The following is a 72,089-nucleotide window of genomic DNA, read 5'->3' as shown; positions in this document are numbered from 1 at the left end:
ATGAACATATAATGTGCAATGTCATTTATATAAAATTTAGAAAATTAAAACTAATCTATATCAATAGGAAGTAGATCTATTCTTGCTGGAAGATGGGGTTATTAGGATGTGGGAGCAAGGAGAGGTAGGAGGATGGATTCTACTTGGCTCATAACCATCTTATGAGGTTGTGATGGTTCAGACTATCAACTGTACCGGACCAAGAATGACCTAGGAAATGAGCCTCTAGACCTGCTGGTGAGGTATTATCTAGATTAGGTTAATGAAGTGGGAAGACCCACTTTAAGTGTGGGTGGCAACATTTCTCAGGCTGTGTTCCTGGGCTGTATAAAAAGGAGAGAGGTAGCTGAGTGTGAGCATTCCTCACTGTCTCCTGACTACAGACTCAGTGTGACTAGCTGCTTTACCCTCCTGAAGCCACACCTTCCCCTCTCACCTCCCTCTGTACTCCAAAATAAACCCTTCCTTCCAAAGTTGTTTTTCTCTCAGATTTTCTAGAAACTAACTAGGACAGAAATTTGATATGAGTGCAGGCATTCCAGGCCAGGAAGCAGAGAGCAAACAGGAAGTGGGGCCAGTATATAAAACCTTAAGATCTGCCTTAGTGATCTACTTCTTCCAGCAAGGCTTTACCTCCTAAAGGTTCCACAACCTTCTCAAACAGTACCACCAGCTGAGGTCAAAGTGAGCCTGTGGGGGATATTTTATATCCAAATCACAACACCTGTTATAAATAGTTTCCCCTTACTTTTTGGTAAAAAAAAAAAAATACACATGTATACTCATACAGTAGGGAGAGGGCATTATACCAATGGGTTGAAAATAACATTTTTCTTTTCTTCCTCTTCATCCTGCTCAGCTTCATTTGCTTATTCACAACATGTGATTTAAAAAATAGCATGCGCTATATGTGTAAAAATGAAAAAAGAATAGAATAATATTGACCAAATGAACCAGAGGGTTTTTTTTTTTTAAAAAAAAGAAAAGCTATTGATTCTGTTCACAATAAGAGCAGGAGACACAGAAGAAATAGAAAGAGCATCCCTTATTCTAGTACAAAGGAATTTTACAAAAATTCCTCAGGGGAAAAAACTTACAGCTTAAAATTATGGATGTTCATGCAAACCAAGTTGTCAGAAGTCTTGGAGGCAATTTGACTTGACTATTATAGCTTCAGAAATATGCAAATAAACAAATAAGGTTGGCTATTTTCCAAGCAGCAACTTCAGTAGAATGCACAGAAGTAGAAAGCAGGCCCAAATGGTGGCTGCAGATTAGAAACAGACAAAATCATTTTCTATCTAATGACAGACTTGCAGCTAAGAGGACAGAGGGAACAGGTCAGCTCTGTCGCTGATGGCAATTCTGATGTTCAATTTTCTGCTTTCGGAAGAATTAGCTGCTGCAATGTTAGAGCTGACCTAGATAATTTTCAGGAAGCAAAGAGGTTGTGCAAATGACATTTCTGTGTTGGAGCTGATGGCTAGTGAATCTGTGACAAGGATGTACTAGGAGGTCGGATGTTAATATCAAGGCCCAAAGCCCTTAAGAGGGATAAGCACTCCAAGGCAGAGCATTTCAACTGTCTGCCATTTTGTAAAGTGCACACTAAACAACACCCCTGATGCGTGCAGAAAGGGAGAGACAGCATATCGCACTGTCATATCTAGTAGCTCCAGAGAGCTCAGCTACCCTGCTTAGTTGATGACTGGGGGTATCTCGTTTTTCTCCTGGGCCTCATAAGAATTGCAGCTGAAATCTGTTCTTCTTTTTCAGAAGGTAGTGAGACTGGAGGAGATAAACTACCCCTGGCACTTCAGCCAAGCCACAGCTGAAACCACAGAAGAATCGGGGAGATGAGCAAGAGTGCTGCTTCCATGCGGTTCCTGGTAATCAGCGCCAGGGTGAAGGAGACAGACCCTGAGGATACTCAACATCTACCAAAGCAGAGATCCAGGGGCTCTTAAGAGCTCATCACTGAAGTAGACTTAAAACTCACCCACCACGGCTCAGGGAATTTTGCAGAAGAGGGGGTAGAAAGATTGTAAGAACCACAGGTTGAGACATTATGCCCAGAGGCATTCCCTCCCCCCCCAAAAAATAACTGCTGCTCCCACAGTGTATAAACCACAATCCCACGGGGAATACCTGCAACCCCTCTGAGGATTGGGGGCAGGGATGAAGGAAAAGAGGGTACCAACACATGATGTATCCATACAAACATCTTGTTAATTAATAATAATAATAATAATAAACAGGGCTGGAGAGATTGCTTAGTGGTTAAGTGCTTGCCTGTGAAGCCTAAGGACCCCGGTTCGAGGCTCGGTTCCCCAGGTCCCATGTTAGCCAGATGCACAAGGGGGCGCACGCATCTGGAGTTCGTTTGCAGAGGCTGGAAGCCCTGGCGCGCCCATTCTCTCTCTCTCTCTCCCTCTACCTGTCTTTCTCTCTGTGTCTGTCGCTCTCAAATAAATAAATTAAAAATAATAATAATAATAATAATAAAAACATAAAAAGCCCTCAAAACCATGAAAGTAAAAGGAGGACCAGTTGGGAAGAAGAAAGGATTTAGCATCAGTTGCAGGGGATAAGGAAAAAGTAATGGAGGATGAATATGATCAAAATACATTATATATGTACAGAATTGTCTACAAAAATCGCTAGCCTCGTGGGGGGAAGAAAGAATTGCAGGTGTTCTCTGTGCACGGTCATGAGGATGAAAAGAGAGAATATACGGATTTATGTTTCTAAAAAGTCATACTTTACAGTGATGCCTTGGATGAATTTTAGAATTTAGAATTTTAGAATTTTATAGTTTATTTGCAAATGAAAACTAAAACAATACACGAGGATGAAAGAATCTGAGAGTCAAAGGCAGCCTAAAGGCCACTGTCCACGTTCCCAAAGTGCAGCACGAGGGAACCCTCGCTGCCGGAGCCAGTCCGGCCCTCCCCGTGGCTCGTTCTCCGGGCGAGGCAAGGCGACCGCAGCTGCTTGGCATTCCTGGTCCGATTCACTGTCAGCTCTTCATCAGCTCATAAGCGTACTGCGCGGTGATTAGGATGTTTTAAGTAAGTACAAAATGGTCAGCAGAGAGGAGCTCCCCAGGGTGCTCAGAAAGTGTTACCTGGTGATGGTAATTACATGACAACGTACAGACAAGGCAGGAGATAGTTCCAGAAGCTCCCCAGTGGGAAAATGAGTCTCATTCTTCTCATTCTTCTCTCTGTGTCTACACACACACACACTCACACACACACACACACACACACACACACACACACACACACCACAATGTGTGATCTATTCCTGTCCTTTTTGCCTGGTTCAATAAGTATTTATGCAGCAAAACCAACTAATTCTGTAGCTGAAATGTGGAGAAATATGACTTACACTTAATCTGCTATGTGAGTTTATTGTCTAGTTATCAACCTATGAGACAAATAGGCAAATGAGCATTACATGCGTGGGTGGGTGGAGAGGAAAATTATGTTTTTCTCTTCTAGAACATCAGGAGTGTTGGGAACCTAAATGTTTATATGGATGCAACGCCTAGCAAGGAGTTTGGCTTGGCATGCATTCTTCTTTGTGGGGTTCAGCATCCTGTATCTGTTCCCTAAAAGTCTGACCCACAGCATCCCTGCTCTTCAGCAGATGAGCGGCTCATTTTGGATTTCTGTACACGCAGCTATCAAGCAGTAATGTCACCTGGGGACTCTTGTGTTTCGGTCTGGTCGAGGGTACACTGACACCATGGACGTTATTTCTGGCTTAAGCAGTCTCTATTCTCTATCTGTTCTACAATACTTGCTCAGCATGTTGTTTATAAGACAGAGGAGAAATCAGGTCAGCTTGGTTCAAACTCCTGTTCAGCTTAGATCTGAGATTCAATGCCTTCAATACGAGCACGCAGTGGAAGGTAAGGAGTGGTGGAGCCGCATGGATCAAAACAGGGAAAACAGCAAACCTTCAGACATCTCCTGAGTATTTCTATATGTGAGGCTTCAATTAAATGCCTCTCAAGTTCAAATCATGCACCAACATGTGGTCCAACCATAAGTGTCCATTATTTTCAGACTCTCAACTAGTTGGGTCCACCCACTGACCTGTTCCCATCTACAATTTAGACACTGTCAAGACTTGACCTTTTCTCATTCTACAAAATTCTCCTTTGTCCCCATTTTTTTGTTGTTTTTGATTTTCGAGGTAGGGTCTCACTCTAGCCCAGGCTGTCCTGGAATTCACTCTGTATTCTCAGGGTGGATCCCCCTAATTCTGCCTCCCGAGCGCTAGGATTAAAGGGGTGCACCACCACGCCTGACTTATCCCAAATTTGACTACCTTTTCCAGCTGTATTTTTCCCAGGATAATGGAAAACAAGGTGAAGTGAAGAGGGTCTGGCTGTAAGTATGAAGCTAATCGAATTGTCTCCAGGCAGTGCCCAACAGCACCCTGACCTGTGCTAGAATTGTTCAATATTGCAATGAAAAGTACAAATTGTAGTTCAAATATGTCTTTCCTCTAAGTGCACTGGGTCATTTACCTTAACAACGTGAATATGCACTCATTACCATGTTCAACTTGATTAGTGTATGGTCTAACATTTAAAAGTGCACTTCAGATAAAAGAATGTATAAATGCATGATTGCTTCCTAATAAACTGAGCAACCCCTTAATGAACTGTGAGCGACCTGGAGAGGAGCTATTACATACCAGTCACAGAGATGGCAAACCAGACAGAAACGGACCACGTATGTGCATGCTGTGTGTGCGCACGCACCATGAGAGAGGGTCCTTCTCCATCTTTCATGATATGCTAGCCTATTGCGGACTCTTTTGGAAAAAATAACTAATAGAACTCAGGCCAATCAGGAAAATTAGTCCATTAGGATCTACACACATGACCACCATCATTTAGCAAATGTTCAGCATGGGTTACCTAAGACATCTAAATTCAGATAGGCATGTGGAGAAACATCCTAACAGAGTTTCCTTGCTATTTTCTCCTAGGTTAAACACATTCAGTGTGGGACATAAGATTCTCTTAGCTATTTGAGCAAATTCAGCCTCACATCTACTCCCATTTCACTCTGTGTACTCCTTCTCTTGCTCTTCAGACTTCTTTTTAAAATATGTATTTTATAGTATTGGGATAGGAGAAGTCACTGCCAGGAAAGTTTATTGTGTTATTTATGTATTACATCTAGTGTTGCTTCTGATAAGGGTCTAAAAATTCTCAGATGAATTAGGCTACATACTGCTCCATTTCTTAGTCAAATGCAATAAACTTAGGAGAATTATATATGTAATCTGAAAGAGTTTATATATTTGAAATCAGGGCCAAATAAAAAACTCAAGGAAAAAAAAATGTGCTGTGCAGACCACTATCAAGATATATTTTGTTGTTGTTGTTGTTGTTTGGGGATTTTTTTGTTTTTGTTTTTGTTTTTTTTTTGGGGGGGGGTTCAAGGTAGGGTCTCAACTCTAGCTCAGGCTGACCCTGTGTAGTCTCAGGCTGGCCTCAAACTCACAGCAATCCTCTTACCTCTGCCTCCTGAGTGCTGGGATTAAAGGCATGCGCCACCACGCCCGGCAAGAAATGTTTTATGGTATTGAGAAATTGCAAGAAGAATGTGGACAAGAACAAGTTCGCCATGAACAAGGTAGCACTTTTCGCTGCCACACTCATGCTCTGGCCAACACAAGCAAGGGGATGGCGCTTTAGATGGACAAGCATTGGAAGAGCTCATAGATGAGATGGAACTCTCACTTCAAGAATGTGACTGGGCACAGACAAGTCCAGGAAAGGGCAGAAGGCATTGAACAGGAGGTTTCAGCTGAGAAAGAAGGCCTGTTTGGGGTCTGCTGAAGAACCCAAAGTAGCCTCAGGAAGAGTCCTTGGGGGCAACATGATGACCTGAGAGGAAGGGGGAAGCTCAGAGGCTGAGAACCATGACAACCAACCAAGAATGGGGAAGGATTCAAAGGTTCAGAGGAAGGCAGTGGCTCCTAGTAGAGGCCAGGCTACTTCAGGGGATGGGTGTGTGTGGACAGAGCATCCAGAGAATGGCTCAAACTGAGCCAGGATAAGTAAGTGAAAGAAGACAGCTGGTAACAAGGACAAAGGCATTTGAAAAAGAAATTCTTCAGGTTAAGAGTCTTTGCACACCCAAGTATGTGGAGTCTTCAGCAATAGGCTCTTGCTCTCTATTCCTGGTGGGAAACCAAGGGCCTCAGCAATGGCCTATAATGTTTTGGGGGCATCAGGGACCTCCCTGGCCAACAACTCACTGGAAGATATCCCATCCCTGGCACTGAAAATTTTCTAGCAACAATCAATGGCTCCTGAGTGTTCCATTGTCCAAAACAGTAGGATTACATATGATTTATTTATATCCTCTTAGATTTTGATTAGCTGTCCCTCCACCTTTCCTTTACTCAATCTCTTCCCCAGACCTCATTTTGGGCCTTTTCACCCCCATTAATATGTTCTTCTACTTACATATATACAATACCATCCTATATCAGGCTATGTTGAAGATGAGATGTATGTATATCTAACCCCCAGATGCTCTCTGCCACCCTTCATCTAGAGGTGAAGTCTGGATTGTCTCTTTGAAACTGGATAGAAATCTATAGCTGCTCCAACCAGCAGAATGTAACATAGGTGACTTCTCGAGCTGGGTCATAACAGGCAATAAGGCCCAAATATTCACAAACATGCACACAAGTGTCTCCAGAGCCCTGAGCCAGCAGTTGAGAATACCGGAGCAACCATGTGACCAGACCACTTAGACAGACCCAGGAAGTCCTCGACTTCAGAGTCCTTCTGTGTTTGACTCTTCCAGCTGAGACCTCATGAAGCAGAGACCCAATAGCCCCACTGCACCCTACCCTGAACAGTAGAACCCATGAACAAAGCCAATGGTAGTTTCAGTTACTGAGTTCTGGAGTAATCAGTACCTCTAACCTCTGAACCCATTAAGCACACCTTGGCCTGTAACAGCCCCTAGTTCAATATTCATCAAACTTTTAAAAAAATATTATATTTATTTATTCGCAAGGAAAGAGAAAAAGAAAAAAAAGAGTTAGCAATTTTTATTTTATTTTATTTTGTTTATTTATTTATTTTGGTAAAGGACCAGAGAGTAAGACATTTTAGGCTTGCACCTGGTCCTATCTTTGAGGTATAAACCTAGATGTAGACAATACCTACGTGAGTGAGGCTGACTGTGTTCTATCTAGTAAAATTGTATTTCCAGAACCTGGCCTGGCCGTGGATTGAATTCAGCCCTTGAACTTAGTTCCATGGCCCTGTCCAATACTTAGAGGTCATTAGCAATAGGCCTCATGATCACAGTAGTAACCAGATTAGTCCCCAGGCTAATTAAGAAGGCAAACATGGAACTTAGAGGCCATGTCCAGGACTAAGACACACAAGCCAGAGAACTAAAGGTCTGGGTCGATGTGCTTTCCTGTCCCCGGCCCTACCGAACAGCCCCAACCATTTCGACCACAGTGGGAGACAGGTCTTCAGCACTATCCTAGGCTGGAATTCTTCCCTCCCATCCTCCTATTTTCCTCTTCCTAATTGCCCCAGATTGAGTGGGTTCACCACAGTAATCCTGAGGGCTTTCTCGCCAGCTCAAAGCAGCACTGATTTGTAAAACCCACTTCCTTGTTACTAAGGGCTCAGAATTCATCTCAGAAACCAAAAGGGTTCTCTTCACCCATGCTACATGGAACTCAAGGATGGGTAAGAAGGCATCCCATAGTCCAATGCCTATTCCTTGAAATGCCATCAGCCATGAGCCACAAAAAGCGACGAGAGGACACGAGAGTACAATGGGGCTGCGCTTTGTTCCTGCCTCCAGAGAGCCGGGCTGCTGTTTGGGGTCCTTGATATCCTTTAAGTGCTGATTTTGCAATGATGGCGAAGTAAGCAGTACTGAGTTCACAAGTTCACATCACAGGACATGCTGAGCAAGAGGCCTTAATGAGAGACGTGAGGACTGTCAGCTAGCCAGAAAGCTCGCCTCTCCTTCCTCCTGGTTTTAGAGGATTCTCTAATAAGGGTCTAACTTGGAGAAAAAGGAAAGAAACTCAACTCAGTTTAACAGCAGGAGGCCCCCAGCAGTCTTCTAAGCGCTTCCGCCAAGGCGTCCTGCCATGCACGGGAGACCAGAAGGCTTAATGAGCTCAGCCCTGCCTATGGGACTGCACACTGCCACCGAGGCCACTTTCCTGTGGGTCCCTTCCTCCAGAGGCCAGCTGGCCACTCAGAGAAGGCGGAAGGAGGAGGGATTCTTAGCAGCCCTGACCCAGCTATTACTCCAGATAAATATATCCTCTTGCCTCACGGAAAGGGGTCACTGAAATGTACGTAGTCAAGGGTGCTAACAAGATGAACACGCATTTTGTTTCTAAAATAGATGGAGGGTGAGAATAGGCTTAGAGAGAAAGCTTCTTTTACCTTGTTTCTTTTTCTCTTTTTTTTAAAGAAATGGTCTCATGTAGCCTAGACTAGCCTTGAACTCACTATAGAGTTAAGAGTAGCCTTGAACTCCTGTGTCTCCTGTCTCTATCTCCCAAGTGCTGGGGTTAGAGGCATATGCCGGGGTGCATGGTTTATGAGGTGCTGAGGACTGAACCCGGGTCTTCGTGCAGGTTAGGCAAGTACTCTCCCAACTGAGTTACGCCCCCACCTCTGAAGCTTCTGTCATATCAATCCACTGCAACAGGGCCGCTGTCACCCTGCGGGTGTGGGCAAGTACCTGTTGTTGTAACCTCAGTGTGCTCGGGCGCTGTAGCCAGAGAGAAATGTGAGAAACTCAAAATACAGGTAGATTGGGGACTCTTTGGATGGGGAGCACTCTTGCTTCATCTCCTACCTGTCCCCTAAATTTGTGACAACCTTATAAGGAAGCAGGGCAGCATTTGCAGCGACTATCACCTCATGTCAGAGGAACTGACACATTCTTTCAGCAAGCACTTGATAAAGAAAAAAAAGAAGAAAAGAAAGGTTTGTGTGAAAGCGAGCTCAAGCCTTCTGGGGAAATGTGTTCAGAAGGACCACTTTGATTCAGAAAAAGGTAGAAGACAGGCTTTTTATTCTGCAAAACCACAGAAGGGCTATCTGCAGAATCTGAGCGTTTCCAGTGTGGAGTGCTAACCACTTGCGCCACATGGGGAGTGGAAAAGGGGGATCTGGGGAGGCTCACTGAGCCTCTTCCGGCCTCATTGGGGGACCAAGACATTGACTAGCCCTGCCCCTGCAACCCCTCACTTCCCATCCTAATAACACAGGCCCCCCAGCTCCTCAGAGACCCATGAGGAAATCATAGAGTGTAAAGGAATTAGCAAGCTTTACAAAGTTATTTTTTTCACGACATTCTGTACAAAACTCAATGAGGAAAGCGAGAGCAGGAAAGTCGGGGCAATCTGGTGGCCAAATTATCTTTGTCATTAAGCCATTTACAGGGGAAGCACTCACATTGGCAGAGGGCATGGCAGTGGGTTTGTCCGAGTTGCTTTAACAGAAGGCATCACACTTCCTGGCCTGGGAGCAACGACCAGAGGCGAAGCCCAGCATGAAGGAGAAAGTCCAGAAAGGTTCCCTTTGGGGTGTGTGGAAACATCCACCAGCAAGAAAAGGTTTCTTTCCCTCCCCGCATCTACACCAGACACAACATCAAGGAGAGCCCAAGGCTGTGGGTTTGCCACAAATTATACAGATTTCTTCGCTCTATCACAAAACCAGGCTAGAAACTCGAATTTTACTATTTGTGAAACCAACTTGCTAAGGTGTCAATTTTCCTAAGCAGCACAGGAAAAGTCAGTCTCATGCAGTCAGCTCTGGAAAAGGCAGCCAGGCGGGCTGGAGAGATGGCTTAGTGGTTAAGCGCCTGCCTGTGAAGCTTAAGGACCCCGGTTTGAGGCTCAATTCTCCAGGATCCACATTAGCCAGATGCACAAGGGGGTGCACACGTCTGGAGTTTGTTTGCAGTGGCTGGAAGCCCTGGCGCTCTCTCTCTCTCTCTCTCTCTCCCTCTTTCTCTCTCTGTCACTCTCCAATAAATAAATAAAAATGAACAAAAAAAATTTTTTTTTTTAAAAAGGCAGCCAGGCTTTCTGGAGCTCCTCCTGTGACCTAACCACAGAGCTAACCAGCTGCTCCATGTGAAAACAAAGCCTTAGTGATTCCTTCTTCCTGCTGAAGATTGAGGCTTAAACTGAGGGCTCAGGAGTACTTAACTGTTAGTAGAAATAAAATCCAAGTGACATATCTCAATGGAATATGCAGATATAGAACTCAGTTCCTGTTCGGACAGGGAGACGTGTGGGGCCCAGAGGAATAAAAGTGCCCTGTGCTGGAAGTTTCAGCTTGGTCTGCACAAAGGTACCACAGCAAAGACTGCTGTGGCTCGGCCTCATCTCCGCCCTTGGCTGGGTCCAGAGACTAGAGTAAGGACCTGATTCTCAACATGGAAGACCTGGATGAAGATTGTCACAATGGAGCAGGCCACGATGTGGGGGAAGAAGGAGACAGATGCCAATGAGCAAAGATGGCCAATGAGGCCTCCCTGGGGAAGGCTGGGCTACTGCACCCTGGGAAGACTAATACAAAAATTAATGTTTTTCTTTTCTCATTGTCAATCCCATATTTAAACTCCAGTGATGTTTATTAGGTACTAAGTAACCACGGTCAACGGTTGGCAGTGCTCTGGGGAATCAAGGAATGTTACCTATTATTTTTCTTTAAATTTATTTGGGAGAGAGAGGAAGGGAGAGAGTTAGGTAGAGAAAGAATAGGTGTGCCAGGGTCTCTAGCAGTTAAAACCAAATTCCAGACACATGGGCCACCTTGTGCATCCAGCTTTACATGGGTACTGGGTCCTTCGGCCTTGCAGGCAAGCACCTTAACCATGAAGCCATCTCTCCAGCCTGTGTTCTCTATCTTTGATGAGCAGTGCAGGGCTTAGAGATCAAGAAAGAGGATAGCAAATGAGCAGCAATAATGAAGGATACAGAGCTAAAAGAAGCCTCTACTACACCCTTAGTACAGAGAAGAAAATAGGCCAGAGAGGCTCATCTACCTCCCCCAGTTTGACTAAAATATCCCTGCTTATTTATATGCTGGGATTGGAATGTACCTACCAACACCCACTTCTTACGGATTTCTTTCCCCTTTTGTTCCCCCAGTGGCTAATAACTATCGACTAGAAGCCTGGCCAGTCCACAGCATGCAGCCTGGAACCACCATTCCTTGACATGACAGACACACTTTGTAGCCTTTTCCTCCGATCCTTCCACCCTAAAAATTCTATCATTTTCCAAGACAGTCAGTGATGACCGTGGACTTTTTCTTAGTTCTTGGGTCTGCCCGTGGTCTTTAGCAAGATAGGTGTATTGCCTTTCTCCTTTGAGAGAACACGGACTGAGTGCTTGCTGGAGGCAACAGGCATTACTGCACACATCAGGTATTTGGTGACAGTCATGTATTAGGAGGGAATAGAAAAAGACTGTATACTTATATATATTTATAAAAGAAGATGTATTAGATTGCTTACACATTAAGAGCTGGATAGTCCAATATTGGCTGCATACACAATGGGAAAGGAGAGAAATCAGTAGCTGCTCAATCCAAAAAGCTGTATGATAGGCTGCAGAGGTGGCTCACTGGTTAAGATTCTTGCCTGTAAAGCCTAACGACTCAGGTTCGATTCCCCAGTACCCACATAGAGCCAGATGCACAAAGTGGCACATGTGTCTAGAGTTTGTTTGCAGTGGCTGGAGTGCCCATTCTCTCTGTTTTTCTGCAATTTCTCTCTGCTTGCAAGTATATAAATAAATATGCTTTAAAAAAAAAAAAAGCTTGAGGTCTCGGCAGCCCCAGCCAGACACGGAAGGCCTGAAGGATTCCTGGAGAGTCATCAGCATTGAGTCAGAAGGTTGAGATGGTGAAGGTTCTGATGGTGAAGGATATCAGTAGCAGGAGACAGACGCATGGGCGCAGTAAACCGTGAAGGCAGGTGGGTACTTGTGGCTTTTCCCTTAGACTTCTTTTACAACTGGCTTTCCCTCTGAAGGTGCCTCCCACACCGAGTTCTTTCTTCCCCGGTTACTCTCCCACGTGTCAACTCTGTCTGGAAACACCCACAGACAGGCAAGTGCGCTTTGCCAATCCTGGATGTCTCTTCATCCAGCCCAGGTGACACCCAGGACCCCCTGCCACTCCCGTTGTACATGGTTCTACCCTGCAGAGGTTTACCTGAGCAGTTTGCTGCATCACTCAGCTTCAGGGATCGCTGTCAATTCAGCAACATGGTCTTCATGTCCTACCAAAGCCCTGATGTAGATTAGCCCCCTCAATATACAGCCCCCATGCAGAAGTCAATAGTTTGGTTTCACTGACACTTTGGTGGTCCTCTCTACTCGCCTTTATCGGGTGCCAAGAATTCTTTGTCCATGTCCTCCAGCTCCCACAGTCACAAGTGACTCCTGAAGTACCCCCTAAAAATGCACGCACTACTGTGAGCATTCAGGGGGGGATCTCTCTCTCTCTCTCTCTCTCTCTCTCTCTCTCTCTCTCTCTCTCTCTCTTTTGTGTGTGTGTGTTGAGGTAGGGTCTCAGTCTAGCTCAGGCTGACCTGGAATTCATCTGTAGTCTCAGCGTGGCCTCGAACTCACAGCGATCCTCCTACCTCTGCCTCCTGAGTGCTGGGATAAAAGGCGTGCACCACCACACCCGAATAGTTAGGGATCTCTTGAAGGCAATGCAGAAACGCTAGGAAGCTGGTGGACTTGATACTTGTGTCTGTTATTTTTGTCATTGTTGTGACAAATGCCTGACAAATGCCACTTAGGAAGGAAGGGCTTATGTTGGCTCACAGTTTGAGGGATACAGTCTGTCGCAACAGCAGGAGGTGGCTGCACTGCATCTACACTTAGCAAGCAGAAATAAAAAACAGCAACGAACGCTGGTGCTCAGCTAGCTTTCTCCTTGTATGTAGTTGAGTACCCCAGCCCATGGAATGGTATCACTCCCATTTAGGGTGTGCCCAATTCACCTAAATCTAGAAAATCTTTCTCAGACGTCCCTGGCTTTTTGTTTCCATGGTGATTGTAAATCGTGTCAAGCTAACAATTGAGCTTAACCATCACAGTATCTTCAAGTTCAACAACAGTATCTCCTTGCATCCCCTCCACCCCCATCCTCCTGAGGAACCCCAGGTGGCAGAAAGATAACTTCAATGTGGGGATCACAAGCCAATGACAAGGAAGCTTACTCCTGTTCCCTCCTTTTTCTTTTAAGGCCCTGACATGGAAGGAAAGCAAGTCACCACATCAAACCTCTCTCCTAATGCAATTTACTTGAGCCTTGCGAACATATTTCAAAAGCTTGTCAGCTCTGAACTTGGTATCAATCTGTGTTTACTGATAGTATTGGGTCCGAGCCCCCCAATTTATCACCAACAAGTATTTGAGTGCATAGAGCCAACCATGTCTCTTGCTGGTGACTTGTGGCATTAAAAAAATAAATAAATAAGTTAAGTGAATTGGCCAACAGAATGAACCAGCAAATGGATTATCTGCAGACATACCTCTCTCTCTAGGACATACGGGAAGTTTTCTTTAGCTGACAGTACTCAATTTCAAGGTTTGAGATGGGAGCCAAAGCAGCTGGTTTTCTACTGGGCAGCATAAGCTCCCCACTTGGCAAGAATTTCTGTATGTGCCTTAGAAAGGCAACTGTCCCAGCCCTGGTGACTCAGCCCAGGCTGGAGGCGGGATCTCCATGCACCCCATTCCCCCCACACCCAGGGACACCACCTGCCCACCTGCCTTTGCTCCCTACGTCCCCACTACAGTGTGCGCTGAGAACAGAGCTCAACAGGGAGGCAACGTTTCCCAAAGGGTGGGCTCTTGCCACCGACAGACAAGCGTGCCCACCTGCTTCAGAAACGAACATGACCCGCTCTGATTGTCTTTTAGAAAATCCATGAACAGAAGGGTCATTTTCTGCCTTGATTTCTTTAAACTGCATGTGTTTAAGGAGGATAAAATGCACATTAGGGGCACGACAGAGCACAGCCGTCACAATGTCCCAGCTCGGGCGAACCTATTCAACTCTTCTTCTTTTCCCCTTCACTGAGCTTTGCATAAAGCTTACCCAAACCCACATGGATTTCTATAATATCCAAAAAGAATGACAATGACTGATGTGAGGTAGGTGGAAACTGCCTGAAGAAGCCTAAATTGTAACAGGAAAAAAAAAATTGACATTTTAGATTTTAAATGTTACACAGTTTTTATAAAGCTTCAGTCAATTTATTTTATTTATTCTAATGAAGAGCGTTACAACTGCTTTACTGCACTGAAGCAGGCATCGATCACATCATTAATCACACCTTGTGAATAGCCACAAATCAAGTTCTAACAGCGAGCACTGAATCAGGAGCAATGAAGCGTAAACTCCTTCACAATTTATGATCTCTCCAATTGCATCTTTTCAACCATTAAATTGCAAGATACCATAAATTTTTATCTTCTTCACTTCAGTCACATTATTGATTCTGCCGTGTGAAATATAGAAGCGCTGTAAATCTCGACTATTGAATTAAATTTAAAGTCTCGACTTCAGAAAAGAAACCCAACACACTACCGTGGCTGTTAATTTACACTGAGGAGCAAATGATAGAAACATTAAAATTTAAATGGACAACAGGGATTTCTAAAAGCTATAGTACTGTCAATCCTAGTCCTTGTCAACCTTGAGGGCTTCTTTTTATTATTATTAATTCAAAATTTAAAATAAGGGTGGGGGTGAATTTCAAAATGTTCAAGTCGAAGGTGGGTAGATGATTCACAGGAATCGGGCAATACAGAGATTCCTCAATGGGGATGGCAGCCGGTAGTAGATGTGCAAACAGCAAGATGATGACAGCGTCCTCCGCACCCTCCCACTTACCACCCCAGTCCATGCGACAGGCCCAAAGGAACCCCTGTGCCCCACGCCTCTGGCTTCAGTGATGACTCTACAAGACCTTGACGGTCGCGAGCTAAGTGTGCTCACTGTCCCCATTCGTCACCCTGTCCTGCTCCATTTTGCTGCCCTGGGGTCCCTCTGGGTGCCCCAGGATGCTCCCCTTGCAAGCACCCCGTGGAGACCCCTTGGCCCTCCGACTTCCAGTTGGCTTTGGCCAATAGGAGGCTCCAGCAGAACAGCAAAGAGAAGATTGAGGAAAGGGGTCCCTGTCTGCTTCCATGGCATGGTTTGGTAGGGGTGGAAGCCCTGACCATGGCTCCTGTATGCCCGATTGTTTTGGGGGGGCGTGTTTATATGCACGAGTGTGACACGCCTTGTGTAGTGAGGTCAGAGGACAGCTTTCAGGTGTCAGTCCACCTTCCGATTCCTTTGAAGAAGGGTCTTCCATTGTTCACCACTGTGTTTGGCTAGGCTAGCTGGACCCTTCCCCCCTCCCTACACACCCTCCCAAGGTCTCCAGCAGATCCACATCCTTCCTGGCCGTTAGGTGAGGCTGGAATGCTAAGTGTCTGCTTTAGCACTTGGAAAATATATACATATATACAGGTATCAGCGGGGTATCTGAATGGGATTGGGCTTCCTCCTGAAACCTCCCCACAGTACAGAAGGTCTATCCCAGAAAGCATGAGGGGGCAGACTGCCCTTGTCATGGGACCACATCTCACAAGGGTGAAGATCCTAATAGATCAAGAACTGCCCATACGGCTGACAGCCGTCCCTGGTCATCATGAAGGGGTGCATAACATCCAGAAGGAAGACAAGTGGCATCGTGTGAGCCACCAGGAAAGTTGAGCTGCTTTGCCGCAGAGCAGAAGAGGAGTTTGCTGGGCAGAGGAGGCAATGAGGGTCTGAGGCGCACATCAGAGAGAGGCCATCCGTGGCAAGCTATGAGGTCCATGCTGGCTGGGTTCAGCGGACAGTGACAAAGCACCTCACATTCTCAAGATGGGAAAATAACCCTCAGGTGTGTGACTTGTGGTTTGAGGAAACCCAAAATGGTTTCCAGCCTCAACCAAAGCTATGCTACATGAATTTTCTATGTCCTCCAAGTTTGCTTCTCAGTGGATGACAGATAAGAAAGGTCATTGTTCAAATAGCAATAGTTTAAGGTAATGTAATTACAGCCATCCCATGAGCCAACAACTGTCCTCTCTTTCCTCCACAAAAAAAAAAAAAAAAAAAAAAAAGACTGAGGACTCCTGACTTGAATATACTAACGTCTCCAACCTGATAATGATCCTATGAGAGAAAGGAATTGTGAGCCTCTGTCTAAGGCTGTGTCTGAGGCCAGGTCATCCCTGAGAGCCAACAAAAAACCACTCTGGGACCAGCCTGGGCTTTAAGCTACTTCTTCAGGGCCCAGGCAAGTCCAGAACAAGAATTCTGGGATGATTCTGGATTTGATTGAAGTCCAAGTGAGAAAAATAAGAGTTGAGGCAAGTGGGCATGGGAGCTCACATGGGTCATCCCACCATAAGGAGGGAGAGACAGCAAGATTATGAGTTTGAGGCCAGCCGGGTCTACACAAGGATACCTTGCCTCAAAAAAAATTAAATAAACAAGCATAGGGGTGCAAAGATCTGCACCTCCTCTTGTGTGTGTGTTCTAAACCCAGAGGGTCCACTCACAAGGCCTGCCCCCTTGGTCTGTCAAAGCAATGCCACAGACCCATGAGGCTAACCTTTGACTTTCAGAGAAATAGCTAAAGCTCAGAAGAAGAGGAACTTACAAGTCCTTCACAAGGCTTCTGTTTGGCAAAATAATAATATACAGTTGTAATATATTTGCTGCCATAAAATAGAGGGTAGCAATGCTGCCAGCTTAATCATCTATCAATTATATGTACATACGCTTTCAGAAATACTGTGCATATATGCAAACACATTCGTAGATGTACATAGGTGTGTGTGTACCGTTTTTCAGCCTCCTTTACACAAGCGGTAGGGTATCTGCACAGTGCGGGAGGCCCAGTTTTCTTCATTTTACATCATGACATGAAACGTGTTTCCTATCAACATATAAAGGAGAGCTGAACAGATGGCTTAGCAATTGGGGCACTTGCCTGCAAAGCCAAAGGATCCAGGTTCAATTCCCCAGGACCCACGTAATCCAGATGCACAAGGTAGCACATGAGTCTGGAGTTTGTTTGCAGTGGCTCAAGGCCCTGATGCTCCCGTTCTCCCGCCCCCCATCTCTCTCTGTGCCTCTTCCTCTCTCAAATAAATAAATAAAAATAAAATACTTAAAACATATAAAGGATCTCTTGCTGCTCCTTCAGATTCCAAAGCACTTACATATGATGGATCACGATACACTGAATCAGTCCACCGTTTCCAAACTCTTGTCATTATGCACACTATCATGGTGGTGATCACCCGCATGCACCATTTCACAGGTGTTATGCAGTTGTTTTCAAATTGATCTAACTTTTTTTTAATTAGCTTTCACATTAAAAATAAAATAAAATCTGGGGCTGGAGAGATGGCTTAGTGGTTAAGCACTTGCCTGTGAAGCCTAAGGATCCCGGTTCGAGGCTCGGTTCCCCAGGTCCCACGTTAGCCAGATGCACAAGGGGGTGCACGCATCTGGAGTTCGTTTGCAAGAGGCTGGAAGCCCTGGAGCGCCCATTCTCTCTCCCTCTCCCTCTATCTGTCTTTGTCTCTGTGTCTGTTGCTCTCAAAAAGATAAATAAAAATAAAATAAAATAAAATAAAATCTGGATTTGAACCTTCTCTAGAAAACTGAAAGCTCTGGCAGCAGGAAATCCCTCCTGCCCCATGGCGGCAGCAAGCTCCAGCAGAGCAATGGATGCCCCTGAGGAAGGCTCATCACACTCATCTTCTCCATGAGCTTCCGTGTGGCCTCCCTAGCCCTGTGAGCACTGGGAATATCCTACCTGCCTCAGAGGATGGGGAGGATTAAACGAGACAATGAAGGGGGCATATGAAGCATTTTGTGAGTGGTGGAGATGCTCTCAGGAAGAGGAGCTGCTTGCTGAATTACTAACCTTGTCCTTCCCATCTTCTTCTCTCGGCTTGGCATTGTGAATCCTGGTTTCTTAAATCTTTCTAATCTTACCAGAAAGTAAATGCTATGAAAATACCACAGTAGCTCTGGAACCTAGAAGAATACCGGGCATACATAATGAATGGATAAGCAAGAGAATGGAGACAAGAAAGCAAAAACAAACAAACAAATCCTCAAGAGTGGCTGGGGAGATGGCTTAGGAGTTAAAGGTGCTAGCTTGCAAAGTCTGCTAGACCAGATTCAATTCTCCAGCTACCTGTCGGGAGCCATAGAGCAAAAGCCTCTCCATTTTGCCTGGGCCTGCTCATAAACTGACTCATTACTCAGAAAGCTGGTCCATCCAGCTTTCTGCTAGGTGCTTCTGGAACTGATCAGCAGACTACTTACAGAATCTTATCTTTTGCAAAAAGCCAGTTTATGGTCAGGATGTGAAGCCTGGTGCAGTCAGAATGTTAAACCAGTTAGGCAAGATTAGATGAACACCTAATTACATCCCTCTAGGTTTCCTGACAACTCCTTGCCCTGGCCACGTCCCCTTCCCCCTACAACTCCTTGCCCTGACCACGTCCCCTTCCCCCTACAACCCTATATAAACCTACATGTAAGAATAAACTCTCAAGGCCCTGACAAATGGCTAGCATGGTCTCCTTCTTGTGTCTGTTTGCCTACTTTCATTCAGGTTGATTTTCACCTTGCTTCTTTGTTCGATTCCCCGCTGGCCGGGGCAGCTACCCACATAAAGCCAGACCCTGGTGCACACATGGGCACACATGCAAACACACACACAAATATATTAATTAATTAATTAATTAATTAATTTTAAAAGCAAAAAAAAAAAAAAAAAACCTTGCTTAGAAAAATTGCTAGGTGTGGTGGCGCACGCCTTTAATCCCAGCACTCGGGAGGCAGAGGTAGGAGGATCACCATGAGTTCGAGGCCACCCTGAGACTACAGAGTGAATTCCAGGTCAGCCTGAGCTACAGTGAGACCCTACCTGGAGAAACCAAAAAAAAGAAAGAAAGAAAGAAAAGAAAAAGAAATAACCTACTAATACCCACATACCTGCCATTTGATGTTTTCTAGTCATTCATTTCCTATAATTTTTTTATTTATTTGCTTAATTTAAGCTTTTCCGTTTTTGTCAGTTACATAAGCATTTTGCTAAGTTCTTTAGTACTTACCTTCTTTTTTTCCCCTTATCTTTTAAATGATCTTTTCTATTCCATTCACTGGCTCTTCTATTTCCAACAGTTTTATCCTCGTGGTTTCAAACCTGAAGAAATCAGATTAATTTTTTATGTGTTCTTCAAATCCATAAATCTAATTTTAAATTCCAAAACAGCCCTAACATCTTTGAAATGTTAATAACCCTATAAAAATATTCACATTAGTCCAAATTATATGATTAATGTGGCATCTTCCCCGTGAACACTTCAACGACCTGAAACACATGACTTGTGGCACTTGCTATAGGACACAATCTCCACCTTGGAAAACTAGAAGATGAACAGTGGTCCCCAATAAATCTACTATTGAAACAAACAGCAACACGTGCCCAGTCCACAGTCATCTTCCATCTTGGTTTGTTACAAAACCCATGGAGAGCCATGATTGCTGGGAAGCTTTTAGGCTGAAGAAAGAGTGAGCCGTGGCTAGTCGCTATAACCTATGAGTGAGCGGGTCAGGGGCTGGTGTGGCAGAGCACTTGCCCAACATACACAAAGCCCTGGGTTCAAGCTGGAGAATTAAAAAAAAAAACTTGGGAATTGAGAGTGAAACATGGAGGTCTGACAAGGACAGGGAGTGCAGCTGTACTCCAGGAGGAACCACAGTGAAGTTATAAAGTCCCTGGAAACACACCTGTCTGCTGGCCCTTCAGTGAGGCTGCAGTTTCATGTCAGTTTCTCTTCCCGTCACCTGTACTTGTGGGCTCACAACGTGGCGTGGCTTTCTGCGTTTTTCCTACATGCAATAAAAGGTGGCCGCCCTTCAGCTTCTGAGTTTCCTCAGTCTCCTTCAAGTAGTTACAAAAAATTTCCAAGCCAGGCGTGGTGGTGCATGCCTTTAATCCCAGCACTTGGAAGGCAGAGGTAGGAGGATCACCGTGAGTTCGAGGCCTCCCTGAGACTACATAGTGAATTCCAGTCAGCCTGGGCTAGAGTGAGATCCTACCTCGAAAAACCAAAAAAATAAAGTAAAATAAAAAATTTCCAGAGTCCATCCCAAGTCCAGGTACTTGCATTCAGATCAGTCCGTGCTTGGCCTAGCGATCTTCTCAGCATACCATGAGAGGATAAATACCACCATTGAACACATTTTCTTCTGTGATTTTCCCATTATGGTTTATTGTGAGTTATATAAACTAGTCAGACAACCTTAAACAGAAAGCAGGAATCCTGGGAGAGGCATGGGTATGTCTTGGCTCTGGGCAGGAAGTGTGGCTGCATCAGATTTGTTATGAATGACTCACCCTCAGTCCAGGGCACCCCCACACGTGGAGAAGGGCCAGTCACATCATGGGCATGGTCAGCAGCAAGATGAAAACTCAAGGTCCCTTGTTCAGCATCTACTAAGACGTTGAGATGGTGACAGCCGGACTGTCTGAGCGTAGGGTCCTTCTCAGGCCAGGACCCCGGGGAACTGAGGGAACTACACGTCCATGGAGCTTCCTCCACGGGGAAGGAGGGTCCTCAACAAGTGAGGATATGACTAGGCAAGCTCTCCCACCAGTTTCTTGACAAACAAGTGATAGATTATTTTATCATTTTCATAAGTATATTATGACTTTGTACAGGGTAAAACAGATAGTAGGTAGACTCTTGGCCAAGATCTTCCAAACCTGGATCATATTCTTTTAGTTCTATCATAGTCCCTCTCTCACCACTTGGCACATAATAGGCACTAAGGACACAGAAATTTCCAGAGCAAATAAAGTGCTATCTTCCAAGGCTCAGGGTCTAATGCAGAAGAGGTGGCAGAAAGAATGTAAGAGCCAAAGGAAGGACAGAACTCCATACGACATGCTCCCTCCAGACACAAAATGGCCTGGATATCCATGGCCTCACAGTGCCTGACACTACCTGCATAAGACCATCATAAGAGGAGGAAAAGATTGTGACATCAAAAGTGAAAGAGAGACTGATTGAGATGGGGAGGGGGTATGACGGAGAATGGAGTTTCAAAGGGGTAAGTGGGGGGAGGGAGGGTATTACCATGGGGTATTTTTTATAATCATGGAAGTTGTTAATAAAAATAAATAAATAAATAAATAAAGCTTTTTTAAAAAGAAAAAAAATATAGGCTGCTAAATTCTACAGTCTCTCTCTGATGTTCACCCATTTAGAAAGCACCAGATTTCATTGCGAGGCTGTAGCAGATCCTCACAATAAGAGCATTTCTTGCCATCACTGTACTTCCTACATAAATAATTTTGTGGTAGACCCTGAAATTCTTCCTGAGGCCCAGACAGAGAGGCAAACTGACCTTCACTTTTCAGGGATTATCTGACTTTTCAGCATTGACAGTTACTCTCAGTTTCTCTTCCATCAAGGTATATGATCATTCCCCCCCCCCCCAGAAAAGGTGCTCTCCCTACCTTTTTACTTTTAATACATTTAATTGAATCAGTCCTGGGGAAGAACATCTGGCTCTGGATTACCATGTGGAGATTTTTTTTTTTTTTTTTTTTTTTTTGGTCAGGAGGGCACATGTCTTGTTCAGGGGTCAATGAAATAATCAAAACCAAGCCCCTAGGGAGGAAATTTTATGGTTCTCATTATTTGATCTTCAATCTACTAAACTCTATGCCATAGTCAATCAGCCGTAAAATAAAGAAGGAAAGCACAGCTAGTTTGCTCCAGAAAAGACAAAATCCACTGGCTCCTGGGCTGGTTAAGTTAGAAATAGACCGATTTAACCTAAGTTGGGGGCCAATAGGGCTTCAGTGAAAATGCCCAGTAGTGGAGAGCACACTCATTTATTTTTCCCACAAACAGAACTCACCTTTTGAAATGATGAGCTGAATCCTAGTTAATCTGGTTTCCAACCCAGGCAACAGTCTAGACTGACAGGCTCAGACTGCCAGAAAAGAGCCGCAGGGAAGTAATGAAGGGGCAGCGCTTTAGAAGCCTCAGGCCGAGACTCGCAGAGAGCAAGCGTCTGTTCAGAGGTCCCTGCCACTGCCCAGTGGATACTCCGGGCCATTTCCTGGGTGACCCGACCCTCTCTGCCCTCACATCACCGGGTTGGCCCATTGATTGATCTCTAATGCCTGCCAAGCTTAATGTAATTGGAATGTCAAAGAATAAAATGTGGTCAGTTACCCGTTATTCTCCCTCTCATAAAACTCACCCTTGGACAGAGGCATCTGCCTTTGATGAAGATTGTCATGGGGCTTCCAGGAGCACTTATTTCTACATATTCACAGAAAACATTTGAAAGCTTCAGAGATCCAAGTCCAGCAGGATTTAAGTGTATAGTACAAGGGCCACCAGGGTCTTGGACGTTAGTGTGACCAGGGGCTCTTTTGCCTGCAGAAGGTCTCCACCAGGGTCTGTAGGGATTTCTCAGTACTAACATTGAAAATAGGAGTTAGGCAGCGGTAAAGAAAAATGAAGTTATGAAATTTGCAGAAAAATGGATGGACCTGGAAAGGATTATACTAAGTGAGGTAACCCAGGCCCAGAAAGCCAAGCACCACATGTTCTCCCTCATATGTGGATCCTAGCTACAGATGATTGGGCTTCTGCGTGAGAAGGAAAATACTTAGTAGCAGAGGCCAGTAAGTTAAAAAGGAGATATAAAGGGAAGAGAAAGGAAGGGAGGAGGGTACTTAGGTTGATATTGTATATATGTAATTACAATGATTGAGATGGGGAGGTAATATGGTGAAGAATGGAATTTCAAAGGGGAAAGTGTTGGGGGGAAGGGAGGGAATTACCATGGGATTTTTTTATAATCATGGAAAATGTTAATAAAAATTTAAAAAAGAAAATAGGAGTTAGGGGCTGGATAGATGGTTTAGCACTTAAGGTGCTTTCCTACAAAGCCTAAGGGCCAGCCAGGTTCAATTTCCCAGTACCCAAGTACCCATGTAAGCCAGATGCACAAAGTGGCACATTCTTCTGGAGTTTGTTTGCAGTGTCTACAAGCCCTGGCATGGCCATTCCTTCTCTCTCTCTCCCTCCCTCTCTCTCTCTCTCTCTCTCTCTCTCTCTCTTTCTCTCTCTCCTTCCTTTCCCTCCTTCCCTTCCTCATAAGTAAATAGATAAATCAAATGTCTTAAAGAAAAGAAAATAGGAGCCGTCTGTCCAGGATCTGGCTGGGGACAGCACAGTCCCCGACACATCCAGGGACCAGGCCAGTGCCTGTAACACTGTATGTGGAAGTTCATTGACTCACTAAATGGACCCAGAGGACTTCAGGGGAAATACATGTGAACTGTGACATAAGACAGAAGGACAAGTGGAAAATGGGTGTTTTAGATTTTACCTCTGAGGTGGAGAGAAGGAATTTTCATTTTCCCGACTGTATTTTAGATTCAGGGCCATCTTGTCACGTGTTGGGATTTGAGACAGAACACATTCTGGAGCCCCAGGAGCCTGAGACTGAGCAAAGAAACCTGAGGGAGAGTGGAAAAATGAAAATGAAAAAGAAAATGAAAAGAGTTTGGAACTGGCCAAAACAGGGCTAATAAGCCCCTGATTCTCCCTTGGAGACTGGACCTCCTTCCTCCCTTCAAGTGGGTCACACGGAAAACAAGCCATGGGCATGAAAGCAGTTTTGTTTGTCTGACAAACAGTTTGCTCGTCCCTGGCTAACATCCCATCAGGGGCCCCGTGGGTGGAAGTTTCCATGTTCAAGAGCAATCAGACCCCCAAGCATGTTCTATGGGAAAGCCTTTGCCATTTGACAGGGGTGGGAACCAAGTTCAGGAGTGTGGAGCCTGTCTCACTTCAACTCTGCCACAAGACTTGGCGCGTATAACTTTTAAGAAAAGTTATTTGCTAGTAGAAAAACCCTATGGAAACACTCTACAACCATTTCTCTGTGTTTCGTGTGAAGCATCACTTGAGTATAGAAGGGTTTTTCAGTCTTGTTGAGGCTGCTCTGTGAATTAACAAATAGCCAATGTGTCAAACGGAATCAATCCTCTACCCCTGTTGAGCAAGCCTTCTTAGAAAAGTGCCCAAAGAGACAAAAAAAATAAAATAAAATAAAATAAAGACCACGAAATCGTAAAACATGGAAGCAAAGCACCCCATCAAGCAGGAAATGGACAGAGACTAGAGATGTTTAAAAACATCCCTAACCAAACAACGAATGTTTGCAGAATAAAAGCTACCTTCAAATTATAATGAAATAAACATACCTCGAGGGGGAAGACCTTCAAAAGCAAGTAAAGCGGAAGACCAAATACATCTTTGTGTTTTTAAGATGAGTGTGTAAGGACTGCGGATGCATTTCCAACATTTTTTAACCCTGTAATTAAGCCATCTGCCCCTACAGTGATATTGATACATTAAGGGAAAAAAAGTGAAGCAAATGGGAGATTTGAAAGTAGAAGAGGTCTCCACATGAAGAGATTGTAGCCTCCCAATACTCAATTATTTTTTGGATGCAGTCACTTACCTGATCCCAGAAGGCCCTTGCAGATGCAAAATAGATTTCTCCCAGTTCAGGAGGAGAGTCTGGGGGAGTATTCTGGGCTGTCAGGAGACAATCCAGTAATGAGCACAAAGTCTTCAATAAAGACAAACAGAATAAAAGGACTGTGTTAAAATTACCACAGCCTTGCATAATGGCTGCACTCCAAAGATACTGCAGAAATGGTAATGAGCACAATAGCGCTCAGAACTTGGAGTGTTTTTATTTAAAAGATTTTAATTAACCAGAAAATGAGCATTAATCCTGGCAACTTGGAAAATAACAACATGCCATCCTACTGCTACCCGCCAAAAAAAAAAAAAAAAAGTAAGAAAAAGAACAAGAATATGTTGTCTGGGGAGAAATACCCTTTGAAAAATGAACAGTTCAAAGTGGAGTAGACTCACTTCTAAATGGTCAGCACACAATGGCTTGTTAATCCTACCCTCCAATTCTAAAAAATACATCTCTAGTCAATGTGGTCTGGTTCTGTATGTTAATACTTTAGTGAAATGTTAGATGGAATTCACATTCTGAAAAAAAAAAAAAAATTACCTTGTCTCCAATGCCTTCAACACTTAAAGAAACCCAGTTAGCCAATCCACATGAGTCACAGGCTCATAGCGTCCTCTCTCACAGTACCAAGAAGGTGACCAAGCCAGATGCCAAAAGCACTTTTCTTTTTTATTTTTTAATTTTTTGTTGTTTATTATTCTTATTTGAGAGAGAAAGAGAAAGAGGCAGATAAAGAGAGAGAATGGGCGTGTCAGGGCCTCCAGCTACTGCAAACCAAACTCCAGATGCATGTGCCCCTTGTGCATCTGGCTAACGTGGGTCCTGGAGAATCAAGCCTCGAACCGGGGTCCTCAGGCTTCACAGGCAAGCGCTTAACCGCTAAGCCATCTCTCCAGCCCCCAAAAGGCACTTTTCATGCTTCCAACCATCTGGGGGAAAATATGCTGCCATGCCAAGTTCACTTTTGCTGGCTTAACAAAATACGCGTGGCAGGGTTACATCTCAATAAGAAAATGTTTCCTTAATATTTTTATTTATTTATTTATTTGAGAGAAAAAGAGGGAGAGAGAGAGAGAGAGAGAGAATGTGCCCAGGGTCTCCAGCCACTGCATCTAGCTAATGTGGACCCTAGAGAATCGAACCTGGATCCACCCCTCCGGCCCAGAAGATGTTTTTAACGCAGCGAACCTACAGAACATGCTGGCATAGAAACGGCATGCCATACCATGTGGACCTTGGCATGGGCTGGGAGCTGTCACTGCCTCAGATTGCTCATGACTGTATAGCATGTAACTAGCCTAGGAAAAGGTCAAAATTCAAACTCTGAAGCCAGGTATGGTGGCAAACACCTGTAATTCCCCACAATGAGGAGGCTAAGACTAGAGGACTGTGAGTTCAAGGCCAGCCTGTGCCACACAGTGAGACCCCCATCTCAAAAAAATAAATCAAAAAATCAAAGTACGTTGCTATTGTATGAATACTATTTCTGCACCACTGTAAAGTTGAAAAATACTAAATAAAACTGTTGTCAGCTAGGGACTTGTCTGTTGTTACTTTACATCCATGACGTGAGGTACTTACTTATTTGTCAATGGAAGAGGGCCAGGTTATGTTATATGAATAATAAACCAACAGTCCTTAGGCTTTTGGTGAGCAATCGAACACTGAAAAAGAAAAGTTTTTTTTATTATTTTTATTTATTTATTTGAGAGCGACAGACAGATAGAGAGGCAGATAGAGAGAGAGAATGGGCACACCAGGGCTTCCAACCACTGCAAATAAACTCCAGATGCGTGCGCCCCCTTGTGCATCTGGCTAACGTGGGTCCTGGGGGATCGAGCCTCGAACCGGGGTCCTCAGGCATCACAGGCAAGCGATTAACCGCTAAGCCATCTCTCCAGCCACAAATAAAACATATATCTCCTCTCCCACATGCCCCCATGCCGTCTTCCCTGGATTTACACCAAGGATGCATGGCATCTGTCATCCTTGGCAGTCACAGAGCAGCTAGATGCAGGATCACGGCACCCGAATCTGAACGTGCCTTCCGCCTTCACTCCCAGCCCAGGTTCTGCCTTCGGCTCCTTCCCTTGGTCCACACGCTGCGATTCTGCTCCCCCACGCCAGCCTTCCAAGCTGGAAATCCCAGCTACCTATCTATCACCGCATGGCTTTTCCGAGAGAAATATAAGCCCGAGACAGGGCGCCAATGACAGCCCAGAGAAAGCGTTCCACCCGGGTCTGGATTAGTGAAGCAGCGAGGTGGCTGGGATTCTCTCCAAGGACATGGGCGATGCTTGAGCAGCAACGTGGGTGACGCCTCACGAAAGCCCCACGCCTGCAGCTCCCCGCACAAACTGCAGGCAACTCGGCAGCAATTGTTTTCTGCTTACCTAACCCTGGAAATAGGAAATAACGGTATGACTTTGACTGACTTATACAAAACCCCATCAAGAAACCTGCCGGTAAACCAGAGGTGGTGGCTCACGCCTTTAATCCCAGCACTCAGGAGGCAGAGGTAGGAGGATCACCCTGAGTTCAAGGTCCCTCTGAGACTACATAGTGAATTCCAGGTCACCCTGGGCTAGAGCGGGACCCTACCTTGAAAAACTAAAACAAAAACCTGGCCCCGCCCCTAGAGCATCTGTTGAATCTGGTTTGACCTCCTCTCCTTTGCCATCCTAATGCCATGTGGCTCTAGGTTTTTTCCTTCCTAAATGATAATTGACAATGTCATTCTCATACTTAACATTTCCCATTGTCCACTAAGGTTACCCTGTCCAACATTTAATTGTTGAATATGTCTGATGTCCAATTTCTTTTTTTTTTTAATTTTTTTTATTTATTTATTTGAGAGAGACAGACACAGAGAGAAAGACAGATAGAGGGAGAGAGAGAGAATGGGCGCGCCAGGGCTTCCGCCTCTGCAAACGAACTCCAGACGCGTGCGCCCCCTTGTGCATCTGGCTAACGTGGGACCTGGGGAACCGAGCCTCGAACCGGGGTCCTTAGGCTTCACAGGCAAGCGCTTAACGGCTAAGCCATCTCTCCAGTCCTGATGTCCAATTTCTTTCACAGGTTAACTAAATGTAGCTTTTGTTTGTTTGTTTGTTTGTTTGTTTGTTTGTTTGTTTGTTTGTTTGTTTGTTGGCAAAATTGTCACTACGCCTGGGCAAGAGCCACTCCTACCTGACCTCCTGTGCTTTAGAGAGCTCCTTCTGTGGCCCTCCAAAGGCCACCCTCTTCCATCAGCCACCCACCTTGTGGGCTGAAAGTCAGGCAGCTGCACAAGCATGTCTAGATCGCACGTTAGTACAGAGCTCTAGATATTTCTGTCCAAATGTCTCAGCCTTGCTCCTAGGACTTGAGCTGGTCTCTTCTCATATACCTCCCACAGAGGGCAGGCCACACCAGCAGCCTGCCTCTCCTAAAGTGAGTGGGCCCTATCTGTAAAAGCAGAGTGTCCACACGGGACATATATGAGTCCCTTGCCATAGAAGATAGCCATGAGGGAGAAGTGGGGAAGTACCAAAGAGCAGCGCCATGGGACAAGGCCATCTCAACTTACAAACTTACTTCCAGAATAGAACTCCGGAGGCTGCTAAAGTTTAAGCTTCTACTTTGGCCTTCTAGGTCATTGTAAAAGTCATTTTCTCAGCTGGGCGTGGTGGCACACGCCTTTAAAATCCCAGCACTCGGGGAGGCAGAGGTAGGAGGATTGCCAAGAGTTCGAGGCCACCCTGAGAGCACATAGTGAATTCCAGGTCAGCCTGAACTAGAGTGAGACCCTACCTCGAAAAAAAAAAAAAAAGTAATTTTCTCAAAATAGAAAAATAGATTATATTTTACGTAATGGTCCATTAACCAGATTTATAAATTTAAAGCATTTATAAATACGAGCACCTGCACTATTGCTTAGATCCTGAAGCAAACATTAGGCAGTCTTGTTTTCCTGTCTTACTCTGATGTTCTTCCTCCTTATACCCACCTGGCAAACAAACTCCTACTCAGCTTCCAAAGTGCATGGCACATCATCTCTTCAGAGAAGCCTTTCTAGCTGTCCTCTTCTTCCTCCTCCTCTTCGTTTTTTTTTTTTTTTAATTTATTTATTTGAGAGCAACAGACACACAGAGAAAGACAGAGGGAGAGAGAGAGAATGGGCGCGCCAGGGCTTCCAGCCTCTGCAAACGAACTCCAGATGCATGCGCCCCCTTGTGCATCTGGCTAACATGGGACCTGGGGAACCGAGCCTCGAACTGGGGTCCTTAGGCTTCACAGGCAAGCACTTAACCGCTAAGCCATCTCTCCAGCCCTCCTCTTCGTTTTTAATGAGAGTGAACATGAGAGAGAAAGAATTGGCATGCCAGGACCTCTAGCCACTGTAATAGAACTTCAGACATGTGCACTCCCCTCTTGCGTGCATGTATGACCTTACGCATCTGGCTTATCTGGGATCTGGGGAGGCAAACATGGTTTCTTGGGCTTAACAGGCAAGTACCTTAATTGCTAAGCCCTCTCTCCAGCTCCCTTTCTAGCTCTTTCTAAGGCAGAAATAATAGCTGTAATTTAATTGGGACTTTTGACTAAAATAGCAAGTAACATTATTTAGTGGTTACACACACACACACACACACACACACACACACCTCCTTTTCAATAATGCTAGGGAACAAGAATACACTGTATATTAGAGCAACTGGAGCCAGGAGATGGGGGGAAGTGAGGTCCAACTATATACTCAGCCATCTGCTACCTCACTCTAGACTGGTCAACATGGTAGAATATGGCCATACTACACTTTAGAAAAGGAAAATTAGGTGGCCCACATGATCTATTTATTCCTTCAAATGCATACTTAAATAAGTAATTTGTCGGAGAGGGGGCCAGAGACACAGTTTTACCTGGTCACCTACAGCAGCCTGAGGAATTCCCTTAATATATTAAGGACCTTGATTCGAACATGCCCAGTATTTGTGGTTTCAAAGCCGAGTGGAGGATTATCAAGGACATGTTAATGTAGGTTTTGAACATGAAGGTTAAGCAAGAGGTCCTGAGGAAAGATAGGACATAATCAAGTGTGGGTGTGAACTTCTCCCCAGAGAGCCACAGTGAAGTGTCTAAACATCAGCCAGATGTGCATACCACTTGGTGGCTCTAAGGTTATATCTCAAAAGGTTGCTAAGAAACCTTTTGTTTCTGTTCTCTTTTAGATAAGTGAATTTATGGCTCCGAGGTACCTTGAGATAGGATTATAATCTTATAAAAAACAAAACCAGGAGCCACTAGGGATATATAAAAGGTTTAAACCATATGCATTCACTGTAAGAGGGGCTCTGGTGAAAGTCCAAGAGAATAGCAGGTTTGGGGCATGGAAAGGTAAAAGGTCATAAACAGTTGTTAATTGTGCTGGAATTCCTTTTTAAAATATTTTATTAATTTATTAGCAAGCAGAGAGAGATAGAGAAAAGGAAGACAGACAAAGAGAATGGGTGTGCCAGGACCTCTAGCCACTGCAAACAAACTCTAGATGCATGTGCCATCTTGTGCATCTGGCTTTATGGCATCAAACCTGGGCTGTTAGGCTTTGCAGGCAAGCGCCTTAACCGCTGAGCCATCTCTCCAGCCCTGTGCTGGAATTCTTGATTCTCAGCTGGTGAAACTTCAACCCAACTCTGTGGAGGGACTCCTTTCCTTTATCAAGTCCTGAGAAAATTCCCTGTCTTTCTATCCTGCCTCAATTTGAAAGTAACTTCCTGAAATCTTTAATCTCTTCCACTCAAAAGGCCAGGCCCAAATAAATGGCAAGTTTCTTAATACCAATTGCAAGCTTCCATTGGAATTCTTCCATAGCAGTAGAAACAAATACCTAGATGTCCTAGATGGAACCCCAGTATAGACTTCATGGAAATGCATAGATGATCCAGATCAAGGACAATCTAAACTCAGTTGCAGAGGGGAGCCTTTGATAGTGTGAGATCCAGATATGCCCACCCCTCGCCCTGGCGGGGAGGAAAGCATGACCAGTCAGCAGATGGTCAGATGAAGCCACACGGGGTTAGTGGCAAGTGCAGATCATTGTGAGAGGGAAGGGGAGGAGAGGGGAGGGGAGGGAAGGGGAGGGGAGGGGAGGAGAGGAGAGGAGAGGAGAGGAGAGGAGAGGAGAGGAGAGGAGAGGAGAGGAGAGGAGAGGAGAGGAGAGGAGAGGAGAGGAGAGGAGAGGAGAGGAAATAGGATACTGTCAAGGACTATTTGCCTCTCTGGCTAGAACTGGAACTCACCTTCCAAGAATGTTCACCCAGGCATCATTGCCAGACTGCAGAATGGAGGTTTAAACAAAAAACACCCCTCATACTCCAGCCAAGGCCCACATGAAGCCACAGAGGAAGTGGGGAGACGAGCAAAAGTGCTGCTTCCACAATGAGCCTGACAAATCAGGGTGAAGGAGACAGACGCCGAGGACATTCAAGATGTACCAAAGCAGAAATCCAGAGGCGCCTAAAAGCTCACCACCCAAGTAGACTGAAAACTCACCTATCAAGGCTCAAGGAATTTTGTGGAAGAGGAGATGGAAAGATTGTAAGAGACACAGGCTAGGACATCATACCCAATGGCATTGCCTCCCCCCAATAACTGACTATTGTTCCCACAATGCATAACCCACAACCCCATGGGGGTTACAGCAACCCCACTGAGGAGGCCCCTCCACGTGCATAAACATACCCTGATTATTGACACATGATGTATCCATACTAAGCATGTCCTTAATAATAATAAATAAAAATCTGAAAAAAGAAATATGTGTTTGGGAAGTTTTTTTTCATTCTTTCTTTTTTTATTTTTTCTTTTTTTTTTCTTTTTTTTCTTTTTTTTTTTTTTTGCTTGTGTGTGTCATCCCCTCCCCTAAACATTAAAGAATTAAAAGGCAATTCAAGCTGGAGAGTTCCGCAAAGCAGTTTATTCAAAACAGAAAAGAAAGTGGACACATAGATAGGGGTTTTATTGAATGAGGACAGCCTCCCGGCCCAAATCCACAAGTGGTCAGTTTAAACAACAATGAAGGCGCCGATTGGTGCAGGATGCATTGCATGCCACGCATGTCCCTGCAAGTCTAGAACTTTGTCCATATGTCCTTTGTTTTCGGGGGAGAAGAACCAGAGGCGAGTTGTCCTCTCTGACATATGTGATCACCATTCTGGAACACCAGAAAGAGAACACAGCTGCCTGCCAAGGGTCCTTTTCCCTAACTACCTTGTCTAGGAAACTCACATCTATGGGCCCTCAGCAGACTTGCCTGGGGGTCGGGGAGAGGAGGGGAAGGGAGGTTCGCTTGAGACGGCTAAAAGAGAATGTAGGGTGTCTTGTCTTCAGTCACAGTCTCTTGACTGATTCCAGAGACTGGGGGTGGGGAGCGCCCAGGGTTCTCCCACTGCTGCTCCCCTGCAGGACTAGAGTTACAGGGTTGAGTGGACACACCCAGGTGTGGATGTGGCATCTGGAAATTTGAATTCTGGCAGTGTCAGGGCCCCCCATCCCCAAACCCCATGCTAGTGCAGGAAGTGCACTTAATGGTTGAACCAGCTCTCCAGCCCAGGAGTGAATATTTCTTTAAAAAATATTATTTAGCCAGGTGTGGTGGCACACACCTTTAATCCCAGTACTCAGGAGGCAGAGGTAGGAGGGTTGTCATTAGTTCAAGGCCACCCTGAGACTCCATAGTGAATTCCAGGTCAGTCTGGGCTAGAGTGAGACCCTACCTCAAAAACCAAAATAAATAAATAAATAAATATATATATATATATATATATATATAATTTAGTTATTTAGTTAAGGGGGAGAGAGAATGATACAGATGAAAGAGAGAGAGAATGGGTGTGTCAGGGACTCTAGCCACTGCAAACAAATTCTAGACACATGCACCACCTTGTGCATCTGGCTTACGTGGGTACTAGGGAATCAAACCCTGGTCCTTAGGCTTTGCAGTCAAGTGCTTAACCTCTAAGCCATCTCCAGCGCACAGAGATAATATTTTTAAGTAAAATATTTGTGCCTTGTTTATAATACATTCCCTGGTTATGCAGTTCCAGCAAACAAGAGTGGTGCTTGCCATGGGCTTTGCATGTTCTCATGGACTTGAGCCTGTGCCTCCCAGGCGAGATTTTAAGGATGAGAGCACTCTTTGCTCAGGGAGCATCGCTGCTCAGACGTGAGCCCAGCCAAGGCCCCTGCACAGCGCAGCACTGATGGGCGGGACCCCAGCTGGTGTGCAGCATTCATCCCGATCAGAGTGCCTTGAACACGTCTAGAACAGGCACGCTTGTACAACACCCAGAAACGTGAAAGTCAGCGGTGAAGTGAACCTGTTGTAGTCACTCGAAGGAAACTGAGGACCTCTGCTCTCTGGTTCCTTCTCATTTGCAGCGGCAAGTGCGTTTTCACGTTGGGTAGTTACCGCGGACGTCTCCCTCACCGACTTGTCACTGACATAGTCTGTTTCCTGAAAGAACTCCAGAAGTCCTTGCTTCACTGGACAGCTCTTACTACCTGGTTAATTATCGCAATACCCGAAGACTTCCATGTGATTCCTTCTGTTTGTGATCATTTCTGTGACTCCAGCTGGAGTGACAAACATGCCCCCTCTGCTCGAAGGGAGGGACACCTGCTGGGTGCCCCCATACATAGCAGAACAACCTTTTCTTTCCTTTTCCTTTAATTTTTTTTTAAATTTTGTAGCTCACCAAGAACTTACAAGCTATATATATATATTTTTTTTTTCATTTCCTTTGAGGACATCCAGGAAATAAGGGTCACTGCTCAGCATGAGAAACAAAGTGGACCATCATAAGCATCATAAGCAGTAGCTCACCCATCTCAAGTATGGGTGCTCTCTCCCTAGGCTCCTTGGAAGGGCAGGCCACTGTCAGCTCAAACCACAGCCCCAAGCCTCCGCAGAACAATAGATTTTGATTAGAAAAAAATGGTAATGCCATATCTATTTGTTAATTGTAGACTCTTAACAATCTCTGTCAAATGTGGGATTCTTTTTTTTTTTTTTTTTTTTTTTTAATTTCAGAAGAGTAATCACAGGCTTCTGAAATTCAGGCTTTTGTTTGCAAAAAAAAAAAAAGTGTGCAGGTTGTGGGGTGCTCAGTGAGAGGAATATGATGGTAGTTCTCCTTCCAAGGGCACTTGAGATAGCAAGTGTTGAGCTTAACAGTCTTAATCACAAAGGACCAAAGATAACCAGCTGAAAAGTTGTTGATCAAGATGTTTACATTTTTAATTCAAGCACTGGAATTGAGAGGGGGAAAATCACACAACACACATAGAGAGCATGCTTTTCATTCCTACCCAGGGAGTCTGGGTTACTTAGTGTCCAGAAAGAATTAGCATGTAGTTATTGTCTACTCTACTGAAACAAAGAAAAGAAACCATCCAGATTAAGAAAAATTAAAATTGTGAGAGAAAAAAAAATCATTATTTTCCTGGTGGGGAAGGATGTTGGGGGCATTCTGCTCTGGAAAGCAATAAAAATAAAAATAAAAGAAGAAGAAGTTAAATTGTTGGTTAAAAGCCTATCCATAAGACAGGAGCACTTAAATACTACTCACCAAAGCTTGGCAGACTGGCAGGATAATTCTGAGACATCTGTGCTTGGAGGAGGACAATCCTCGGCTTGGTTAAGAACCTCAATCTGGGCACATCTGCCTGGAAATCCTTTGCTTAAGGATCGACGGAGCCTGTGGAGTAACCACTCGTCCTTATGACAGAGGATCGTTGCCTGAGCCAGTGGCAAAGAGAAAGGGCACAGAGAAAGGAATCCACATAGCGCTCTGTCCTTTGGATCTGTTTGCTACTTTAGCTGCAAATTGGACTTGCATCTGGTCTGAGTTGGGCATGGGACTGAGGTGGCCATGAGTCTTTTGTAAAGAAAACCCTAGTACAGTTAATGTAAGTATGTCTCACACAAGCAAATCTACATGAGAAGCCCTCCAACAAGTTATACAGGGAGAAGAGTGACTCCTTTCCGTATTCTCTTGAACACCAGCACCTTTGTGCTCTAGGGCTCAGGGGTTCCCATTGGATGGAGACTCACTGCCCAGAGCGGCCCCCAGGGAAGGGAGACCACATCACCACTTCGATTCAGGGGACAGCGCTTATAAAAACATGCCCCGGGGACTCTCAAAGGTACCTGGTGGGAGCATAGTTAGAAGAGATCAGATGGGGCAAAGACGTTCAGAAGCCAGTGAAATATTTATCATCTACTCCCAGCTTCATTTTTTGGTGACTATGCTTTTTAGGTAAGTTCCCCTCTTCTTCAGAGTGTGTGTATTGTGTACACATGTGTGTGCAGATGTGTGCACGCCATGTGCATGCATATGGATGTCAGGTATGCTCTTCGGTCTTATATCCCTGAGACAGAGTCTCTCATGAGACCTAGAACTCCCCAGTTTTTGGTTAGACTGGCTGACCGGGGTGTCCCAACAACTTCCCTGTCTCAGCTCCCCTTAGCACTGGGGTTCCAGGCATGCATGGCCATGGCTGGCTTTTTTCATGAGTTCTAAGGATCAAACGCAGGTAATCATGCTTGCATATCAAGTGCTTTCATGTGCTGAGCCATCTCCCCAGATCCAAGTTTTTATATCTTCATTCAGTGGTGTAATCATTCTAACACCTTGTGTTATGGTTTGAGTATGAGGTATCCTTCAGGCTCCTGTATTGAATGTCTAGTGGTATAGTTTTAAGAGGTGGAAGAAATTTTGGGGGGAGGAGCCTTGCTGAAGGAAGTATTTATAGGGGACATGTCTTGAAAGGTATATCTTGTCCCCTTCTTTTTCTCTGCCTCTGCTTCCTGTCCCCCGTGAGGTAAGCTGCCTTTTACTACACACATTCTCACTGCTACAATGTTCTACACAAGTGTGCTGGGCCAAACAACCACCATCTGATGCACTGAAACTATGGATAAAATCCATCCTTTCTCCCTTAAGTAGTTTCTGTCAGGTATTTTGTTACAGTGACAGAAACACTTTGTGGGCTAAAGAGATGGCTTAGCAGTTGAGCGCTTGCCTGTGAAGCCTAAGGACCCCGGTTCGAGGCTCGATTCCCCAGGACCCACGTTAGCCAGATGCACAAGGGGGCACACCTGTCTGGAGTTTGTTTGCAGTGGCTGGAAGCCCTGGAGCACCCATTCTCTCCCTCTCTCTCTCTCTCCCTGTTTCTCTCTTTGTCTGTCACTCTCAAATAAACAAAAATAAATTTTAAAAAAGAAACACCTTGCATTTTAAATCTCAGAGTGTTCAGTGCCCCAAAGCTAGTTAAGCTCTATATGGGTGTAAACCTGCACCATCACAAAGGAAAAAGGAACTTCCTCTCTTTCCTCTAAACTCTTAATTATTGAGTCCACTAGCATAAGCTGGCCACAGACAAATCAACAGCAGAATAGGCATACATATTCATGGATATATATGCGTAGGTATGTGTCTGCGCGCACACACATCACACGTCACAGGAAGTGAGCGTGCCCTCTCCATAAGGCAGGAGAAAGTAGAGGATGGATGTACGCAATTTTAGAGGAAGAGTAAATGACTTCTATTGGTGATAAATGGGTCCACCAAACAGACAATAGCTTGGGACAAAAATTCACCTTGGACTGTAGATGTAGTGTCTATCATTCCTCACTGTTCCATGAGAGTCAATGGAAGTGGATCAAGACCATCGCCTTCCTTCTAGAGGAACCTCCATTATTCAGATAGGGGACCTCAAAGCAGCCTTCCCTGCACGTGCTGCTCCTGGTGTTCTCTGTCAGAAAGCCAAAGCAGCATGTTTTGAGCCTTCTTGACCCAAACCCGCTATAAACACTTTTTTCAAAAAAATTTTAAGCCAGGCAGTGGTGGCGCACGCCTTTAACCTCAGCACTTGGGAGGCAGAGGTAGGAGGATCACTGTGAGTTCAAGGCTAACCTGAGACTACATAGTGAATTCCAGGTCAGCCTGGGCTAGAGAGAGACCTTACCTTGAAAAACCAAAACATATTTATTTATTTATGTGTGTGAGAGAGAAAGAGGAACAGAGAGAAAGAGAGAATGGGCACGCCAGGGCCACTAGCCATTGCTAATGGAGTCCAGACACATGTGCCTCTTTATGCATCTGGCTTTATGCATGTGGGTACTGGGGAACTGAACCTGGTCCTAGGCTTCAAGCATCAGAACCACTAAGCCATCTCTCCAGCCCTGTAAACACTTCTTAATAGCATCATACAGCACTTGAAGTGTGGGTACAGAACTGTTTTTTATTATGTGATCAGATGTTTCTAACTGAATAAATTCAATTATTAATACACATAAAATGGTTTATATTTGGATTCAATTTTCCTTTCTCATCCATACATCTTAGGTATTGCTGCATAGCAAATTACTACAAACCTTAGCAGTTTATACTACAAAAATAATGTAATATCTAAAATTGAAAGACTGGTCATACTAAGTGTTGATTGGATATGCAATACTGGGAACCCTTTCACACTGCTAATGAGAATATAATATTGGTCATCCTGTTGAGAAGCAGTAGAATATAGTTAGGACTAACTAAAAAAGTTAAACATATCCCCATCCTTTCTACTACTACATATTTACTCAGAAAAAAAAAAATGATCAGAGCAGCCTAACTTGTTATTGTCTAAACTGAAAACAATCACATTGTCCATTCATGGGTAAACAGATAAATAAATTATGATATACTCTTACCATGGACCACTGCTTAAGTAATAAAAGATATGAGTCACAGGTACATCTAAGAACATGACCAAATCTCAAAATAATGAGGCCGACTGGAAGAGGTCAGCTTTAACAAATATTGTATTAGTTAATTTGTATGAAATTCTGCAAAATGTTAACTATTACTGTAACAAACACCTGAGCTAAATCATTGTATAAGGAGGAAAGTCTTATGTGGCTCACAGTTTTAGGGAGCTCAATCCATGGCCAGTTGGCCCCAATATTTTGGGTCTTGTGGGAAGGCAGCATATCATACTGGGGAATATGTGATGGAAAAACCCCCCAACAACCAGGAAGTGAAGAAAGAATGAAGAGGAACTAAGGTCTCCATCTCCCTTTAAAGGCATACCCGCAGTGGCCTATCATCCTCTCACTAGACCCCAGTTCCCATTAATATCAAAGTCTGGGGACCAAGCTTTCAACACATGGGCCTTTGGTCAACATGCAAGATCCAAACTATAGCACTAAACTATAGTGACAGAAAGTAGATGGTGATAAAGAGAGATTATAAAAGGAAAAAGAAAATACCAGGGATAGCAAATAATTTTTATTATCTTGATTGAAGTAGTACTTTTACAGACACATACATATGAAAAACTTGACAAGTTTAAACTTCTTTGTTTTGTTTTTAAATATTTTATTTATTTGCAAGCAGAGAGAGAGAGAGAGAGAATGGGCACACCAGGGCCTCTAGCCACTGCAAAGGAACTCCATATGCATGCACCCCTTTGTGCATCTGGCTTTACTAAGGTAGTGGGGAATCAAACCCAGGTGGTTGGGCTTTGTAGGCAAGTGCCTTAACCACTGAGCCATCTCTCCAGCCTATATACTTTTTTTGTTGTTAAATTGAGGCAGGGTCTTGCTATGTAGCCCAGGCTTGCCTTGAATCCCTGATCTCCTTGCCTAGCCTCCCAAATAGTTGGGATTACACACACACAGTACACTATGCCTGCCTAAATTGGATACTTAAAATGTATACAGTCTATTATCTATCAGTTGTGCCTCAATAAAGAGGAAGTAAAAAATTTAAAACCAATGCTAGATAAAAGTAACAGCTAAAAAGTTTAAAGTTATATAAAATCAGTTTATTTGCTTCTGGATCTATAAATTTGGCATTATTTGATGGGAAGGACTCATTTTTGCTCCATGTGGTACCGGCTATAATGACGGGACAGCAAGCGAGGGTATGGCATTCAAGAATTGCTTGCTCACCTGCTGACAAGAGGGTACTGGCTATGGGCTGGGCTCTCAGTCTATGCGAAATGCTGGGCCCCTGCTTCTCTGCACCAGAACCATGTTACCTAACCAGATCTGCTGGTCTAGGGATTACACCAGAATTAGACAGACAAGTGTACTGAATGAGTCAGGCTAAAGATCTTCACCTTTTATGGTTTGGCATTGAAAATCACATAGCATCCCTTCAACCAAACCTGTCACCGACACATTCACAGGCTTCACCTAGGTGCAGGGGGAAAGGACCTACTCTCCTAATGGGGCATGGTAAGTTCTAGAAGAACTGAATAGAAAGAAAGCACCATTGAATCCCCTTGCTTGCTTTTTCTTTGTGAATCTACAACTAGGTTCAGTCCTCTGACCATAACAATTCATAACAAACTGCTCTCTCAAGCAAAATAGACCCCTTCGCCCCCGGCCCCAAAGTCTCATCTCCCATTGGTACTGACTCGGGCTGGAGGTCCAAGATCTCATCTAAATCAACGTCAATGGGAAACAGATGACAGCTTCTTTAAACAGCTAGAGCGATCACTCAGTGGTTAAAGACATTTGCTTACCAAGCCTGATAGCCCAAGTTCAATTCCCCAGTATCCACATAAAGCCAGATGCACAAAGTGGCACATGTGTCTGGAGTCTGTCTGCAATGGTAAGAGACCCTGGTGCACCCACACTCCTCCCTCCTCCTCTCTCTTTCTCTCTCTCTCAAACAAGTAAATAAATAAATATTAAAACATAATCGAGGGGTCCACTGTTAAGTAATTTGTACAGTTTTAAAGAAATGGTACACATACAAAAAACTAGCCATTCTTGCCTAGGTAATTACCTAAGAGGAGTGAGCATAGGAGGAGGTATATAGTTCCTTGATCAAAGCCCTTTAGGCTCAGCTCTCCAAGTGAAATATCTCCTGATTAAAAAACAAAACAAAACTGTGAATGGAAGAAACATTTATTTGCCCCATACATACTCAGCATACAATGGTAAGGGTAATACAGGATGGATTTCAAAAAACACTCTTACCTGAGGAAGGGAGTCACACAGAAATCACAGCTCCATACCCAAAGGTCACACATCTGATCACAGCTCTTAAGTCTACCCTGTGGGTTCTCAACTCTATGCTTTCAGCTATCACTGCTTTTCAATCCACATTTACAGCTGAGTCATACCCTCAGTCTACTTGTCCATAGAAATTCAGATGAGCAAACACCTCCTGATGTGCTATGCAGCTTCTGGACTCATTATTATCTGTATGTTTTGCTTTCAACAATAACTGTCTCTTGGGCTGGAGAGATGGCTTAATGGTTAAGACGTTTGCCTGAAAAGCCAAAGGACCCAGGTTCAATTCCCCAGGACCTACGTAAGCCAGATGCTCAAGGTGGCACATGTGTCTGGAGTTTGTTTGCAGTAGCTAGAGGCCCTGGCATGCCTATTCTCTCTCTCTCCCTCTTTGCCTCACTTTCATAAATAAATAAGATATAGTTGTCTCAAGAACATGTAAACTTACTATGAATTCTGGTGGGGTCCCATTAAACAAAAACGATACCCACAAATGCCATTGACACAAAACCCTCTTTACCTTGAGTCACTGATGAGGGTATCAAGGGGTAATCTCTTCAGCTCTTTACAAGCTCTCTTACTTAGGATCTGTAACAAGAGAGCCTTTGATCTGTTTGAAAGTTTCTGTGAAGCACCAATTTAGGTCATTTTGAAGTCTTCACAAATGACCTTAGAATTCCTAGTCTAGGATCACTTCTTAATTTGAGGATTCCGTAGCATCTGAGTAATCTAGGAATGAAAAATAGTTTCATTTTCCAACAAAGTGTAGAGGTGGTTAAAGGTGTTTGCTTGCAAAGCCTGACAGTCCAAGTTTAATTCCCCAGGACCCACATAAAGCCAGATGCACAAGGTGGCACATGTGTCTTGAGTTTGTCTGCAGCAATACAAACTAAGAGTAGATTCATATAATGAGGAGATAGAGACCTGTCACAAACATTGTCGCTTATAATTAAGGGCACAGTTGCAGTTGTATGAGCGGCTGCATGTAATTTTCAAACAAGTTAAAACTGACAACATCTTTCAGATATGTCTCACACAACCTGCCCCAGGACTTCTACATGTGGTAGGGGATCCCATGGGAACCCATATGACCTTCATATACTGTAAGTCAGAGGAGCAATGAGTTAATGGTCCATCCATAAATTATAACCAGTTGGGTCAGAAGTTGACAGGTAAATGCTTCTCCTATTTGTCTATTGGACAAATCACGCTGATAGATTTTCTATGTTACCCAGAAGGCACCCATCCCTATAGAGTTGACCATCACAATAGTAGATTTACTTTGGAGTTTCTCTCCCTTCCTGTCTTACTCTCCCTAATTCCCTTGATCCCTCTGATCACTTCCAAAATAAACCATCAGCTTTTTTCTAAGACTCTACTCCTATGAGACCCCAGCATAGGACATTATCTCCCAGAATAGCTGAATCACTGAATTTATGCTTGGAGCTACCAAGCCCCACTTTAAGTATGCTTGAAAAAATTTATAAGGCTTCTCACAACCAATAAACCTAACCAATAAAATGAGGAACACAACCAATAAAATGAATACATATTAAAAGGGGAACTTATTGGATGAGCTTACAAAATAGGGGCTGGGCGGTCCAACAATATCTATGTGCAGGCTGGAAAGCCAACCACAAAGCTGGACACGGGCTCAAGAGTCAAAGGATCTGGTAGCTGCTCAGTCCATAAGACTGAATGCAGAGTGGGCTCCAGCGTCTTCAGAGGATAACCGAATGGTAGATGCATGGACAAGTGTGTAGCAAGGGGGAGGCAGTCAAAAAGCACACACCAGGGGCTGGAGAGATGGCTTAGCGGTTAAGGCATTTGCCTGCAAAGCCAAAGGATCCTGCTTTGATTCTCCAGGACCCACGTAAGCCAGATGCACAAGGGGGTGTATGCATCGGGAGTTTGTTTGCAGTGGCTGGAGGCCCTGGCACGCCCATTCTCTCCCCCTTCTTTCTCACTTTCAGCCTCTTTCTCATATATATATAAAGGCACACACCAGCATGGGCAGCTAGACAAGGGAAAAAAGTTCTACATTCTCTCTGAGCTTTCTCATATATAGTACCCCACTAGAAAGGCCACCAATTCCGGATGAAGGACTACCTAGAAATACCTTCACATACCTGTCCAAGAGACGCACCGCTCACTCTGTTCCTAATCTGATCAAGTTGCAAACAGAGCTCCATGGTCACTGGGTAAACCTTAACATTTTTATTGTGGTGACTTGCAACAGAAAGCATCCTTAAGTAATCGAAGCACGCGAAGGGAAATGACCAAAGCTCAAGCTGGAAGTGTGGAAAGGAGCAAGTACCAAGAGGCTTCAGGTGGTCACTGAGATCCTCTGGAATGAATCCAGCCCTACTTTCTGGTAACTGGCTGGAAGGTTGGAACGAGGACACAGGGAGGTGCCGCTGGGAAGACAGGAGACCTCATGAGTCTGGACTGACATGTGGTAAATTTGCAATGTCACTAAATAGTGGAGGATATGAAGCCAAAAATGCTCGAGGCAAAAACTGTAAATGAAGCAAGTTTAATTGTTCTAAAATTACTCACTTTTGCCTTCCTGCCAAACCCAATTCAGACTTTTGTATCTTCTGCATTCTTTCCTGCCTAGGCCTGCTTTTGCAATGATACGACAGTATTTGATTATTAAATACTACCTGTGAGCAATCCACTTTTTCAATTGCTTTGTGCCATTTACAAGAAGCCATGGGAATTACTACTGTGGTTTCCAAGTTCTGACAGAGATAATCTGCTTTTGTAAAAAGCTTTTAACAGTTTAGTGTATGACTGAAGCCTCGTTGGCTGAATTTACATAAGGTCCACCTGGGAAAAACCTTCATCAGATGTATACATTCACATGAGTTTGTTAAATTAGTGACTTGGGGCTGTGTGAAATGCACACATGAGCACACGCATTCAGTTTTTGCAAATAAAAGAATACAATCACATTCTCCCTACCAATGGCTGAAGATGAATGGTTCATGCCTTATGGTTCATGCCTCAGCCTTCTACAAGACTGAGTTGAAGGCACACCTCTGGCCTACCCTCTTCTCTTAGGATATTTATTGTGATGCGGAACCAGCTCTGCCTGTTTTCTACAGATGTTTGATAGCACCCAGTTCACCAATGGTTGAGCCACAGCTGCTACAACATCTGTAAGGAGCTAGACCTCAGGAGAGAATTCTGGTCTGGGACTGGAGATACAGGGATCGTTCCTGGCAGCTGGAACTGGCTACAGTTAGGTAGATGAGGAAAAGTCTCAAGTCAGGACTATGAGAAGAGGTCAAGAAACTGAAAGAATGAGCAGAGAAGGACAAGAAGACCAGAAACAGTGTCCGGGATTGGAGAAGAACCAGGAGAGGATGCTGTCATCCAAACCTAGGGAGCCAGGAACTGTCAAAAAGGAAGCGTCACATGATGCCTCAGAAAAGACAAGTGGCCCTTCACATTTGCATTTTGGTGTTCAGTTTCAGTGGACCCCATGGTGACGTGGAAACCCAACTGTAGGGCTAGGATGTACTTCAGTGGTAGAGCACTTGCCCAGCATATAAGAGACCGAGAGCTCTCTCCTCAGCACTGAATTTAAAAATAAAAAACTTGGGCTGGAGAGATGGCTTAGCGGTTAAGCACTTGCCTGTGAAGCCTAAGGACCCCGGTTCGAGGCTCAGTTCCCCAGGTCCCACGTTAGCCAAATGCACAAGGGGGCGCACGCGTCTGGAGTTCGTTTGCAGAGGCTGGAAGCCCTGGCGCGCCCATTCTCTCTCTCTCCCTCTATCTGTCTTTCTCTCTGTGTCTATCACTCTCAAATAAATAAATAAATAAAAATTTTTAAAAAAATTTAAAAATAAAAAACTTGGGGCTGGACAGATGGCTCAGCACTTAAGACACTTGCCTGCAAAGCCTAAGGGCCTGGGATTGACTCCCCAGCACCCATGTAAATGCAGGTGCACAAAGGTGGTGCATGTGTCTGGTGTATGTTTACAGTGGTTGGAGTCCTTGGTGTGCCCATTCTCTCACTTTCTCTCTCTCTCTCTCTCTGTCATAAGTAAAGTATCTAAAGAAAAATAGACAACATCAGAGATGAGGAATGAATGGCAGAGGGGAGCTAAGATAATGGTGCCTGCTCTTCTAGGAAAGTGGTCAGCAGAGGAAGGAAGACGGAGAGGACATGACAGCTGGATGACAGTGTAGATAGCTAAATAGTGTAGAGTGGGCAAGGAGATTGTTTACATGGGAGAAATCAACATTTAAGAATGAAAGAAGGGCTGGAGAGATGGCTTAGCGGTTAAGCGCTTGCCTGTGAAGCCTAAGGACCCCGGTTCGAGGCTCACTTCCCCAGGTCCCACGTTAGCCAGATGCAAAAGGGGGCGCACGCGTCTGGAGTTCGTTTGCAGAGGCTGGAAGCCCTGGCGCGCCCATTCTCTCTCTCTGCCTCTATCTGTCTTTCTCTCTGTGTCTGTCGCTCTCAAATAAATAAATAAATAATTTTTAAAAAAATGAATGAAAGAAAACTAATCATTCCAGAAGAAAGGGAGGGTTTGAAACTATGATGAAAGAGGACAATATCTCAGCCAAGATTCTAGAGAAAATGAGGCCAAGAACTGGGGTAGTGACATCAGGTCCCTGGGACCAAAGGAAAGGAGATGGGGAAGGATACGGATCAAAAACACATGGGGGGCTGGAGAGATGGCTTAGCGGTTAAGCGCTTGCCTGTGAAGCCTAAGGACCCCGGTTCGAGGCTCGGTTCCCCAGGTCCCACGTTAGCCAGATGCACAAGGGGGCGCACGCGTCTGGAGTTCGTTTGCAGAGGCTGGAAGCCCTGGCGCGCCCATTCTCTCTCTCTCTCCCTCTATCTGCCTTTCTCTCTGTGTCTGTCGCTCTCAAATAAATAAATAAAAAAAATTAAAAAAAAAAAAAACACATGGGAACGAGGGTAAGGGCAAGCTCCCAGGGCCCATCCTAGCTGCCTTGATCTTCTCTCAGGTAGAGGAAACAGATCACCACTAGACCCAAATTGTCACTTAGCCTACCTCTCACCCGAGAGCCTGGGCTTCAAGTTTTCCCAGATAATCAAAAACATTCAGTTCCTCAGAGAAAAGGCCCACCTGTTTCAAGAATGAAGGTGAGCATGTGGACTCTGGCTCTGTTCTCAAAGTGGCCACCCTGAGAAGATGGACACTTAAAGCAATTAGAATGAGAAAGGGGGCTGGAGAGATGGCTTAGTGGTTAATGCACGTGTCTGTAAAGCCAAAGGACCCAGGTTTGATTCCCCAGGACCCATGTAAGCTGGATGCACAAGGTGGCACATGCATCTGGAGTTCATTTGCAGTGAATGGAGGCCCTGGTGTGCCTGTTCTCTCCCCACCCCTTTCTCCCTCTCTCTCAAATAAAAGTAAATTTAAAATAAAATTTTAAAAAAGAATGAGAAAAGGGGAGGGTCACATAAAGAAGAAAGAAAAATCTCTATGGGCTGTGGACAGGTTTAACATTTAGAAGATTTCCAGAAAAGATCTTTAAAAAAAAAAACACAAAGATTTTAATGGGTACATATGAACAGAAGTAGATATTATAGTTTGAATCAGCAATGTTGCCCATAGGCTCATGTCCTGAGCACTTGTTCCTGTCCTGTCCTCTTTTGCCTTTAGCAGGTGAAGCCTAGCTGAGGGGACTAATTCACCTTTGAGCTTTTGAAAGTAATACCCACTTCTGGGTCTAGCCTATTTTCTCTGCTTCCTGAGCAGCCATAGTGTGAATAAGCCAGTCACCACCTCCCATTCCCACCACCTGGCACAGAGCTCTCCCACCTTGCCTTCTCTACTGTAATGGGTTGAGACCCTCCAACACTGTGAGCCCAAATAAATCCTTCCTCCTTTAAGATGTTTCTGCCAAGTATTCTGTTGTAGCATTGGAAAAACAGTTACCCCCCCCCCCAAAAAATAACAAAATATTAAGCACTTAATGTCACAGTACTGTTCTAATTGCTATTCCAGTGTAACTTCGTTTAATCCTTTAATAATTCTATGAAGTGGCCCCATTACCATGCCCATTTTCCATAAACGAAACTAAGGAAATAAAGATTAAGTAACTTGCCCAAGATTTCAAGGTTGAGTTATGGAGCCAGAATCTGAGCCTCAGCAGTGTGACCTCAAAACCTGTGTTTTCCTTAATAGAAGTGAGATGCAGAAGTCAGTCTGAAGCCCCCTCCCCTACTGGCAAAATCAGAAACAACTCAACATGAAGGCAATTGCATCCCAGCTGGGTGTGGTGGTGCACACGCCTGTAATCCCAGCACTCAGGAGGCTGAGGCAAGATTACCAAGAGCTTGGGGTCTGAGTAGAAAGCAATTTCATCAAAGTAAATGATAGTGAGGGAAGAAAGGGGGGGTCCGTAAGACCACACAAGTGAAAAAGAAGAAAAGACAAATTATCTAGACTGAGTGGCTGGTCAATCAATAGATGTATGTAGTTGGTAGATAGGTGGAAAAATTCTGGCTACATTAGAAAGCCAACCAGCAAATATAAAAAGAATGATAGAACTAGAAAAATCAACCTTTTTCTACCATCATGTAATGAAGATTATTTGGAGTGAAAAATCATAAAACTAAGTGGGTAAAAAAAAATTGAGGAATCACAGGGTGTGTTTCCTAACATGCAAAATATCCCAGTACAATACTTATTAATTTCAAAAATAAAGTAGTATATTTACAGTGGAAAAATTGGCAATTACCACCTTAACCAAAGGCTCAAAATTAACATCAGCAATCATAGGACAAGGGACATTATGTGTCTCCTGGAGTAATTCAGTATAAAGAGCACAACATCATCTCTGTTATGCTCCTGCTAAAATTGCATAACCTGAAACTAATCATTAGGCAACTTTAGACAAATCTAGATGAAGGGACATAAAACAGCCTGTCTGTACTTTTCAAAAATATGTTATGAAGCCAGATGTGGTGGCGCATGCCTTTAATCCCAGCACTTGGGCTGCAGAGGTAGGAGGATTACCATGAATTCAAGGGCACCCTGAGACTACATAGTAAATTCCAGGTCAGCCTGAGTTAGAGCGAGACCCGACCTTGAAAAACTGAAAAGCCAAAAAAATATATAATGTGTGTGTGTGTGTGTGTGTGTGTTATGAAAGACCGAGTAACTGTTTATAGAGAATACAGTATTCTTCAAAATATTTTTTGCTGCAAAAGGCATTACTGAGATCAAGTAGCAAAATCTAAACAAAGCAAACAGATGAAATAATATAGCATGGTATGAATATTAATTCTCTGAATTTGATGGTTACACTGTTGTTATGTCATAGAATATCCTTATATTTAGGAAATACACTGACATATTTAGGACTAAAGGAGTATTGAGTTTACAATGCACTTTCAATACATTTAGAAAAAAAATCACACATATATAGTGTGTGTGTGTGTGCGTGTGTGTGTGTGTGTGTGTGTAGAAATATAAGTGCATAGGTAAAATTTTAGCATTTTGGAGATCTAGGTAAAGAGTATATGTGAATTGTTAGTATCATTCTTGCAATTTTTTTGAAAATCTGAAGTTATGTCAAATATATAAATACTGCTTTTTAAAATATTTTATTTATTTGAGAAAGAGAGAGAGAGAGAGAGAGAGGGAATGGGCACACCAAGGTCTCTAGCCATTGCAAATGTCCACATGCATGTGCCACTTTGTGCATGTGGCTTTACATGGGTACTGGGGAATCAAACCTAGGTCCTCAGGCTTTGCAAGCAGGTGCCTTAACCTCTGACCCATCTCTTGAGCCCCCATAAACACCGTTTTGAAAAAAAAAAAAAAGATATAGATGTCAGGATTAAAATTCAGATCCTCTATGTCTGAGAGTCCTGGGGCAAGTGATTGAAAATGCAAGTCAAATTGGATTCAGAAAAATAAACAAGCATCTGATTGGTCCTGTGGTCTCAAGGTAGGAATGACTTGAGGCTCAGCTGAGCCCCAAACTCTGTGTGAATGGACCTGGCTTTCTCTCCTTCTCATCCTAACCTCCTCTGGGCTGTCTTCATTCTCAGCCTCTACCTGGTGGCCCCTGGCAGTTCTAGGCCTAAAGTCCTCTAGAGTTTAAATCCAATTGAAAAGAAAGTGGTCCCTCTCACTAGCGTCAGCAGAAGTCAGATTGTACCTAATTGGTTCTGACTGGGCCGCACCCCTGGCTCCAGATACAATTTGCTTGGTCAGTCCCTTTGGTTTAGCTAAGTTGAATGGACACCTCACTCCTGGATCTAGGGTCAGAGTCAATGCCATTTAAAGTCTACACACTGAGAGTAGGTGTGATCCCCCAAGAAAGATTAAAGGAACCTTCACCAGATTCCCAGAGCACAAACAGTAGATTTCCACAGATTCTAAACTATCTAAAGCTATGTAACAAATCCCTGGCAAACTCATGGCCTAAAATAAGCAGCAATTATGTATTCGTGCACAAGCCAGTGATCTGGGCAAGACTCCACAGGGACAGTTCATCTCCCTTCCACATGGCAGCTAAGTGGCTTGATTGGCACTAGTGGATCCATTCCCAAATGACTCCCTCACAAGAATGGGAAGTTGAGGCTTGCTGTCAACGGGAGCCTGCATGTGGGTGTCTCCAAGTGGCTGCTTGGGCCTCCTCGGAGCATGGTGATGGGATTACAAAGGAAGGAAAGGGAAGCTGTCAATCCTTGGAAAGGCTCCAGCTTACATCTCATATCCTGCTAATTAAAGTCATAGGCCCAGGGCAGGCTTAAAGACACGGAGAAGCAGAATTGCCCTCTCTTCAGGCAGAATGATGGAGAAAGGTCAGCTGCCTTTAACCCACCACCAGTGCTCTGTCTTCTTACACCCACTGCTGACTCCATAACCACCCCACTGTCAGAAGGAAAAGTAGACTGCATGCATCTTGATGCTGTGCTCTCACAATGGCATCTCCCTAGACCCCAGTAACCTCTGGGGAAGTCTCTTCTGGGCATGTCAAAACAATCTCGGGCTGAGTTCAGTGGTACAGCACTTGCCTAGTATGAGGGAAGCCCTGGGTTCAATTTCCCAGGGCCATACACGACAGCAACAGCCACACCCCCATCTTCTGGGCTAAAGTAGGGGGCGCAACTCAAATGCCTACAGAGGTCACACAGGTAGCCTGCCTAAGTGACAAGGGTAGGGGCGCTGGCATTTTGAACACGTAGAAATAGTGTTCCATGGGCTGGAGGGATGGTTTAGCAGTTAAGGCATTTGCCTGCAAAGCCAAAGGACCCAGGTTCGATTCCCCAGGACCCACGTTAGCCAGATGCACAAGGGGGTGCATGCGTCTGGAGTTCATTTGCAGTGGCTGGAGGCTGTGGTGTGTCCATTCTCACTCCTTCTCTGTCAAATAAATAAATAAATAATTTTTTTTTTTTAGAAAAAGAAATACTGTTCCACTCCCCATCCCACACACATATGCAAAATGTTCTCTCATTTCTAAAATGCATATATATACCTCTTGGTCTTTTTGTTGTTTTTTCTCCTTCTAATAAAGATTGAGTACAGACTTATATTTCTTCCCCATAAGGGAGAAAGAAAGCATATGGAAAACTGGCGTTTGGCCTTAGGAAGTAATGCAGAGTTAATGCCTTCTATGGGGATAGCTGTGACTCAGTTCTAGTCCAACCAGGTAGAATTCAGATACAAAATTTCCACTTTCTAATGGCAGCTGAAATGTTGAGGCTTATCCTAAACCCTACTATATTAAAATATTGGCTCATCTTCTTAAAACCACTGAGAGATCAAATAAAACACCACTAAGGCAAGCTCAGGCAGTACTTCACTGGTCTGTGACTAGGGTATTAAAAAGAATTTATCATTATTGTCAACTATTTTAAAATCTTAAAAATTCATAGAAATCACTTTACTGTCCTAATGCTTCAGAGCAAAAGTAGGGTGAGCAATCACTAAATATGAAGAGTTTGAATCAGTTCATATCTTAAGGCTATTTCCTGCCTCACCTGTGTTAGGGTAACAGAGCCTTCAAAAAAAAATTTAATTATTAGGCTGGAGAGATGGCTTAACAGTTAAGCGCTTGCCTGTGAAGTCTAAGGACCCCGGTTCAAGGCTGGATTCCCCAGGACCCACGTTAGCCAGATGCACAAGGGGGCGCACACGTCTGGAGTTTGTTTGCAGTGGCTGGAGGCCCTGGTGCCTCTCTCTCTCCCTCCCCCTTTCTCTCTCTGTCTGTCACTCTCAAGTAAAAATAAACAAAATAACTTTAATTATCTATTAATTTGCAAGGAGAGAGAACAAGAGAGAATGGACAAGCTAGGGGTTCTAGCTGTTGCCAATAAACTCCAGATGCATGTACTACTTCGTGCTCCTGGCTTTAGGTGAGTACTGGGGAATCAAACCCTGGTTGTTAGGCCTTGCAGCCAAGCACCTTAACCACTGAGCAATCTCTTCAGCCCTCAAAAATTTTTTTGAGCACAATCAAGTGGTTGTGTTGAGGTGTTTAAATTCTGGAGTGATTTATTAAATGGCAATAGATAACTGGACCATGTCCTTAATATAGTTCCTTGAGGAAGTCAAATTTCTCATCCCTAAGAAGTTTTATTTGCTGCCAACACTATTTCCACTTAATTTTCTTTGTGATTGAGCTCATTATGAAGATTTGTGGATTAATTTTTAAATAGTAAAATGTTTAGAATTTAGAACTTGTGGGTGGCCCCCAAGTCTCCCTGTGGTAGTGAGAACATTAGCATAGCTACAAGAAATGAGCATAAGAATTATAGAAAGTGTTGGCTGTCTTTTTCCTCTTGTTTCAAATATCATGGCTTTCCAAACAACCTACATGATAGCAAGGAAGCAGATTTACAAGATGAAAAAGGATAAGTAAATCTCTGCTGAAAGGATCTGGGGATTGCTAATAAAAAAAATACTCAAAATAATAGGAAAGTGAATTGCCTCACTAGTATGATTATGAACTAAAGATGCAATGTAAAAACATAATAAATAAATATTCCCAGTTTGGCATCGTTTACCCAATGAATTTTGGGCTGGAGCGATGGCTTAGAGGTTAAGGCACTTTCCTGCAAAGCCTAAGGACCCATGTTGGACTCTCCAGATACCTCGTTAAGCCAGATGCATAAAGGTGAGACGGACACAAGGTTGCACATGTCCACTAGGTGGCGCAATAATCTGGCATTCGATTGCAGTGGCTGAGGCCCTAGCGTGCCAATTCCAATTCTCCTCTCTTTCTCTAAAACAAAATTTTTTAAAGCTAACAATTTTTTTAAGGGTGCTTTGAGGGCCACATGCTCAAGGTGTTACACGTGGTACACAACAATAGATGATGACTTTTATGGTACATGCTTTGAGAAGAATAACAGGCATCCAGTTTCTATTTTGCAGTGCCCTATACTTAGCCTATGAGTTAGGAATAGGGACAGGAATCATTTGAAGAAAAGAGAGATAGATAATAATGATTTTGAGCCTTTCTGCGAATCCATTTTTAAAGAAGCAAAGAAATAAGATACTATAATACTGAGAGGGGAAAATAAGTTTCCAGAAATTAAGGCATCAAAGAATCAGCTTGGATTGCTTTGAAAACTTGCCCAGATGACCAATGAGCAAAATGTGTTACCTATAGCTGGGCTCACATGATTCAATCAGTAAAAAGGCCCAGTCACTGCATTCCTTTAAAAAGGGCCACTAGGTCAGGACAAAAGAATTCTTGTACTAGCAGGAAAACATCTTCTTTGAAAGAACTGTCTTTAGGACTGGAAAGATTATTCAGCAGTTAATGTGCTTTCCTGCAAAGCGTGATGACCTGGGTTTGATTCTCTAGTCCCCACATAAAGCCAGATCCACAAAGGGGCACATGTGTCTGGGGTTTGTTTGCTGTGGTTAGAGGCCCTGGCATACCCACTCACTCTTTCTCTCTCTCTTTAAAAATAAATAAATACATTTAAAAAATAATAATTTTGCTGGGCATGGTGGCGCACGTCTTTAATCCCAGCACTTGAGAGCCTGAGGTAGGAGAATCACCATGAGTTTGAGGCCATCTTGAGACTACATAGTGAATTCCAGGTCATCCTGGGCTAGAGCAAGACTCTACCAGGAAAAGAAAAATCGTGAAAAAAAAAAGAATAGTCTTTTTAAATGGGAGGGGTTTATCACCCTTTTTAGGATGGTTATAAACAGGGAAGATTTTGGCTTGGTGACTTGTGACATTGATTCTGCTGGGGAACCATGACCCAAGGAGGTGCAGAATGAGCAGGAGACTGGGTGCCTCCCAGCCCCCAGCAGTGGAGATTTGTTGTGGAAGAGAGGTCTTCTCCCACCAGTCATTCAGACCCCTGCATTGCCCAAATAACGCTTAGCTTCTGCAACCCTCATCCGGACTCATTATCCTGATCACTTCCACATCTTTCAGCCTTGTAATGATCACTGAAAAGCCAAGAGCTTCTGACAGGGAGAAGGCAGACACCCAAGACCTGTCAATCACAAGAAAGACAGGATGGATGCCCAGGCTCAGACACCAGCGAAACTAAACATCCCTCATCTCACTTGTCAACATCTCTTTTTTTTTTTTTTTGTAATTTTTTTAGTTCATTTATTTATTTATTTATTTGAGAGCAACAGAGAAAGAAAAAGGCAGACAGAAAGAGAGAATGGGCACACCAGGGACTCCAGCCACTGCAAACGAACTCCAGATGCATGCTCCCCCTTGTGCATCTGGCTAACGTGGGTCTTGGGGACACCAGGGTCCTTAGGCTTCACAGGCAAGCGTCTTAACTGCTAAGCCATCTCTCCAGCCCAACTTGTCAACATCTTGACCTTCTTGGCTTCAGAACAAAACCTTAAAACTGTTGCGAATCTCACACTCAGAGCAAAACTACATGCGTCTTGTCAAGGGAGGAAGCGAACACGTTCCGTGGCAGAGCACCGTGCAGCAGTGCCCGTGGAAAGCTTGGGAAATCACGCACTGGCGGTGTAGATCGACAGTGGGGTGAGGTGACAAAATGTCTCGGGTTACAACTTCCTGCTCATTGTGCTTCTCTTCCAACAGAGCAATTCAGTGTTCTTCACTGATGTCAGTTCGGGAACAGAAAGTCTTAGAAGGGGTGCGCAGAGGGGAACACCTGGCGTCAGGCGACTCCTGTAAGTAGCGCTTTATTGCAAATCTCAAGAGGAGCGCTAGGCAAGCTTTGCCCAAATATATTCAATAATCGCATCTAGCTGACTATAAAAAAAAAAAAAGAAAGAAAAGCAGATAGAGAACGAGCTCATGAAACCTACCGGGTACAAATAAGGACACATGAGAGTGATAGGTGGTGACAGCCTCCTTGGAGAATTCCAGTCAAGGCAGGGTGCCCAGGCTTGGCTGCATCAACCCCGTTACTGTGGCGTTGTTGGCGCAGGCTCACTGGTGGGATTTGTATGCTACTTGTTTGGTTTCCTGCTGCAGCTCCCAGCACGAGATCTCTCACGGCCTTAGTAAACTTACAAGCTCTGCTGCAATGGGTTCTCCAGGGGTCTGGAGTAGCCTCACTGGAGGGCTGATATTTTGAGAGCATGCTTTTCATCATGACAACAATTTTCGAGGAGGTTTACATGCTACATGCATTTAACAGGCAGGGCTGTGGATGCCAGGTATGCCAAAATGCATGGATAATTCCCAAATACCAGGGAATCATCCATGCACATTCTTCATGACATTCAAACGGCACGTCCATATTAATGAATGCCACTTATTTTTTTTTTTTGAGCCTAGAACCTTCCTTTATGTCACATGTAAACACAGAAGACTTTTTTCTTTTGCAATTTGCACAATTTTATTATACTCTGAATTTTCCAGTTGGTTGGAGAAAGAGTCTGCCTGGCTTTGTTTGAGACTTTACCAGGAGTTGTCATGGTTTCAGGATGTCAGTTCACGCACGGCAGATATTCTGTTCTAGGTACCTGAGCGCTAAAACCGGACTCCTTCATCAGAAGCAGCACATTCAGAACAATACCATTTCAAGCCCGAGGCCCAATACTTTATAAAGAATGGGTCACAGAGTGCATAACTGCACAGTGCTATAAGATAGCTATTTCCTCATCTGCGGAGATGGCTCTGTGGTTAAATGCACTTGTCTGCAAAGTCTGCCTGCCTGGATTCCCCAGTGCCCATGCAAAAGCCAGATGCGCAAAGTGGCACATGTGTTTGGAGTTCTTTGCAACAGCAACAGCCTCTGGTGCACCCATTCTGTCTCCTTTCTTTCAAATAAATTTTTCAAAATTTAAAAATAAACAAAGTAGCTCTTTCTCATCCGTTCATAAATTATAACTCACGCATCATGACTGATGAAACAGCAAAATGTCTGGATGGATAACCACAGCATAATCTTTGAAAGTGGTGCTTGGGCGGGTGTTGGGGGACATGGAAAAGACATCCTTTGTTCAGATGCATGTATGGCTCAGACACCAATATAAAGTCTCTGACCATTATATTTTAGAATGCACTGCACAGGCAAGCTGAGGGAAGGCATCTGACTTCACTCTGCGTGTAAAATCAAGCTAAGTACACGGTATGAGAAATCACCGGTCTCTTTCAGCATGTGTTTCATTTGTTTACATTAATGAATGGTTAAATTAGCCAAGAGATTTGGGGCCTTTAGGATTTTTTTTTTTTTTTTGAGGTAAGCCCAAAAGACTGGCCTCTTATTTTTTTAATCTTATTTTATTTTTTCCCAATTTTTAAAAACATTTTCCATGATTGTAAAAAATATCCCATGTAATACCCTCCCTCCCCCAACTTTCCCCTTTGAAATTCCATTCTCTAGCATATCCCCTCCCCTTCTCAACCAGTCTCTCTTTTATTTTGATGTCATGATCTTTTCCTCCTATTATGATGGTCTTGTGTAGGTAGTGTCAGGCACTGTGAGGTCATGGATATCAAGGCTCGGGGTCTAATGCGGAAGAGGTGGCAGAAAGAATGTAAGAGCCAAAAGAAGGGTTGTACTCCTTACAATGCGTCCTCTTTTTTTTAATGTGAGAGAGTAACAGCAAGAGGGAGAGAGAGAGAAATTGGTACACCAGGGCCTCCAGCCACTATAATCAAACTCCAGATGTACACACCACCTTGTACTCTTGCACAGCCTTGTACACTTGCATCACCTTGTGCATCTGGATTACATGGGACCTGGAGAGTTGAACAAAGGTCCTTAGGCTTCGCAGGCAAGCGTCTTAGCCGCTAACCCATCTCTCCAGCCTGCTCCCCCCAGCCTTAGATGAGTAGGCAACTGTCTTCAACACACTCTCGTACACACCAGGAGAACCATGAACACAGACCATGGGATCTGTGCATGCTTGAGAAAGAACACTAAAGCGAAGCAAACATACTCATCCCTACCTTGCAGGCATGGACGAGCACACTAGAGGCTGGATTTGAATTCAGGCAAGCAGCTGCCTGCTATGCTTGGGAAGAGAAGCCTGCCATAGAAACAACCAGGAAACCCCTCCAGTAGCAGGCTGTAGGGCCTGTGGGTGCCTGCTGGACTGAATAACACTGCTCAAGGAATGAGGTCTGCCTAGGACCTTAAGCAAGCAGCCTGTGGCTGGGCAGGAATGAGCAGTGTATTTTAAGCACCCTCTCACTGTCTCATTCCACTGTGAGTTGATAACAGTGGTGAGGGAAGAGGGAGAGAAACCAGGGGGCGGGAACAGAAGCCCAAACTCAAAGGACTTAGTCTGGTTCAGTGATTAACTGTGATTTTCAATATCGAGTATCACAAGCAAGGAAGACAATGTGGAAGGGGAAAAGGACGCATGGCCTAGTTAATACTTGCCAAGCATTCATTGATTGTGTGTGTGTGTGTGTGTGTGTGTGTGTGTGTGTGTGTGTGGCAGGTGCACAGTCTTCTGCACGTGTTATTTCAGCTTCTCCTCCCAGGAACCCATTTATCTGTGCTACTTTTAGCCCCTCACGTCACAGAAAGAGCCAAGGCCCCGCATGACTCACCCAGGATCACAGCAAGTACAGATACTATGGGCCAGAGTCCAGGCCACTGAGGATATTAAAGAAAGTAGTAAGTTGATTATACTCTGGGTCAGTAGCTATGGCACACAGAACATTTCATCAGTAAGTTTCCCCATGAATTTCAGGAGCCAGGAATGGTTTTTTTGTTTTTTTTTCTTTCTATCTCTGATTAAAAATTGGGGAAAGCCGGGTGTGGTGGCTCACACCTTTAATCCCAGTACCAGGGAGGCAGAGGTAGGAGGATCACCATGAGTTCAAGGCCACCCTGAGATTATGTAGTGAATTCCAGGTCAGCCTGAGCTACAGTGAAACCCTACCTCAAAAAAAAAAAAAAAAACAACCTAGCAAAACCCACAAAATCTTTAGAGTTTCTTCTAATGTCTTTATTTCTCTACCTAATCAGTATATATAAGAAGCCTTCCTCCAAGTGACAACCCTTCTCCAAGACAATCTTTTTAGATAACAGATCACAGCAGCTTGGCAAAAACATATGAAAACAAAACCTGCTTTATATTTAGGGGAAAAAATAAAAGCAACAGAATACCAGACCAAGTTAATGCATTGTCCTAGAGAAGCGTCCCCTCCCCCAACCATCTAAACATGCTCCTGAACTTACTCCAGTCACTGCTACTTACCTAAGGAGTGTGATGGATGCTGTTTCTGAAATTCTGTTTTGTTTTGATTCTTCATTTTGTTGAGATGATATCTCACTATGCGGCCCTAGCTGGCCTTGGCGTCACAATGCTCCTGCCTCAACAAGTGCTCTGTTTGCAGATACGCATCTTGAAGGTCTGTTTATTATTTTACTGACATTACTGGGCCCATTATTCACAGAGCTATGAACCCTGGACACAAGTTGTTTTATGGAAATGGATAACTAGAAGATTATTAAATATTAATCACATTGGTGGCATCTCAACAATGTGCATCAATTCTTAGCGCAGACTCTGCTATTTGAGGGCATCTTTTGTCAGGCATAGGACACATACACTTACCATCCCAACATTTGGGAGACTGAGGCAGGGGGATCTCAAGTTCAAGGATAGCCTTGGCTGTAATAAGACCTTGTCTCAAAATAAACAATAATAAAAGTTCTTTAACCAATTTTGTTTTATTTTGAGGGGCTAGAGAGATGGCTTAGCTATTTAGGCACTTACCTGCAAAGCCAAAGGATTCAGGTTCAATTCCCCAGAACCCATTAAGCTAGATGCTTACAAGGTGGCACATGCATCTGGAGTTTGTTTGCAGCAGCTGGAGGCCCTGGCATGCCCATGCTCTCTCGCGCTCTCTCTCTCTCTCTCTATCTCTCTCTCTGCCTCGCTCTTTCAAATAAATAAACAAAATATTTTTAAATCAATTTTAGGGCTGAAGAGATGGCTTAGCAGTTAAGGCATTGGCCTACAAAGCCAAAGGACCCAAGTTTGATTCTCCAGGACCCACATAAGCCAGATGCACAAAGGGATATATACGTCTGGAGCTTGTTTGCAGTGGCTGGAGGCCCTGGCACGCCCATTCTCCCGCAAATAAATAAATAATAATAATAACCAATTTAACATTTTTGTGTGTGTGATATGTGGTGTGTGTATGGTGTGTGGACGTATGCGGGTGTATGTGCTGATGTGACCCCCTTTGTGCTAACCTGAAATAGCAGGGGAAAAACACTGAGTATCCCGCTCTATCACACACCCAGTTTTTTCTTTTTTTTCTTTTTCGTTGTTTTTCAAGGTAGGGTCTCACTCTAGCCCAGGTTGATCTGGAATTCACTATGGAGTCTCAGGGTGGCCTTGAACTCACAGTGATCCTCCTACCTCTGCCTCCCAAGTTCTGGGATTAAAGGCGTGCGCCACCACACCCAGCTACCAGTTTTTTTCTTGCAATGGAGTCTCTTACTGATCCTGGAGTTTGCAATTCACAAGCCACAGCCATCACAAATCTCAGTCACAGTAGTAGGATTATAGATGTGTGGCCATGCCCAGCTGTTTACATGGACTCTGGGGATGTGAATTCAGGTGGACTCAGTCCCTCATGCTTACATAGGAAGTACACTTAACCACAGAGCCATGTCTCCAACTCCTAATTCTATGTTTTTATTGACATGACAAACTCCTGTGACTAATCAGTAGAACATTAAAACACCATTCTAGGGGGCTGGAAAGATGGCATAGTAGTTAAGTAGTTAAGCTAAAGAACCCAGGTTCAACTCCCCAGGACCCACATAAGCTAGACGCACAAGGTGGTGCATGCATCTGGAGTTTGTTTGCAGTGGCTGGAGGCCCTAACACACCCATTCTCTAGCTGCCTGTTTCTCTCCCTCCCTCCCTCCATCTCTCCCTCTCAAATAAACAAATAAAAATAAAGATAAAAGTGTGCACCACCAATTTAAAAAAAAACACCATTCTACCTGTAAATTTAGCCTGTCAGGTATATACATTATATTATATACTATAAATGTACACAGCATAATATGATTAAGTGTAACATATATGGATTATATGGTTTATATATGTGTGCGAATTCTACACTTATAACTAAGTTATCTCATTATTCAATTACAACACCATGTGAAAGAACACCAGCATTCTTGCATCATCATCTCTGCAACACTTAAGAGTTCCCTGCTCTCAGTAAGAGGCAACAGCCAACTGGCCCTGAGCTCTGCAAGTGCTGGGAAATTCCACCAACCCTAAAGGATTGCATTCCGGATGATACAAGGGACTTTTATGCTATAGAGTCCAATAATAATGGTAGAAATAGTAACAGTAGCTTTTTTTTAGATTGAGGCATCTGTTTCAAATTAGTGTAAACCCTTTTGTTTGCTTGCCTTTCAAAATTTAGGTATAAGATTGCAACGGCTAAAATTGGTGATGTTGTTACTGATGTATTATCCTTAATTTCAAGTTAAATCCTGAAAGCCATTTTCATCAAGCCGCACAGAGAAAGCAAAGTGAACCAGCATGTTCACACACGTGCAACTAGCTACTCGGGAATGTGAGAAGACACCCCAAAACAGTACAACTCACTGAGTAGATAAAAATTAAGCCAAGGTTGAATCATACAATTTAGTAAGGAGGCAGGTATCAAAATGGTCTGGATATTTACAGACAGCTGCACAAATGATGCATTAGGAAGGTGAAAGCAGAGGTACTGAGGGAAGTTTCAAGGAAGATCAGGCAGGGAGAGAGAAAATGCAGTCACAAAGCCTTCAAGGACCAGGCGGTAACAGCGTGAGAGGAGACTGGTGAGATACTATGCAGGCTGAGGGCTGTGGGTGTCTGATGAGAGTCACTGCATAATAACAATCAAGCAAACACCGCAAGTCCGGAAGTGTTTGCATGCAGATGAACTGTTACATCTGGGTTGGCCTCACGGTAACCTGAGTCACAGTGAAAAGATGGTGACAGATGTCAAGACTGACCATAATGGCTCCTGAGGCTGATGATGGTCAGATAGATTCCATTTTATTATCTCCCTTATCCCTTTCTACATTTCAAAGTGCCCATAAATACAAAATAAAAACAATTATGTATCGTAGCTCATTTGTTTCAGGAGAGACTCAATCAACAGATCATATTCAGTGTCTTGAATAAATTGCTCTATTTTGATATTACAAAAAAAAAAAAAAAACAATTGTAAGCGCAGGCAAAGTAGGTACACAGGATTACCAAGTTTTAGTCTCTGTTGTAATTTAAAAAATAGACACACACATAACAAAATGGCTGCCATACTTTGTACCAAACCACAAGGATGATAGTAAACTTCTGCTGCCATTAACAAGAAACCCCCAAAGTCAATGGGCTAATGAAGCGTGATTATCTACCAAGTATTTCTTCATAATTGCCGATCATGCTAAAGCATGGAAGAATGGAGCCCTAAAATGCAGTGTCATGTACCAATATGGACCAATATGCACCACCGCACATACTCTGTTTACTTGGCAGCATCAGGGAGATGGGAAATGCTCTTTGACTCGCTTCTTAGCAGCCAATTACATTTGTACCGTCCCTCCAGCTCTGCACTTAGATTCTCAGACAGTAAGATCAGAGTTTCATCACTGTCACATCCTAAAATACAATAGGAACTTGGGAAGTTTGTTGGATCGATTAAGCAAACAGTTTTCACACCTTTGAAAGACCACATTGACAAATCATAGAACATCTACATAGAAATTAAGCCAAGGCGAGCTATTGGGATCATTGAAAAAAATGCTTTAGCAGAACACACAACGGAAGGAGCAATAGGAAAAAATAACTATTTCTCACATTAGATAGCTAGATGATAAGTAGGTTGGTAGGTAGATACAGGAAGATACACTGTGATTCTGAGTGTTTTCTGCATCTGATGTCACAGGAGCTTTGGCATTCTGGTACTCATGCCCCGGTCTACCTGAGATTGGAATGGTGGTCACGTGTCACAGGCTAGTGTAGCAGGGACATCTGATGACCTGCCCAGAAATGGCAACCCTCTCCCTCCTCTAAGAGCTCTTTGTGCTCACCAGCGTCCTGGAGATCTGGGGAAACAGCCTGTGTAGCATGACAAGGCAATGGAGGCTACACAGCTCTTGTACTGTCCCACTCACAGGGTCATTTGGAGGTTGGCAGGTGAAGTACGCAGGGCATAAGGTTCCCTTAATATGAAGACACCATGGTTGACTCATAAGGATTGTCACCCAACACAATTCTTTTTCTTTTTTAATATTAAAAAGGGAATTTAGGGCTGGGGAAATAGCTTAGCGGTTAAGGCGTTTGCCTGTGAAGCCTAAGGACCACGGTTTCCTAGGACCCATATAAGCCAGGTGCACAAGGGGGGGATGCATGGGTCTGGAGTTCAGTTGCAGTGGCTGGAGGGCCCGACATGCCCATTCTCTCTTTCTCTCTGTCTGCCTTTTCCTCTTTCTCTCAAATAAATCAATAAAAATACATTTAAGAGGGGAATTTGTTGGATTAGCTTATGGTAGTCCAATTAGCAGCTGCAGACCTGAGAATCAAGGAACCAGGCAGCTGCTCGGTGCACGTGGCCAGATGCCTCAGCAGTCCTGACCAGGCACTGGCGGCCTGGGGGCTTCCTGAGGAGCCACTGAGTTTCGATCCATGTGGGATGTGGGTCTTCAGTTGACGCTGGTCTCCAGTCTGCAGTGGAAGGCAGCTCTGGCAGCCACATAGAAGGAAGGGGCCAGCCCAAATCTTAATTGCCCAAGCGATGCCCCTTCAATTTTAGGCAGGTGCGATCCAGGAAAGAGAGGCCAGTTAAGCAAACTACCCCCACATTGGGACAAGCTGTAGAAGGTCAGCGTCATAAGTAGGTCATTTGCTGATACCCTGCACTCCTAGAAAGTGATACAAGCCATTGCACAGCCAGAGTCACTTTCCTGTGACTAAGAGTCACTAGCGACACTCACCTGTCTTTCCATTTCTTAGATCACCCTGATGTCATGACAGCACACAGGACAGAATAATTCAGTTGTGACAGAAGCACCACGAGGGGACACACTTGTCAATGGGCCCATCTGTCTGCTGTCATCTCTACCCCCTCAAATGCTGTCGTGATTGCTCGCTGCTGAGAATGTTACAAGCAGGAGGGATTACCCTCATTCCCCCCACTCCCAATGCGGTGATGTATTTGGCAGTATTATGAGCAGGGGAAAGAGCCAAGGAGAGGGCAAGGGAACTTGTAATCCCTGGGTCATTGTAACCTCTTACCTCTCTTCTGTAGAATTTCTCACAGAACTTCAATAAAGACGTGTGATTGACCTACGCTTATATCACAAAAATTTCCTGAGTGGCTTCTGTAGAGAAAACAGTGGGCTGTATCTTAGAGGAACTCAAAGCAATGAAATTCAGGATTTCTGCCCTTACAGAGCTTAAGAGCTAGTTAAGAAAAACTATTTCTCCTTACTGGGCTGGAGAGATGGCTTAAGCGCTTGCCTGTTAAGCGCTTGCCTGTGAAGCCTAAGGACCCCAGTTCGAGGCTCAATTCCCACATAACCCAGATGCAGAAGGGGGCACACGCATCTGTAGTTCCTTTGCAGTGACTGGAGGCCCTGGCACACCCATTCTCTCTATCTGCCTCTTTCTCTGTCTGTCACTCTCAAGTAAATAAATAAAAATAAACAAAAAAAAAATTTAAAAAGAAAACTATTTCCCCTTACAGTCTCGTTATGTAATTAATGGGAGGCTGCCACATAAACCCACAAGTCCCATCATACAACTTAGAACCAGATGAAAAAGACCAAATCTTAGACGCCATGTGTTGACTACTGTTGAAGCCCTGAATACACGCCTCTGAAATCTAGCTGGCTCTTCCGTGTGGTGGGTCCTCCCGGTGTGGCCTTCTGGGGCTCCATTCTGTGTCTTTATCAATCTCCTCAGCCAGACTATGGGTCTCCGAGGCAGGACCTGATCTCTCATGTTTTCAGCAGGATTTTTCATGGCTGGCCCATTGTAAGCAAAACAGCAGAGCTTAGTGAAGAGTGTCTTCAGTTTCTCATATGTACTTCCTGGCATCCTTTCCTTTGGAGCTTAGCATCATTCCGTGTTTGCACTGTTAAATAAGTTCTGGGAGGATCCGTGTCTTCTTGGGATCCCTGTCTTCCTGGCAGGAGCACTGGCATGAGCTAACTGAAAGAATGAAAAATTGTATAACTTTGCCCACATCTCCATCTCAAAGTAACTACAGAAATGAGGAGCCAGGTCTACTGAAGCAAGGCTGTTAACCCAGCACTCAGAGGCTGAAGCAGGAGGGTCTTGGGTTCAAAGTTAGCCTGAGCCACATAGTGAATTCAAGGCCAACCAGGGCTATATAGACCCTGTCTTAAAAATAAAAATTGGGGGTCTGGAGAGATGGCTTAGCAGTTAAGGCACTTGATTGCAAAGCCAAATGACCCAGGTTCAATTTCAATTCCCCAGTATTCCCATAAAGCTAGATGCACAAGGTGGCACATGAGCCTGGAGTTCATTTGTAGTGGCTGGAGGCCCTAATGTGCCAATTCTCTCCCTCCCTCCCTCCCTCCCTCTCTCTCTCTCTCTCTCTCTCTCTCTCTCTCTCTCTCTCTCTCTCTCTCTGTCACTGTCCCTTAAATAAATAAACAAAACATTTTTTTAATTGGGCATATGCCTCAGGAGTATAGCACTTACCTACAAGACCTAGTTTCAACACACAGCACTGAAAACAAAACTAAAAATATCTAGAGAAAGCAAGTTAATAAAAATTGACAGTTATTTTTAAAACAGTTAAAATGAACAAATAGTTACAAGTAAGAAGATAGAAAAAAATTATATTTCAGTGGTAAAGTGCTTGCCTAGCACTCTCACGGTCCTGGGTTCAAGCCCCAGCAATACCAACAAGAAAGAAAGACAGAAAGGAAGGAAGGAAGAAAGGGACACCAGCCCCAAAATTTTACAAGGGTTATTATCTATATATTTTTCTTCCAACCACCCAAGACTGACTTGCAAATCACAAGGAATGCCTGCTTTTAATGACTTGAAAAGCTTTGGCTGAAGAGGTCTTCAACATTGTTGGCTGCCAGATCTGGGCTGATCCATAGGTGGGGGCTGCTTCCACACAAACCCTCTGAGCCAGCGCTATTTCTGTGGTCTCCCCACTTGCAGACAGGTATCTTCCCAGACCCATTTAGCTGCCTCCCAACCAGCCACAGAACCACAGGTACAGCTGATGAAACCCCGGAGGCAGCCAAAATGCAGTGGAGCCAAAGGTACTGGGGACACACAGTTTGCTCTTACATGTAATTCTCTGAATGTGAGATTAATGTTCTTGTATGTGGTTATCTGGATGTTCAGCCCATGCTCTTATATGTGGCTCTCTGGATGTGAGATACATCCTTTTACGTTTGCTGATCCACCAGCAAAGTTAGAGCTCAGAACGATCTCTGCTTTCCTTGGGTCCTTATCACTGCTTCTTTGGCAGGCTCCACAGCAAAAGGTCTTGAGGACTGAGGGCCAGAATTGGAATCTGGCTTAGCAATATGCAGGTAAAAATGAAGCCCACATATGGCTGCTGGGTATTTTTCCCATTATGACACATAGTCTACAAACAAATACATCGGCACATGCGCGCACACACAGCATGCCAAAGCAGATCCGTAAAGCAAGTCCCAGATTCCAAACAACTTTAGCAGAAAGCCACACTGACAGAGTACTTGGCATACCCACATTGCACCCCTTTCTCAGGAAAATACAGCTGCCAGCCTCTTCAGCCCTTTCCCTTCTATGGAAAAACAAGTCTTGGGCTGGAGAGATGGCTTAGCGGTTAAGCGCTTGCCTGTGAAGCCTAAGGACCCCGGTTCGAGGCTTGGTTCCCCAGGTCCCACGTTAGCCAGATGCACAAGGGGGCGCACGCATCTGGAGTTCGTTTGCAGAGGCTGGAAGCCCTGGCGTGCCCATTCTCTCTCTCTCCCTCTATCTGCCTTTCTCTCTGTGTCAGTCACTCTCAAATAAATAAATAAAATAAAATAAAAATTATTTTTAAAAAAAAAGTCTTCATAGGTGTGGTGGTTTGAATAGAATAAATGGCCCCCAATATATTCAGTTGTTTGTAGTTTGAATCTGCTGGCTACCTGGCTGGAGGCAATGTCACTTCGCGATCTTAAGGGGTGGTGGTGGGTTTCTGATTTCAATCTAAAGATATGCAAAGTGTGCCTAGCTGGAGTTCCTGAAATATGCTGTGGCTTTTGACCTTTAGGCTTGTGCTTCTCTCTCTGTGCTTGGGCCTGTGAAGGTAGACCAGCTTCTTCTGCCATTATGGAACTTCCCCTGGATCTGTAGGCTACAATAAATATCCCTTCCTCAATAACTGTGCCTGGTCTGGAAGTTCATCTTAGCGAACTTGAAGTGGTCTGATACAATAGGCAAGCCATTTGCCTCTGACTGATTTCAAGACATATAAAAATGCTCTGTAGGGAGGAGATATGATGGAGAATGGAATTTCAAAGGGGAAAGTGGGGGGAGGGAGGGTATTACCATGAGATTTTTTTTATAATCATGGAAAATGTTAATAAAAATTGAGAAAAAAATAAGTAAATAAAAGTCAAAACAAAATAAATAAATAACAGTAAAAATGTTCTGTAGTTGTCACAAAATTGTGTTTCCACATCCACACCAACAATGGTATAAAAATAAAAAAATCTGTTTCCACATATGACCTGTGACTTTCACCTCCATAAAATCCTGGACATTATAACTTGAAGAGACATAAGCAATATTTATTCTTATATTCACATGTTGCAGGAAGGAAAAATGAGTCTCTCAGACATTGTATGATTTGATGATTTCATACTTCTAATGAGTGGCAGAGGTGCCCTAAATTCCAGGTAGTATTCTTTATTGTCCCCCATGCTGCCCCTGAAATTTATTCCACATCCATCGTTAGGGCCTGGAAAGACCGTAATAAATACATGCATACGCACCCATACCAACAGTAGCCATGTCTTTTAAATGCAAAGAAAACAAATTTGGGTAAAGCAACTAAAAAGTGATATATGGGCTGGGGAGATTGCTCAGTAGTTAAAGGTGTTGCTTGCAAAGCCCGCCAGCTGGAGCTCAATTCCCCAGTACCCACATAAAGCCACTGCACAAAGTGGAGCATGCATCTAGAATTCATCTGTAGCAGCAGGAGTCCCTGGAGCACAGGTTCTCTCTCTCTCTCTCTCTCTCTGTCTCCCCCCCCCATTGCAAATATTGAAAACAACGTTTAAAAGAAACTAAAATTTTTAAAAAAGTGCTGTTGTTGTGTGTAAGTGCGTGTGCATGTGAGGCATCTTCCTCAATCACTACATAACTTTGTTCTTTGCGACAAGGGTCTCTCAGTGAGCTGAGCTCACTGATTTGGGCTAGATAAGCTCCCAGGATCCTCCAGCCTCCACCCCCCAGCGCTGCAGTGACGTCACACACCACCACACCCTGCACTCCACTTGAGGGCCAGGGGTACAAACCCAGGTCCTCGAGCTTGTGTGGCAGGTGCCTTACCCACTGAGCCATCTCTCTAGGCCCCTAAACATGACATTTTCATTACTGAAAAACGAAGAAGAGAAAAACATTATTCAAACTTTAAAAAAAAAAAGCAAGTGATCGTTTCCTTTTCAAAATGTTAGTTTTATTTTTAGTTTTATTTGAAGTGCATTATTACCCAAAGCCTAGATTTAAAGTAACTTAGCATAATCGTAGTGATGGAAATATTTATTCCAAGCATCTTGCCCCTAGTGCTGCTGTTTCTTAAATTCCAAGGCTTATAAATCGTGGACAAACTGAGTTTTCTAATGCAGCACGTCATACCCTCACGGCTTGTCCTGTGATCTTGTCTCCAGGAAGGCAAATGACATCTTTTTCTTGTGTCAGTGATTCAATTTGGAAATGATCTCTGGAAATAAGCCAAGTTTTCCAAATTTACCTTGTGCCATTAGTAAGATTTAGAATATCAATTTAAATTCCTAAGCTAGAAATGAGATAAAAATCTAGGGTTTGATCCCAAGAAGCTAGGTATTTGCATAACAAAATGCTCTGTGTTTTCACTAAATGAACCATGGTCAAGTTAATCCTGAAAGTAAAGTTCATTTTTCTCCCCCTTGGTATGGGAACTAGTTATACTTGCTTCTAGTATAATCCACAGCCCAGTTACAACAAAAAATCTGGGCAGTGCACCGGTAACACTGAAGCTCATGGCTGTCAGCGAGTAAAGGCATTCGGCAGATGTTGAAGCCAGAGGCATCCAACAATGCTAATCGTTACAGCCTTCAATCACCCCATTTAGAATTTACAACAAACTGAGCAGAAAGCCATTATAACACCTTCAATATAAAGTTTTCCTCTGGCTCCAAGTGGAGTTCAGCAATGGGCAGAGGCACCATCTGCTCCAAGCACACGTTGTCCTTTTGTGGACCTTCCACCAACAGACACAAGTCCCAGAAAAAGTCTAGAAATATGGGAATGTCATTTGCTGTGATTTGGGGAATGTTAAAATCCCTAAGGGTTTCCAATAGCACTTAGGGGGAAAAAAAAAAAAGGACTTACACTGTAATTAAATGAAATAATAACAAATCATAATATAAGGCATAAAATGAACAAACATTATGAATTAATCATACTTAGACAATTACAACCCATATGGCTTGTTAAACTCAATCTGCTACCTGTAGTGACATTGGCTGCATACCATATAGCCAATGCTGCAGCTTTTTCCTCCCCCAGGATGTAATTACTTAATTTGGTGAATGAGAAAATGAGATATAAAAGGCAAGGTCTTCATGATTTTGGTGTCTGCTTAAGTCTCCCATATGGGATCTAAGACACACCTGCCCCTCATGGCTCTGAGTCCTGGGTCCCTTCTCTTAGAGACAGCAGTACCTGCAGACACAGGGGCCCCTGTTCATTCTGTCTTTCCAACCACCTCATCTTCAAGGTATCCACGACAGGAAGGTGGGAGAGGGGACCTTTCATGCATCTTATCCAGGCAGGGGAGAAGATTGCCCCATTTAATTCCACACCACACTCAAATGACACCACCAGCTCCCTGGAGAAAGACAGCTTTGCAGCTTGTCATAAAATCAGTAGTGTGATTTAGAAGACTGGCCACTTTCTCACTACCAAGCCATAGGTCACTGCTGAGCTTGGGCAGACTCCGTAACTTACCTGGATGCGAGTCATCAGCCATTCGGTGGGGAAATAATCATCCCTACCTGTGGGAAGGTATTGAGAGAACTACAACATACCCTAGGAAGGGCCAGCGTGAGTCAAAGTTCATGAGACAGAACAGGAATTCCCCTTCTGAACACACCATTGAGCGCTGAACTGCTCAAGATAGATTCGAAAAATAAAACAAGTACGGAGTCGCTGGAAATTGTTAACTCTGCAAAGACATGGGCTACCTACCCACCTGCAGTGAAAGTGGCACTGGGAACAAGTAAAGATGAACCAGGCTGAAGCCTGACCTGAGCTCTCAGGAGCTGGCAACAAAAGGACTCAGACTGCCTTTCCCAAGTAACCCTTACAAGCCAGCCGCAGGGACAACTGATTGCTCTCTGACGCCGAGGCCAGATGGTCCTGTCACCCTCAACCCCCGCTGAGCCAGGCATCTGTAGCATACACGTGTACCTCTCGGTGAGAGAGCTGCCATTAGAGTGAAAAGGGTGACCTGGACCATGAGCCTCGGACTCAAAGGAGCCTGCAGAGTTAGCCTTGTGAGCAGGCTCCTACAAGGCACGCAGAAACAACTTAAAATAATGACATTCAAATATAATCTTAAGGACTTGAAGAGAATGAGAAGAGAGCTCTGACATCCTGCAGCCTGGGTTTGAATCCTGCTGCTCCTCTGTACACCCTGAGCGAGTGACTTCAACTTCTGAGTCTCATAAGGATTATATCTATATTGCAAAAAAAAAAAAAAAAAAAAAGGCATGTAAAGGCCAGAAGGATGGCTTAGCAATTAAGGCTCTTGCCTGCAAAGCCAAAGAACCCAAGTTCTATTCCCCAGGACCCACGTTAGTCAGATGCACAAGGGGGCACACGCATCTGGAGTTCGTTTGCAGTGGCTGGAGGCCCTGGCGTGCCCATTCTCTCTCTCTCTCTCTCTCTCTCTCTCTCTTTCTCTTTCTCTCTGTGTGTCTCTCACTGTCAAATAAATAAATAAAAATAAACAAAAAAAATTTTTTAAAAAAATTTAGGAGGGGCTTAGCTGGAGTGAATGTGTCATTGGGGTGCATATTCTTGGGGACTATGCCATGTTCCTGGCCCCTCTTTCTCTGTCAAATAAATTTTGTTTTAAAAAAAAAACAAAAAGCGGGGCTGGAGAGATGGCTTAGCGGTTAAGCGCTTGCCTGTGAAGCCTAAGGACCCCGGTTCGAGGCTCGGTTCCCCAGGTCCCACGTTAGCCAGATGCACAGGGGGGTGCACGCGTCTGGAGTTCATTTGCAGAGGCTGGAAGCCCTGGCGCGCCCATTCTCTCTCTCTCCCTCTATCTGTCTTTCTCTCTGTGTCTGTCGCTCTCAAATAAATAAATTAAAACTTTTTTTTTTTAAAAAAAAAAAAGCATGTAAAATGCTTGTCATACAGTCCGGCACATGGCAAGCAGTGTCAGCTCTGCTTTTATGGCTTTCTGGATATCCTGTCCTATATAGTGCAGCTCGCTCTCTCTTGTCCTCCCTGAGCCAAGCAGCCATCAGCTCTTGCCTGTATTAGCAAAGTGCCTCTTAACTCTGCTTCCTTCTCCTTTTTTCTTTAACACATCGCCTGGAGTATTTGAGCGATAGAACACCCATGGTGATTGCATTCGATTCCTTGCTGCTGTAACAGATTGCCATAATATTGGTGGCTTAAAACAACACAATCCTGAAGTTCTGAATGTTGTATTCCCCAGGTAGACGTCATGGGTCTAAAATCAGGGTGACAGCAGGATGTTCCCCTTCTGCAGACTCTAAGCAAGAACCCATTTCCCAGCCTTTTCCCCTCCTTGGCTCATGGTCTCCTTCCTGCAGTATTGATATCTTTCACACACTGCCACGTCTCTAACTCCACCCTCCTGATTGCAGTGGGGCCATCCAAGCAGTCCAGGGTAACCTCAAGGTCAGCGTATTAGTAACATTAGTTCTCCTCTGCCAACAAGATCTGGGCACTAGGGCCTGAACATCTCTGGGGTCCTGATTCTGTACAAATGACTGAGCCAGTTGTAAACATAAGCCAGATCACACTCTTTCTGCCCCAAGCTCTCTGCTCAAGTGCAACGCACATCTCCGTCCCAGCTTACCCGACCACGTGCTCTGCAGTGGCTTCTTGCTCTTCTCTGACTCATTCCAACAAGCCAGGCAAGCAGCCTCTTTAGAGTTTCTGCGCTGGGAAAGGAGAAAAAAGAAAAGAAAGAAAGAGAGAGAGAGAGAGAGAGAGAGAAAGAAAGGAGGGAGGGAGGGAAGAAGGAAGGAAGGAAGGAAGGAAGGAAGGAAGGAAGGAAGGAAGGAAGGAAGGAAGGAAGGAAGGGAAAAAAGAATGAAGAGAGGAAGGAAGACAGGAAGGAAACACGGAAAGGAGGGATGGAAGAAGTAAGAAAAGAAGGCAGGGAAGAAAGGAAGAAGGGAGGGAAGGAAGAGAAAAATAAAGACAAATCCAAAGAACAAAGAAGTCCATGAAAATGTGCTCAACTTCAAGAAGTTATTAGAGAGATGACCTAATTTAAGCCCAAAACCTAAAATGAAAAAGACAGAATCTATCAAGTATTGGCAAACATATGGACCCTTAAGTATTCTCACATACTGCTGGTGGGTGTGCGGCTTGCTATGATTACTTCAGAAAGCTAGTTAGCAGCCTGTACTGAAGCTAATCATATGCACATCCCAAGAGCACCATGTTATGTTTTATTTTACCAGAATCACTCCCCATTGACTTTAAGTGCCTGAAAGGAAGGCGGTGTGCAGTACACAGTTGAATATTAGAACAGTATCTGGCACACAGCAACTGCTGTGAGAAGCTGAAGCCATCTGAGACAGCCGTTCATGAATCCGAGCTTGATCATCCAGGTTCATCTACTCCCCGCAACCCGCCCATGGCTGCACTTCTTCCATTAGTAGCTTCTGACATCCTAGCTTGGACGGTTTCAAATAAAGGATCAAGTCTCCTGACAACACGCCTTCCTTCTGTACATCACCTTCTGAGTTTGCCCCATACGTGGTATGGCCCTCACACAGAGACCAGGCCTCTCAAAAGTTTTGAACAGGGCTGGAGAGATGGCTTAGTGGTTAAGGCGCTTGCCTGCAAAGCCAAAGGACCCAGGTTCAATTCCCCAGGACCCACGTAAGCCAGATGCACAAAGTGGCACATACGTTCATTTGCAGTGGCTGGAGGCCCTGAGATGCCCATTCTCTCTGTCTACCTCTCTCTCAAATAAATAAATAAATAAATAAAATGTTTTTTAAAAAACAAGTTTTGAACAACAAGTTGTTGCAGTCAGGTTCATATTGCTGGCAGGAATCACCTGACCAAGAGCAGCTTTTGGGGGAAAAAAGGTTTATTTTGGCTCACAGACTCGAGGGGATACTCTACGATGGCAGGGGAAAACGATGGCATGAGCAGAGGGTGGACATCATGCCTTAGCCAACACCAGGTGGACAATAGGAACAGGAGAATGTGCCAAATACTGGCAAGGGGGAGCTCTCTCTAACACCCATAAGCCCAGCCCCAACAATAACACTGCCTCCTGGAGACGTTATTTCCCAAATCTCCATCAGCTGGGAACCTAGCATTGAGAACACCTCAGCTTATGAGGGACACCTGAATCAAACCACCACATAAGTGAACAGCCACAGTGGAGCGTCATCTGTATTTCTCAGACTCTTGGCTTTTCCTCGGACACCTGAAGCTCGCTCTAGACCAGTTACTTCTGGAAGTCTCCAGACAGTGCCTACTCCTGGCGGTGTTCTCCCTGTGACCACGGGGCAGCCGTGTTTTTCTTCTCCCAGCTCTGTTCAGCTCTGCTCAGGACAGGGATCTGCCCTTTGGAAAGCTCCAAGTGCACATTTGACTCATCACTGCCCCAAGGCCCAGCCAAGAGTCCTTCTGTCTGCCAGTCACCACCTCTGCCCCTGAAGCCCAAGGTTCCCAGGCACCAAGCCAGCACAACTTCCTCCATGCTCTCTGCAAGAACATGCTACCCTCATGATTGGCAATCCTTTGTCATCTGGCCTCCGAAAGAAAACCATTCCTGTGGCATTGGCCTATGGTATCCATCCCTTTAAGGTTCAGACATGAGATGACACTTTCCCAGATCGTCCCTGGCCAACTTCACACAACCAAAATCCTGAGATTCCGTAACAGCTAACAGGCTTACACACTGGTCACCAGTTAACCACCCAAACAACTCTGTGAGATAGGGTCTATTATGACTTCCATTTGGCAGATGAAGAACGAAGACACAGACAGCTTGAGGTCTGCTCAGAAACCACACAGCCAGGAAGTACCAGAGCTAGAACTTAAGGCCGAACAAGCCAGATATACAGGCACTCCTCATAGCCCACTCTTCCCCCAGTCGGTCACAATCATGGAAGAAGAAAACACATTAGCTCAGTGTATACCAAGTAATGGGCTCTCTTCCAAGAACTTCATACGCATTATCTTGGGGGCTTCCATCATAACTAAGAACTGCTAGAACCAGCTGGGATTTTTTTTTTCTTTTTCTTTGTTTTGAGACAGGGTCTCCCTATGTAGCCCAGGCCGGCCTCGAACCCAAGATCCTGCCACTGCACCCTCTTTATAGGTATGCGCCGTCCACCACGTGCCTTGTGACAATCGTTGCAATAGAAATGAAGAA

The sequence above is a fragment of the Jaculus jaculus genome, chromosome 4 (genome assembly GCF_020740685.1).
Source record: "Jaculus jaculus isolate mJacJac1 chromosome 4, mJacJac1.mat.Y.cur, whole genome shotgun sequence".
Lineage (NCBI taxonomy): Eukaryota > Metazoa > Chordata > Mammalia > Rodentia > Dipodidae > Jaculus > Jaculus jaculus.
The sequence above is the reverse complement of the archived record's forward strand: the minus strand, read 5'-3'. Positions refer to the sequence as shown.